The sequence below is a fragment of the Pezoporus occidentalis genome, unplaced genomic scaffold (genome assembly GCF_034315485.1).
Source record: "Pezoporus occidentalis ecotype Australia unplaced genomic scaffold, CSIRO_AGI_Poc_V1 ctg200, whole genome shotgun sequence".
Lineage (NCBI taxonomy): Eukaryota > Metazoa > Chordata > Aves > Psittaciformes > Psittacidae > Pezoporus > Pezoporus occidentalis.
In genome coordinates, this window is record NW_026913857.1 from 1537826 (window position 1) to 1608073 (window position 70248).

At 42.7% G+C, this 70248-nt stretch overlaps 4 protein-coding genes across 7 annotated transcripts; 2 read left to right on the forward strand and 2 right to left on the reverse strand.

Annotated features, from left to right (window-relative positions):
- Window positions 1-5842: 5842 nt before the first annotated feature.
- Window positions 5843-19450, reverse strand: CGRRF1 (cell growth regulator with ring finger domain 1). Of its 3 annotated transcripts, none has more exons than XM_062618455.1 (6): window positions 19413-19450; window positions 13083-13222; window positions 11636-11813; window positions 11297-11444; window positions 8060-8167; window positions 5843-6598 (listed from the first exon to the last, which is right to left on the reverse strand). In XM_062618455.1, the coding sequence occupies exons 2-6, from the start codon at window positions 13159-13161 to the stop codon at window positions 6290-6292; spliced, it is 822 nt and encodes a 273-aa protein (XP_062474439.1). In that variant the 5' UTR covers window positions 13162-13222; window positions 19413-19450; the 3' UTR covers window positions 5843-6289. The 3 variants fall into 3 exon arrangements, with proteins under 3 accessions (XP_062474439.1, XP_062474438.1, XP_062474437.1); XM_062618454.1 differs by lacking the exon at window positions 19413-19450 and adding an exon at window positions 18369-18527; XM_062618453.1 differs by lacking the exon at window positions 19413-19450 and adding an exon at window positions 18259-18381.
- A 524-nt stretch (window positions 19451-19974) lies between these two features.
- On the forward strand, window positions 19975-34157 carry GMFB (glia maturation factor beta). Its single transcript, XM_062618456.1, has 7 exons — window positions 19975-20083; window positions 22368-22464; window positions 22995-23044; window positions 24006-24055; window positions 25132-25214; window positions 28089-28162; window positions 30369-34157. The coding sequence occupies exons 1-7, from the start codon at window positions 20081-20083 to the stop codon at window positions 30438-30440; spliced, it is 429 nt and encodes a 142-aa protein (XP_062474440.1). The 5' UTR covers window positions 19975-20080; the 3' UTR covers window positions 30441-34157.
- Window positions 34158-42039: 7882 nt separating this feature from the next.
- Window positions 42040-50274, forward strand: CNIH1 (cornichon family AMPA receptor auxiliary protein 1). 2 transcript variants are annotated; one of them, XM_062618457.1, is made up of 6 exons: window positions 42040-42229; window positions 43916-43984; window positions 44248-44295; window positions 47582-47694; window positions 48651-48794; window positions 49553-50274. In XM_062618457.1, the coding sequence occupies exons 1-6, from the start codon at window positions 42149-42151 to the stop codon at window positions 49578-49580; spliced, it is 483 nt and encodes a 160-aa protein (XP_062474441.1). In that variant the 5' UTR covers window positions 42040-42148; the 3' UTR covers window positions 49581-50274. The 2 variants fall into 2 exon arrangements, with proteins under 2 accessions (XP_062474441.1, XP_062474443.1); XM_062618459.1 differs by lacking the exon at window positions 44248-44295 and having other exon boundaries at window positions 42044-42229.
- A 4991-nt stretch (window positions 50275-55265) lies between these two features.
- On the reverse strand, window positions 55266-61673 carry CDKN3 (cyclin dependent kinase inhibitor 3). The gene is made up of 8 exons (XM_062618460.1): window positions 61629-61673; window positions 61440-61525; window positions 60693-60748; window positions 59993-60037; window positions 58423-58645; window positions 57503-57534; window positions 56585-56688; window positions 55266-55356 (listed from the first exon to the last, which is right to left on the reverse strand). Exons 1-8 carry the CDS (start codon window positions 61638-61640, stop codon window positions 55270-55272), a joined length of 645 nt encoding a protein of 214 aa, XP_062474444.1. The 5' UTR covers window positions 61641-61673; the 3' UTR covers window positions 55266-55269.
- Window positions 61674-70248: the final 8575 nt, after the last annotated feature.

Below are 70248 nucleotides of genomic sequence, written 5' to 3' on the forward strand. Positions count from 1 at the left end.
CACCATTCTGTTGCCACTACCTCTTACAGCAGCATTCAGGCTACATGGGACAAGGGAAATATGGGCTGTGCTGGAGGACACTGATTTTATGGGAATCTTCGAAGAATGAACACTTAATATGCAGCAACCAGGAACATTTAAGTTCATTATTGAAAATGTGGCCTACTGGAGATCTACTTCTTCCAGTTAGCTACAGCAGATGTATCCAGAGGGGGGCTAGTGGGGCCCTGCATTGCAGAGATCTCACCTGGCTGCAGTCATTGGAAGCAGAAGCAGGATGAATTGCAGAGCAATCTGCACATTGCTAAGCTGCCTGTCACACCCAGCAAAATGAAGCCCAGCAAAGTAAAGCTGAGGGTATAGCTTGGCAAAGCCTACAAATTTCTGAGTTCATGTGGTTCTGTGAAGTAAGTGTCTAGTGGGTTGCTGCAAGCAGACCCAGCAGTTAGACTGAGAGAACATCAAGGCAGATGTTGCTAAAATGAAGGATATAAATGACCTCATCAAAACATGTCATAGGGCCAAGAGTCCTTTATATTATCAAATACCTTTTTTAGGACAGGAGAAAAGCAAATGGTTTCTTAATCCTAGAATGGTTTGGGACCATGGAATGGAAAGGACCTTAAAGCTCATCCAGTTCCAACCCCACTGTCATGGGCAGGGACACCTTCTACTAGACCAGGTTGCTCCAAGCCCCATCCAACCTGGCCTTGAACACTGCCAGGGATGGGGCGGCCACAGCTTCTCTGGGCAACCTGTGCCAGTGCCTCACCACTCTCACAGGGACGAACTTCTAATATCTAGTCTAGATTTCCCCTCCATCAGTTTAAAGCCATTCTCCCTTGTCCTACTACTACAAGCCCTTGTCAAAAGTCCCTCTTCAGCTTTCTTGTTGGCCCCTTTAGGTACTAGAAACTGCCCTAAGGTCTCCCCAAAGCCTTCTCTTCTCCAGGCTGAACAAACCCAGCTCTCTTGACCTGTCTCCATAGCAGAGATGCTCCAGCCCTCTGAGCATCTTCATGCCCTCCTCTGGACTCACTCCAACAGTTCCATGTACTTCTTATGCTGAGGGCCTCAGAGCTGGATGCAGTACTCCAGTATGAATGGTAGAGTGTTAAATGCTGTTGGACTCGATGGACACTTTTGTTAAGAAGTTGGCACTGAAAGGGAAAACTGGAGTTGGAAGACTTACTTACACATTTTTTTATGTCTCTGGGAAGATACTTAAAGATTGAAAGACTGGAAAAGCTATAGCCATTCTTAAATGTGAATCCACCACCTCCTGCAAACATCTTTCTTTTGGTGCTATAGCAAAACTTCTTGTGCTATTCAGGAGAAGAGTCCAGCCAGGGTCTGGTACTGACCACCTAGGAAGAAGCTGACTTTTAAAAGCAAGGCAACAGCTGGGCTGTCAATCTTGTCTCCCTGTATGGCAGCATCTGGTGAAAAGCATTGCTTTTCAACTGTCATATGCCATATATCCTGCCGTGTTCTCACTTCGATCAATGAAATGTGCCCCCATAGAAAGGGGTCTGCTAGCCTTGGCAAGCGGAGCAGCGCATGAGCAAACACGGTGCCTGACTCCCTCGGAGCTCCCCACTTCCTTTAATTATCCTCAGCCTTGTTGCCAGCAGTATCCCACCCCAGGCTTCCAGCAAGCCGGTGCATTTTGGGCTTGCAGTCTATTCCCTATAGGGAAATCCTTGAAATTAACGACCCTCAGGAACTGGAGACCAAATAGAATAGCTTCGAGCATGGTGTCTGTGTTGCATTTGACCAGTTAAGATGCAACAGAACTTCTGTATCTCACAATCAATTCTGGTGACAGAATATTGATGCATGGTGACCCCCGTAGATCTCTGGGGTCTCACTGCCTCCAAACTCAATAGAATCTGCAGAGTTAAAAGACAAAAAAGAAGAAAAGGAACAACTATCAAAGTAATTCACAAGTCAGCAATCCTCCCTCTAGCCTGTTTGTTAAAATATTGCTCACAAGGAGCTGATAGACACTGAAATAAATAGCACTATGAAGGAGATAAGTGATGCATTAGACTTCTCACCAGTCCCCTGACTACAGCTACTGTTTCAAAATCTGCCAAGTGTGAAGTGGCTATGCAATGGGGGAGTAAAAAATATTAGGAACTGCCAAAACCTCTCATCTGATGAAGACAAAAAGCTGGAGGAGGCATCTAAGACCTAGAAAAGCTTTCTAGGTACAAATCTGATGATATGAGGATGCCACAGGCTGAGGCTGTAAAACACAGGTAGCAACTAATTGTTCATATAATTGATTGATGGTTCTTGGGTTCACTCGACCCTCAGGAGCACCGGGCACAGCACAGGTAGTACAGAAGTTTTCTGAAGAATGGAAATGCAGTGATGCCTCCTGTCATGACTATGGCACCCATGACTATGGCAAACATCACAGCATCGCCCTTTGTATGGCTGAGGAGCACATGTGAAGGGAGGAGGATTAAAAGGAATATTTTGGGTTCCTCTGAACCCTGATGAAGGCTATTTATAAAGTCACTGCTTTTCAAAATAACAGAGAAACAGAGAGGCTGCTTACTTTTGACATCAGACTGAAGACTTCATCTAGTCTTATGACTAAGTTTACATATAGCATTTTTACCATTTTAAATCATTCCCATTATGAGTAGGCATAATGAAAGAAGGAACTCTCCCAGCTCAGAAGCAGCAGCATCCAGACAAAAGACCCTTTATGTAGGTGTTGCACATTCCTACAAATTTATGGAACCAAACCAGCAGAAGCCCCTTTTTAAAGTATAACCATTGCTGCACCACAAGCTCATGTGTCTCTATCCTGGACTGGAGCACCTCCCGTATGAAGACAGGCTGAGGAAGTTGGAGCTGTTCAGCCTGGAGAAGAGAAGGCTGTGTGGAGACCTCATAGCAGCCTTCCAGTACTGAAGGGGGCCTATAGGGATGCTGGAGAGGGACTCTTCATTAGAGACTGTAGTGACAGGACAAGGGGTAATGGGTTAAACAGGGGAAGTTTAGATTGGATATAAGGAGGAAATTCTTTCCTGTTAGGGTGGTGAGGCACTGGAATGGGTTTCCCAGGGAGGTTGTGAATGCTCCATCCCTGGCAGTGTTCAAGGCCAGGCTGGATGAGGCCTTGGGTGATAAGATTTAGTGTAAGGTGTCCCTGCCCACGGCAGGGGGTTGGAACTAGATGATCTTGAGGTCCTTTCCAACCCTAACGATTCTATGATTCTGTGATTCTATGATCCATATTGCTGACAGACACGAGGGAATAAAAGCAACACAGAAACAATGCACAGAGCTGCCTGAGCGACTGCACACTGCTCAGCAGAGACTTTCTGAGCCCCTCTCTGTGCTCACTGGCTGGGCAAACATCCATAAGGATCATGGTTAGCACTGCTTCAGAGAGCAGTTCGCAAGGCAGGGAGCAGGATCTGGCTGGTTCTGGGGGAACCTGCAAAGCATGGCACTCCCCAGTGCTTGGCTGTGGCCTGATAGCTGTGCTCAGGTGTATTACAAGATCACTGTATGCTATCAAAGCAACATTAAAATGGTAGTAATACTGAATTTATCCAGAAATATAACCCTAATCCTAATTTTCTCTTTGTCCTTCCTGCCCAGCGTACTCCAGCAAGACAATACCAAGTCTAATGCCTTAGTTTGGAGGAGCACTTTTGCTGTATCAGATAAAATTCAGCTACTGCTGGCATTAATTACATGAGCTATAAATATACAGGATGCCAGGGACAGCCTTTGCAGGGCCTGCACGTCCACTGCAGTGACAGAGGCCAGTGCTTGTTTATTCTGGAGATCAGGACAACTGAGTAAATGGCGACTTACTGCAGAGACTTCCCAGCTGCAGATGTCAGCCCCCAGCATCCTTCACCTGGCCCAGCTCACAGAGCTTCATCGGGGCATGGGGAGACTGAACAATGCACAAACTAGTAGGAGAAACTCACACCCCAATTCCTGGCTCCTTTCACCATACTTAAGGTTTAAAGTTTGATGTTAGCAAGTAAGTGAATTGTTTTAATCAGATTCACACAGAAGCTTGTCTTAAAGTTGAACACAACGTGAACATGGGCTCTCATCTGCTCAGACCCACCAAAATGTGAGATGCTGAACTCCCCCTTCCATTATTCCCTGATGAGGAATGGCATTGTACCAGGATGGCAGTGTTGGCTGCTGGTAGCTCAGCAGCCCACCTTGGCACTCTAATGGTCAGTGATCATCCTCAGTGGTGATGGTACCATTTCAGCCTATAAGGAATAAGGGGCAGGGTATTAGCTAGTTTTCTAAGCTCCTTATGGGAATTCAGAATCCCCTGTGGGAATGGAAAGACAATTTTAAAATGAATTGACCTGAATTGTCTCCCTCCTACCATTTGCCTTCTTCTAGGAGGAGGCAGGCAGGGATGAAGGAAGATCCTCACAGAGGAACTTTCTCTGCAAAAGGAAGATGTCCACACCATAGTTCACTGGCACTTGGAAAGGAACCTAATTTGGAAAGGAACACCTCTAGTATCACTTAGTTTGATCAACTCGTTTCAAAGCTACAGCTCTGATTACAGCTGATGAACCAAACCAGTAAGGTACCTCCCACCTCTCTCCTGCAGTAAAACTCATTACAAATTTGTAATGCTCCAATGCTGCCGAAAAGAAGCAAGTCTTGTTGCCTGCAGCTGCGTATGTTCCTTGATGTTACCAAATCCATAACCATCACCTATAATGAGTGGAAGAGTAATGTTATATTACCTCTATTACAACAGGGCGACAGAGCAGAACAGCCTCTGTCAATATACTGTGTTTTTGTGGGTCAGGGGAAGGTTTTATTTCTCTCTTAGAGCCTTGAATCCCTGTTTTAAAACAACCATTGGATACACAAGGCAGCTTTAGAGCCGGTCCTTTTACTTCTCCCTGACCTGTATTTTGAGATGGCTTCCTAGAAGAAGGGCTACCGTACCTTCTATAACTCTCTGTCAGGCCTTTGATTTGGGCCAGCAAAGAAACTTGTTAGATCTGATAAGGTAACTAAGCATCTCTGGAAAATGCTATTAAAAGAACATGAAACAAATGAAAAGCCAGGATACACTTAATGGTAAATACATGGCCTCGCAGGTCAGCAGAGCTACATCCTGTTTGCCATTGTTTTTATTTAATACTGGCATCGATTTGTTGAAGGATGAGACAGACCAGGCAACTCTCTGTAGGCTTTACTTGAATACCATTTCACTTTGAGATTAAACAAGCCCACAAGCTTGGATCACACCGTTTTGTTGGGAAATTTTAATGAATTGATTGAACGTTGGGCACTGCTGTGGTCAAGCAGTAAACACCACCTCTTTGATTATCTGTGTGGACAAACCCAGTCCCTGCTGACTAGAAAGCAGTGCCCAGCTCAAAGTTAGGACCAGCGCAGCATTAACCTGCTCCTCTGGAATAACAAGCTGTCCAGACACTATCCCACATGCTGGTAGCACAAGCCGTTCGTATGGAAACAGTTATTATCATGGCACAGGCTCTTTATATGCTTTATATTATTTTTCCTGAGAGCCCACAGAGGCGTGGAACGATTTACAGCTGCTCTCCATTCACAGCAGTGATACATGGCTATGAAGGGAAGTCTGAAGAGTAATTATTTCCACCATCATCATGTTAACTGCTCCCCTTTAATGGCAGAGCAAGGCTCATAACATGGGTAAGGAAGCTAAACTCAGCAACTACCTCCAGCAGGTAGGCTGCAACCAAGCCAACAAAACTTTATGCAAGACCACAGAGAAAGGGAAGGTGATGGTTTTTATAGCTGCCCCATCCCTGGAAGTGTTTAGAAACTACGTTTCTAAATTATACTCAGCTAAAATGATATATCAATCTAGTATTTTAAATACAATAAATATAGAATGAGCTGTGTGCAACTGCACTTGCAAGTTTTGTTCTTTTTTTAGTAGATGCACTAGATTTAGTAATCAAAACAGCCTCCAATACTGCTCCATGAAAAACTAGTAAGAAGTTATAACTGAAATCACATTCTTCAAAGATACCCCACACACTTCTCTCGTCCACACTGCATGGATAAGCACAGTGTTCCTGTGAGCATATGAAGAAAAGAAAAATAAGGACACTGAGAATTACCTAACAACAAAAAGCAAAACCATATGAGTTAATGCTACGTAACCTCCCATAAACAGTCTGTTTTCTACATTTAATCTTGGTGCATACAACCCAGTTCTATTTTTCTCCATATTAAAAAACTCTTCTAAGAGAACATCTTGCAAGCTATGGGTTCACTCATCTTCATCTTGCTCTGTTTCACTGCAAAGTGGAAAAGATTCTTGAACAAACTGCCTACACATTGGACACTGCTGAAAATACTTGATGCAGCCATCACATAAGCACGTGTGCCGGCAGGGTAGGAGTACCCAGTTCACTGTGCCATTCTGGCAAACAACACAGTCTTTACTGTTTTCTTCATGCAATTCTGGTTCATCTTCAGCCAGTCCAGCCCTTTCTAGTAAGCTTCTGTCAGTGCTTCTCTCACCGGGAGATGTGTCACTTGAAGATGCTGCAGTACTATTTGCAGACATGAAGAGTTGCTAAAATACACATATACACAAACATTTAGAAGGGTAATTATAATAATAAACTTTCCCCTGATAGCTGAAAATACACATACACATGATGCAAGCTCCACTGGGTCAGACTGACTGGTTTCCACTGGGTCAAGTAGTGCCAGACACTCTTCCCCCATGTCCTGACAGTTAAAGATAGTTCAGAAGCATAAGATTACATAAAACACTGGGAAAATATTAAGGATAAGTCATCAAATCTCAGCTAAACAAAATCAATGTACATGCATGAACTTTAACAGGACTGTCCAGGTTTTGAACCCCAGCTTGGGTTTCTGTTTCTGGTATACTGTTCTCTGTGCCTAGAGCAAGGCTTCTATCCATTCCTACCCAAAATATATCCACCTAGCTGTTAAACCTACTTCACTCAACCCATCCCACTCTTGCTCACATTACAATCCCCTACTCCTTTTTGTTGTATTTTACATGATGTGCAAATTCTTCTGGGTGTGATAACTTAATAAAGCCAGTAAATTACCATGCAGCCAAAGGTGCCTGTGGAGAACACACTACACAACTGCACAGTGTGCAGCTGCACAGTTATTTCCGTTCAGCTGAAGTGTGTTTTTACAATGGAAACCATACACTTTGGATATGTTTTATATGTACATATAAATATATTTATATAAATGAGTATATATAACTTTTATTTATAAATAAATGAGAAGGTTTAAGGGGATCAACAGGGAATTTTACCTGGATAATATGTCTGCAAAAAATGGCCAGGACAAACATGTCTTTGGACAAATCTATTTCTGAATGAATGCTAATCAACTCAATTGAATTAAGTTGGCCTAATTACTAGCTTATCAATACCATATATTATTTTTATTATGAGTGATAAAGTGGATTGCATAGAATCATATCATCAACTGCCTGACAGACACAGGAGAAAGATGATCCCACAGGAAGCATAGATAAGGGAAACTGGACTGGAATAACAAGACCATTGGTTTAATTTTTACCGATTTGTGCTAGGTCTAAGTTTTATTTGTGTTTTTTTGTGTTTGTCCTAAGTTTTGTGCATGTGTTGCAGTAAAAATACATTAAAAAAAACACCAAACAACAAAACAATCCAAAAAGAATTTCTTCTTCACCTTTCCCAACTGAAGGGCAGTACAGAAGAAATTCTGAGAGACAGAATGCATTCAACAGCTAGTTAATTTCTTCCTACTGTTTTAATAAGCAGACATGACCTAGGTTGCCTAGATTAGAATCAAGTAATTTCTCCAGGAAATCTTTAATATTGTCACATAAAATATTTCTGTTCAATAACTTTTGCTGAAATCACTTAACTGATCATTTTAGCTATTATCCAGTTCTTTGTTTGCCAATAAAACTCTTACACTAATTTAGACTTCTGAAAGCCTACATAAGCTAAACTTAACACTGCCACCCAAATGAAACAACACACAGCATGGGGCTTACCTTCAGCTCATGGTATTGACCTTGAGCTAGAAGCAGATACTGATACAGTATTCTGCAGGGAAGTCTGTAGCTCTCATCAGGAATGTGAATTACAGCTACCATTGAGATCTACAAAAAAAAAAAAAAAAAAGAAAAAGGTATGTTTAATAACTTTCCTTTTCCTTATAGGATTCACATAAAACAGTTGGTCTGAAGGACTGCATACTTTGTTACAACCCCTTGACCTGCTTATTTCCTTAGACAATGGGGACTTCAACAATGTTGACTTCAAACACAGCTTAAAAAAAAAAAATAAAAAACATACAGGACATGGCACAAGACAGCACTTTGTGGCACTTCAGTTTTCTGCCCTTGCTCTCCATGGAGCCTTATTATGGCCAGTTTACAGCAGAGACCACCTCTGACTGCTCTCACTTAACGCAATCACACCCCACACTGAAAATGCATCTAAGCACATGCACTCCTGAAGGTAAGTGCTCAGTCAGCTGAGGTAGGGCTGCTTACACCATCACAGATGTGCCGTGGAAGAAAAAATTATTTCAATCACAAGAAGCAGCTCCTACACTCCTCTTTCCACTCCACTAACTCATGATGAGCTCCTTCTACATGGGAGAGAAGTCGACAAACTGCAAGGAGTTTCCTACAGCAACAGAGCCCCAGGTGAGTGCAGGCATTTAGGTTCCGTACAACTTCTGCAGCCACATCCTGGGCTGTCTTCAAGACAAGAAATTACCCTGTCCACTGAGCTCCAAGTGCGTAATTAGAGGGGAACATGTAAAAGACAAAGTTTTCTCTACTCTCTCTCACTTTCCTCACAAACACAGACCAGGTTTTTTTACTCTATAAAAAGTGTTAAGAAGGGTCCCTGATCGGCTTCTAAACTGAGTAGGCAAAAAAAAAAAATTCACTGGAAAAGATTATGAAAGGATCCTGTGGACTGACTTTAGAGTCATTTTTCTGAAAGTAAAAGCACTCCAAGCTTGCATGCTGCGCCTAATACCCCTCACCCTGCCTAAATTACATAACAGCCTCTAAAAATAAGAGAAAAAGAAAGTGAAATTCAATATTATTGTAGTTCCCAGAAGCTGTCAAAAAAGAAATCAAATACAGAAAAAAGCTGTTTTGTTAAAAAAAAAAGAAAAAACAAGAAAATTAAAGGCAAATCAGACTTGCACTTCAAAATCCACATATGCCCAATTACATGCAGTTTCAATATATGTACCTACACATATGTATTTATACTAACTGAATTTACTATTCTTTGGCAATAAGGTCTTTTTTTCTAAATCACAATGTGTCAAAACCATTGCAAAACAAACAACCCCACACCACTACTAGCTTTGTTTTCAAACCTGAAAGCCATTAAATCTGCATTAAAACGACAGCTTTTGTCTTTTGATAGTAAGATCTCAAAAGTTAACAGTTTGCAGCGTATTTGTATTATGTCATTCCACCACAAATGCTTTCTCAATGACAACACGTGCTCAATTCTTAGTTTGTTCAGACACCTAGGAAACTGTTTAACTCTGAATGGGATCACTTCTGAATACAAGCATCTGAATCTTCACGTTATTGATTCCTCTGTTACCCTGTAGTACAGAAACATATACAGTGATACCATGATCTAGTAGAAATGCTATGCTGTTTGATTATAGAGCCCCTTCCTCTTACAGAGAGAGAAAATACCTGGTACTGAAGTATTTGTACACCATAATCAAGTTACTTCTCCATCTTCTGTTTTCTACCCAGGCCTGAGATCTAAGCTTTCCTCCACTTCACCCCTGCCAGCCTTCAGATAATTTCTGTAATTCTTACATATAGTCATGCTAATTTCTAGAGCTAGAGGAAAATTAAGGCACAAAATCAAATAGGTATGATCTAGCCACAAATATGGTTTGGATGAAAATCAGTCTCTCCAGAAAAGAGATACTGGAACACCATCCATAGTGATGGACACAGACGCACAAAATAAAGATGGTACTTGATGCACTGATGTGAGAATAATGCAGTAATACCATACTGGTCACAGCGGCAAAGATCCCTTTCCACACTGTATTTATATTTTAAAAGTTTGCTTTTACAACAAGAGATGCAATTCTGACATTTGTCTGGCACGGAATTCAGGCAGAGTTACTTCTTTGACCATATTAACAGATTCTAGTCATGTTCCTTTTCCCCAAAACCAGAGGAAAAATACCTTCCCCACTCTCATTTCATCCCTTTCTTCTATGTTAACAAACAAAAGAGGTGTTACAGATTCATGTCCATACTGATGTCAAACACATGGAAAATAGCTGGGGCATGTGGGAGTGCCTCAAGTGGGGACAGGAGGGAGGGAGGCAGTCCTAAGGTTAAGTGACAAGGAGCCAAGGACAGGCACCACTTGGAAAAGAACCAGATTTCTTAGGCACTGGTGTGATCACAATCAATTTCCAAATGAATGTATGCAAAAGTGTTTAGTGGATTTAGGCAAATTGCTTCCTAGTTCATTTGTATTATTGTTCAAGCACTTAGTGCTATTAGATTATCAAGCAAATGAAAAGATGGGAGAGAAAAGTGTGTCTCAAATCATTCTAAAAAGAATCAATTTAGTGTTTAGAAGGGATATTGAACTGCATGTGACAAAGCTGAAGCTGCTTTAACTAAGAGATTAGGAGACCTTTCCGGGGAGCAGAGTATCCCATATCAGTCCACTGCAAGACCTTCACACCTTCCTGTAAACACCCTGGAGCTGGCTACTGTGAAACACAATGTACTGTATTACAGAATTGGGCTGTGGCAGAAAGGTAACTTCTATGCTCCTAACAGCCAAGCCAGCAGTCAGCTCACATATCTGTGCCAGACACACACACAAAAAAATCCTCTCACTTTGCCAACAGCAATCCAAAAGACTCTATCAGTGCAAGAACTCCACCACAGGTTTATGCGATCAGAAAAATGGGAGTAATAGCTTACTAACCTACAACAACCCCAGTTCCTCTCACTACAGGGTTTACCACAGAGAATTTTGCTGAGATAAACTTTGTGAAAATCATAAGCATCTTTTGAATGGCACACACATTTTATATACAGCAATTATCTTTGCACTTCTGCCATGCTCCCATGGAGTCACGGGTGACAAGGCTAGGGACCAAATTCTAGGGGACAGAGAAAGGACATCGTTTTATTCAAGCCTATCTCCTGAAACATTCAGAACTTAAACACACTGACCCTAAAATATATTCTTATATTACTTACAATATCATATATTTCTCTGTCTTCTTCATCTGCTAACGTCAGCAATGCTACCAAGGGATAGCGAGATCTGGGCACTGGGCCAAAATCAACAACTTGAGCATCTTCTGGTAACTGACAATGTTTTTCTTCCTTGTCATTTTTTTTAATGCTTAGTAGGTGTCAAGGAAAACAATCAGTGTTATTGCAATTGTAGACAAATGTGACGTTTGCATAAAGAATATTTGTCATCATATTTGTTCATAAATATGTTGTGCCAAGAACTGCTGAATGTTCACGAGTCTTAACACTCCCTGTGCCAATGAAACAGCATTTTGTCAAAACAATTGCAAAAAAGGATACAAGTACTGTTGTCGATAGAGGTATTCGCTGTACAGAGCATCCTCTAATGCCTGAGGAGTCTTTATTCTGAAGCAGTAGACATGTTTCTGCAATGCTTTGTGGAGTTTTTGAACACTGCAGCCCCAGTAGCATGTAAGAATACAGTCTTCCAGACAGTCTGGTGTCAGTATTATACCCTCTTGTAGAAAGAAGATAAGGATTTCATTAACCCACCTATGTGCAGGAATTCTGGAATTGCTAAGTGTAGGTTCTTACAGGGCAGCAAGCAGAAAACAACTTCAGTGTCCCAGACTTTTATCATTATAATCTAATCTTCTCAGAATTCAGACCAGGTTTAGTGCTATGAAAGTCAATGGAGATGTGGAAGTGGGTGCAAGGAAATAAAATGGTTGATTAAGCTAACAAAAGTAGCACATGCATTTTGTGAAGGATAAATGTTAACTTCTGGTAACATTATACACACTCACTGGCAGACTCACAAGTACAACCCCTAGTCCAAAGTCCATTCCCTCCTTAGATAATGGTATTAATTGGATCACCAGCCTACAACACTCTGTGGTCTCAAATAATAAGGCCCTTTTGATCGTACAGAGGGAGGATAAACAGAGGATCTGTGTGCTTCATTTCTTTTATAAAAATCAAACACCCAACCCATTAACTTCTAATCACTTACTGCACAAACAGCAGCAGAGCTCTTGAAAAGTCCCACAAAATTCAAATGTCCAAACCTCTTGAAAAACCCAAGTTACCTGAAGACTACATTGCTGGATTTCTTGTTTGGGGTTTGTTGGGCTTTTTTAATGTAGACAGAGGGGTGAAACTGCTGCAGCCCTTTTCTCATTCATAGGAAGGCTCCACATCTGTGATGGCAGAAGATGCCAATGCAAGTCAGCCTTGTTTACTACTCCCCAGTGAGATGCAGAAGGGCATGAATTTCACTTCCTATGTGAGCCATTTCATGGATGTTAGGAACTATCTTGAACTGTGATCCAAACAGATATTTAAATTCAGTTTCCACTGAGACACAGATAGAAAGAGGAGATCTATTTTTAAAGTAAAGTAGTGCACTTCCACTGGAGACTGGGACTTAAACTTCAGTGGTTGGCATATATTCTGTAATAAAATCTATACAGTTCTTCACTTCTGTAAGGTTTACCAGTTACTGCAGGCGTTTTTGTAATCTACAAATGTTTTTGCTACTTAGAAATCTGTTACAGCAGGAAGTGTTTCATTAATAAGAATTAAACTCTGTTTAAATAGCCCAAAATTTTACTTTTAAAACCACCACATTTATAAATGGTGTAAAAATTATTTCTGTTGTAATGATGAACAGAAGCATGTTTCTGAGGAATTTTGATAAAGAAAAAGGCAGAGAGCAAAAAAACAGAAAGCACTAAGTTCAGGAACCCAAACTGACAAAAATCAAGCACATCAGAAATCCACTGACTTGTTACAGAAGCTGTAGCAGGATGAAGGATTTCTAACCCAAAAGGATTCTTCACTTGTCTCATCTGCTTTTTCAACATTCTTGCACTGGATTCTGTTTCTTCTGAGTTTCTCAGAATAACAGGAACACCCAAACCAGACCTATGAGACACAAAACAAGAACAAGTGGGTTAAGTATTAGGGTTGACACACTTGAATTTTTCTTCACTCTAAATAGCAAGCAGCACAACATCTGCCAGGATACAAACGTAACACAGGCTGCCAATCTGACTTCAGTTTTCCGTGGCAGAAGGTAGGAGTCTTCACAGTGATACAAAAGATCTCTAAAAGGGGAATACTTTACTCTTGCCTCTCCACAAAGGGAGTAAAATAAATGAGAATGGTCAATGCCCTCTAGTGGTAAACGGTTAGCCAGTACTTTCTCGCAGTTGACATTCTTGCACATCCTTTTACAGGATCCCCGCCAAAAAAAACACTGCTTGCAAAGATGGAACAACCTTAATCGATTGGGTGCTCAAACGGAAGAGTAAATCATTCAGCTCTAAGATATTTCTCTAGCTGTAGCTACAGCCAACAAGACGGAGATCCTGATTTCCCATGTAAACCTCAATTACAATATGCTGATACTGAATCAAAGGCCATAAAGCCTCTACTTTGAGCAAGAAACCAAGTGCAAAATAGCTAAATCAAAGCTGAGAATCTACAACCCCTTCAAAGCCAAACCTAGCACACTATCCCAAGTGGTATTCTTACCCTAAAAGGATAATGAAGAAAAGGTTTCAAAGTTTAAACACCCTTAGAATAAAAATAAATTAAAAAAAAAAAAAAAAATAAAAATCAAAGAAAGTGAGGAAGAATATTTTGGGACGATGATTTTTGACACAAATTAAAACCCCCAAGATTTTTGTATTACCTGGGGCTTCTAAAAGAACCATTATATAAGGTCAGGATCTAGAAAACAAGCTCTACAACAGACTTCTTTTTACATGTGACTAAATATAATTCTTAGAAATAACTTTCAATAACCAAAAGTTGATTAGAGAAACTGTCCCAGATATGCTATAAAAAGATTACTAAAGAGATTCCTTAATTGCATTAATCCAGTCCTGTCTCATTAGTAAGGTAACAGGGAGAGGCTGTGGGAGGCTTTTGTCAATGCATTTCAGAAAAGTTATTAATTAGCTCAGGCTGTACTTCCCTGAATTTGTGCTTTTTTTGCTGCCACATGTACTATTCACATGACAGCCTGTTGAATGGCTCTGAATTTTGGTTTAGGCAGCCATCAGAATATTGGGTGCTGGAAAACACCAAATGGCACAAAGCACCAGTTCTTCTCCGCATCAACTGTTGCCATTCAGTATACTGAAATAGCAGCTATTACAGTAAGATGGGTCTTATATCAATAACTCAAGCTGAAAAGGGCACTACCAACTTGAATTTAATCAGTTTGAAACTGCTAAAGTAATTTTGTGTACAATACAGCTCTGAGCCAAACAGACAATTCTGTGCTTAACTACTACTTTTCCCTGGTTTTAAAATCTTTTCCAACTCCTGTGCATCAAAAGCAGACGAAAAGCAGAGCTTTTACTGACACTGGGCTCTTTTCTATTGATTCATGTCAGAGAGGTGCCTTTGTAAGACTAACTGGGAAAAACATCAGTCAAAAGTGATTTTCAAGTTGAGGAAAATACTTCAGGGAAAAAAATTTTCAAATCCATTCTCAATAGCAAGAACCTGGTCCTGGCAGTCTAACAAATATTTGCCTTTACCATTTAACATCTTGTGTGCCAGAGTGTCACAGATACAACACAGAGAAAAGAGACTGGGCTGGCAGAAAATGCTCTATACTGATTACTCCATCTTTGAGAAATGCCTTTGTTTTGCTAGACTATGATAGCAACATTTGCATTTCTCCAATGATATAATATGGGGCACTCAGCCATACTCGGTTTGGGCACACGGAGGGTCAAATCTCTCTGATGCAAGTAAAACCAGCCACGCTGACTTCCCTGGGGCTGTAATGAAAAACACCAGTTAAACATCTTACAAAGAAACCAGGTGCAGCAGCTGTTTCACTTATTCAATATCCAAAACTCAGTGGAGCTAATCTCTCCTACTGCACATAAAGATGCCTCCTGTTTTATACCATCTGGCTGATTCTGAAGTAAAACCCCTGTTCTTTGGAAACTTTCTTCGCTGGTCAAAAGCAACAGGATAATCACCATGAAAAGCAGCCATAGAAAAGAGCCTCTAGTACAGTTTTAGCAGCAGCTGAAGGCAGAAAGGCCTCTCTGTTCAACAATAAGGTACAGTGTTGCTGTAAAATTTTTAAGGTAGTATTCAGCATATGAAGGATGAATATAGTTTTCATTTTATGATCCTGGTCTCTCAGCCAGGATCGTTAGCTGGTATAGAGGAAAATTCATTTCTTCAGAACAATGTTAGTTTATAAAAGGCAGGAGCCTCCAACAGTTTTGTTCATGGGTTAATTTCCCCAAAGACCAGTCTGGACTTCAAACAAGTGCTGAGCCTCCAGTTCCTCCTTATAATTCATCTACAGCTAAAAGATGACGCACAGGACTGTACTCAGCTAATTTAAATTCCGTATCATTCCTATATACCCAGAGGATCTATTGGACTGGTTCTAGGTTACTGCTGTAGGTAGGTTACCTGTGCAGTAACCTACTCAGACTCTGAGCAAAGCCACAGGTATCCAGACCTGGCCATAAAAACAGCCGCTCATCAAATCAGTGCAGAATTTTGCAAACAAAACCATCAACATTCCTAAGCAGCTGGTGGTTTTCAGGCTGACTGACACCACCACAAACGTATCTGTAAAACAAACTGACAATTGATGCTGAAATGATGGGGGAAAAAATGTCATTGCAACAATATACTATGTATTATATCACACCATATGCATTTATAGTACTCTCTGTAGCAAATAAAGAATCAAGTTGTTTTCACAAGTAAGTTCCAGAGCACTTAAAAAATGACTGCAACTACACACACACTGAAGTTGCTTCGAGGCTATTGGTCATATGGCTGTGGTAAGGTAGAGTTCAAAGGCAGCAGCAATCACCTCTGAGCAACTGGCTACATATTCACAGGTAAGTATGTGCTGAGCTCCTGACTGCTAGTTCTATTCGACTAACAGTTCCTTAACAAACTAGTTTGTAGACAGTTTGTATATATTTACATAAATTGCAGTAATACCTAGTGTAGATACACCTAGAATCTCTGATCTGGAAATAAAAATGCCTCTGGACAGTCCTCTGCACACCCTCTGGCCCAAAATGCATCAATGGACACATGTAAGGATCAGATGTAAGGACCTTCCAACATTTTACAGTAGAGAATTGCAAAGCAGGCCTGCAGTGATAAGGTTTAGTGGTGGTCGTGGCAGTCCTAGGGTAATAGTTGGACTTAATGATCTTAAAGGTCTTTTCCAACTTAGTTGATTCTGTGTTTGAAGCAGGTTCTCAGCCATCACATTTAATTCCACACACTGTTTTCCTTCATATAGAGAAATAGAGTGCTGGCAGCTTCTTTCTTAAACAGGGGTAGGAATATTCCCAACAGCCTCATCTGCACCAGAAAACAGAGGAGACCAGATACAGCTTATCATGAATGGCACTGTCCACTCAAAGTCCACTGCAATGGATTTGGCAGTGCTGGGTTAATGGCTGGACTCAACGATCTTAAAGGTCTTTTCCAACCAAAATGATTCTGTGTTTCTATTAAAAAAATATTAAATTGATAAACGGATCATTGGTTTGGGGTATATATGCAGGAGGCTTATTTAAATCATGATTCAGTATGATTTTTTGGTAAAGATAATATTTTTGAAGAACTGATGAAGCAAAAAAGTGAAGTAAATTGCAATGTAATACCATGAGTGTGCAGTAGGACACAGAGAGAGCATTATGAAATGCTTTAACTTTTTCTCCAAATAAATAATGGGGTGGAATTTCGTCCAGCAAAAAAAATAACAAAAGACCAGTTGCCTTCACTACCACCTGCTGACCACTAGGGGAGGCAATGCAAAAGAGGAACAAAAACTTCCCACCAAACGTATCTGAAAGATCAAAAGATACACTTTATTCCCACTGAAAGCAATGTTTGAGCCAATGGCAGCTAAAAAAGTGATGTAAAAAAGGGAAAGGCTTTACACTGAAGGAAAAGTCAAGCAGAGTATTTGTAAGCTGCCAAAAGAACAAATAGCTACAGCTAAAACATCTGTAATTCAAAGAGAGACAATGGATGGAAAACACTGAAACACAGCACTACAAATATTAATGTTGAGCTAATGGGAGGAAATGAAATAACTCAATTTTATTCTCTCCAGAAGCCCCACAAGTGTAGCATATCCACAGTTCCTACACAAAATATTTTGATTGCTAATCAATGCCCTGCACTGGCAAGTATCAGTATTTACATCCACAGATGCTCCCGAGTTGGCAGGAAAACAGACAGAACAGTGCTATCTATGACAGACATGCAGGGACCTGCTTCTGAAAAAGGCAGCAGTGACATCTTTGCTGAATCCTCGCAAACACAAGTAGAAGGTCTTCCACTCCTGTCCCCTTTATATACTTTAGCAGATCAGTTATTTAAGGCTCCTCCTCATCTCAATCCCAGCACCCTGTTACGTTCACCTTAAACACCCCCTTCTCCAAGTTCCAGCAGCAGAACAGGCTGGTGCCCCATCAGCAGTCCTGGGTACTCTCATACCTCAGTACCAACCCTGCCTTAAAGCCTGTCAGATTTAGCTGCTACTCGGCCTGACACTAGTCATCTTACTCAATATCAAAATTTTATTTACCATCAAGATTTGATATGGTTATCTCCAACACTGCCAAACTTTTCCCCTGAAGGAACTCTCCCTGACCCCACCCCCACGCTCAGGGTCAGGCCCTCTCCTGGCCACCGTGTTTCCTGACAGCTCTCATTCTCTTCTTCTGCCCGAGCAGCCCCTCTTCTTCCCCTATGGTCAGTACTAGCCCTCCTTATCATCCCTCCTTCAACACAGCCCCACTCCCCGACCTCTGCTAAGCCCCACACACCCAACCCCACTGCTAGACCCGACGCTGTGGCACCCCACAGACACCCCACATCCTGGAGCTCATTCCCCAAGGGGTACCAGCTCCTATTACCCGCCTCCTACGCCTTGCCACCTCAATACGCGGACAGACCTCCGCAGCCAAAGCCCATCGCCCCAGACCGGTATCCACAGGCAGGACCGGCCCCATAGGGACCGCCACTGCCGGCCGCCCCGCCGACTCACCATGCCAGCACCAGGCCGCTGGTGACCAGGAAGCAGACGAACACCACGGTGATGTAAAAGAGCGGCGAGTACTCGTAGAGGGTGACAAGAAACACAGCGGCCATGGGGACAGACCGGGCCGACGCGCCCACCTCACAACAGCCCTCTCCGTCTCGGGAGTCAGGCGCATGCGCAGCGGCGGAGGGAAGCCGTTGCTCTCATCTTGCCCGGAGATGGGCGGTGCTGCAGGCCCCTGCCGGCGTTCCCTGCCTGCGGTGGCGCAAAGCGCTAAAAGAGCAAGAAAACGCCTATGCGCCGTCCGGTACCACCACCTTAATCGCCTCAGGCCTTAACGCGGCAAGCCCGGGCTTGCAAACTGATCTGCGTGAGGATGGGGTAGTGCTAAATGCTGAAACACTCGCTGAAAATGTGCAATTGTATCTTGTAGAGCTAGCGTTTAAGTCGTTAATTATCAAGAGGTTGTGTTGGACATGTGAAGTATTGAATACATTTTCATTCTCTTTGAATGAGCCAAGCAACCATACTCTCAATTCTCACTGATACAGGATTGCCACTAATACAGAATGGTTTGGTTTAGAGGGACCTTAAAGCTCATACAGTTTCAAGTGCTGCCATGGGCAGGGACACCTTCCACTAGACCAGGTTGTTCCAAGCCTGGTCCAACCTGGCCTTGAATGTTGACAGGGACGGGGCAGCCACAGCTTCTCTGGGCAACCTGTGCCAGGGCCTCACCACCCTCAGGTGGAAGAACTACTTTAATCTAAATCTTGCCTCTGTCAGTTTAAAGCCATTCTCCCTTGTCCTATCCCTACATGCCCTAGTCAAAAGTCCCTCTTCAGATTTCTGTTACAGTAGCTGAAATTCCCAGCAGCACGAAAAAGGCCAGACATTTACCCCAGCACCACAACAGCCCTCCACCAACAGCCTATTAGGGAAGTGTCTGCCTCGTGCTCAACTCTCGTATTTGTGATTCATGAGCTCCAAACCCTGGTTTACTACACTCCACTTGTACAAACAAGAAGCACCACAAGCAGCAGAACTTACTGATTTCTGCCTTGTGCTTGAATTTTCTGGTATTTAATGAGACAGACATTCTAGCTGAGGCTTTTTAGTAGGCGTTTTTGTGTGTGCGTTCTCTGGTGTTTTAGTAAAGTATGCAAAGTTACTGTTACTTAACAGCCTAGTTGAAGTGTGGTCATCCTCCCCGGGCCTGGTGCTGACCCTGCCGGCAGGCTGATACCCCAGCCCGGCCTCAGCACAAGGGGGATCCTCAGCGGATCAGGACTTAAACAGCCACCCCTTGTCCCCCTTAAGGGCCGTCAACCGCTGACAAACAACCGTCCCCACCCCAACCCCGCTCCCCCTGAGCTCAGACCGGACCGTACCACCCCAGAAGAAACGGCCGCGCACCGCCCCGCCCCACTGCCATGACTCCTCGGAGGGCAGAGCCTAGCCGTCACGGGCAGCAGGGTGCGAGGCCGAGGGCGTCACGTGGCGCCGCGGCACGTGAGCCTTCCCGCTACCCGTAGGCGGGTGACCCCGCCCGCCCAGCCGGGATAGCGATGCTGATTGGCTAGCTGTGGAGAAGGGGTGGGGGAGAGACGGGGTCTGCGCCGCGCAGGCTCAGTGGGGGTGCGCAGCCTCAGCGAGGGGGCGGCGGGCGGCGGCTTCCGTTGTTGGCGCGCGAGCGGCGGCGGTTGGGCGCGTGCAAGATGGTGAGAGGACCCCGCGGCGCCTGAGGGGGGACCCGGCGCGGGCTGGGGCTGGGTAGGGTAGGGCAGGGCGAGCCCAGCCCAGCCCAGCCCAGCCGATCCCGGCCGCCTCTGCGGGCTTGGGGGTGCTCCGCTGAGGCGGGAGGGGCAGCGTGCAGCCGGGGTTCCCGCGCGGTGGGCTGGGGTGGAAGCGCTGAGGGGGAACAGGTGCCTGTGGAGTAACGGGGACCGGGGTTTCCTTAGGGCGAGCCCTTCGATCTTGGGGTGCTGCCAGGGAAGGTGCTGCCGTGAGAAGCTTCCCCGGCCCTGGCCAAGCCCCGGATCGTGCCGTGTTCACCTGCTGCGGACCTCCCCAGTTGTTTTTCTGCGGACGTTGCCAGCCTGCAGGGGGAGAGTGAAGAAACAGCTGTTTAAAAAGGAAGTTGTGATCTGCCTTGCCGGCAGCCAGCTAAATCGGTTTCTGATAGTCTCGTAGTATGGTGGCTGAGGTTAACCAACAGCAAGACGCCCCCTCCCCTGCGCTGGGTGGCACGTTTGCCTGCTGTCTGCAGCCCTTCTGTCTCTTGAGTTTCTTCAGGTTTTACTAAAGCAAGCACCGATGAGCCAGCTTAGCCCCAACAGATGATCCAAATCAGATGTCACCATGTGTCTTGCAGGCACAAACTTCATCTTCTATTAGGGATTTATGTTTGTGTGGCTGCACAGGTATGAACAAGGGTGTGTAGTGATAGGACAAGGGGGAATGGCTTTAAACTGTCAGAGGGTAGATTTAGATTAGGTATTAGGAAGAAGCTCTTCCCTATGAGCATGGTGAGGCCCTGGCCCAGAGAAGCTGTGGCTGCCCCATCCCTGGCCCCATCAAGGCCAGGTTGGATGGGGCTTGGAGCAACCTGGTCTAGTGGAAGGTGTCTCTGCCCATGGCAGGGGAGTTGGAACTGGATGAGCTTTAAGGTGCCTTCCAAACCATTCTGTGATTCCGTAACAGCACTGCTTACCCTGCAGTGTCTGCTGGAATTCATTAGGAAACTGCTGGCTTGGAGAACTGGGAGAAATGCCTCCTTCAGGAAAGAGCATTTGCCTTACTTGTTGTTCCAGCTCCAGCCGGTAAAACGAAGCAGAGGCACAAGACTTTGTGCCACAATTTGGTCAAGGTGGATTTTTTTTCTAGGAGTAACAAAAAATATAGGATATTTACAAGGTGGTTTTGGAAGTGGGGAATGGGAGATGCTTCTCTGCTTCTTGAGGAAAATCTCACAAACAAGCCTGTGTTGAGTACGAGGAGACAGAGCTCAGAGTTTAAATAGTAACTTCTGATTTATAAGCAGTGATTTGTCTCAATGAAACAGCTCTTTAGAGTGTTAGGCAGAGCTTGTGATAGGTAATTTTGCAACTATTTATTATTTGAACAATTTTTTTAAAAGAAGTCCTGAAATACTGTTGGTTTTGGCACAAAAGCTTTGATGCCTTAGGACTTTATGAATACAGTAGTTTGAATAAGCTGGATATGTTAACTTTTCTTTGTCTAGCTGGCATGCCTGCCATAACTGGCAATAGAGGTTGTGTGTATAAAATGTTATTCAGGAAATGGCAGTGGTTGGCTTGGTACATTTTGAAAATTGCATGTGTAATGGAAGATAACCTGCATAGTTGCTTGTGAAATAATAATTTCCTTCCCCATCTGCAGTGTGATGACTAATATGTTATCTGGACCTCTTCTGAAAATTTGGAGTTAATCAAAAAGCATGTGTACTTTTACTAAAATGTCTAAAATGTTTTCTGCGTGCATAAATCTTAAAAGTTCAGTTAATATTTTTGTAGGTAAAAATAAGCCTTCACCCTTAACTACTGTCTGTGTTCTTCTGAAATACTAACAGTAGCTTCTGCTCTTTGTTGAAATTAATTTAGTGCCACTCTGAGGGGCTTCCTTATTTCAGGGCTTATTTTAGCAAATGAACTGCAAAATTTGTTTACCTCTAAGAGCTCTGAGGATAATCCCACTCTGGGAATAGCTAATAAACTATTTCTAGTTAACTGTGTGGCTTTGAGGAGGGATAGTAAAACAGATAGGTTTTACTACCAGGTTCTGTTACTGTGTTTTTTAAACTGCATTCATCTGTGGTTTTTCTGGTTTATGTGTATGTTTTCAAACTTTGGACAGGGTGCATGCAATTCCACTTCAGTAGAGTTTATGTGCACCTATACGTGACATGGGGATTTTTTTCTGCTTTTCTAGAAAGATTTATCTTGCCCCCCCCCCCCCCCCCCCCCCCCCCTTTCTGTTTTATAGAGTGAATCTCTGGTGGTTTGTGATGTTGATGAAGACCTGGTAGAGAAACTGAGAAAATTCCGGTTTCGTAAAGAAACTAACAATGCTGCCATTATAAGTAAGTTAAAAACATGTCTGACAAAAATTGCAAGGTCTTGCAGAAAATTCTGTCTCTTCCTTCCCATGTAATGTCACTGCTGTAACAGGTAGAGGTGAGCCAAAAGGCTGTTTTTTGTATGAACTTAAGTTCTTCCAAGTCTGCCTGTAGTTTTGACAGTAAAGCAATGCTTTTTATGACACAAGACTGCATTTGCTCATAGTATTTTTACTTAATTCTGGCTCAGAGTCTACCACTCTTTGTAAAATGATAATAAAAAAATATCTAGGTACAGTCATTTTGAGTTTGTAAGTTTTGTAGCTTTTAAGTAGGGGGGGGTTGATGTTTCTGTCTTTGCAATTTGAGGATAGCATATTGCAGTGAACCCCACTCAGACTGGGCACTTCTGACCTCAGTGATTTTGTGAAGTCATGGGATGAAGCAGCACAACGGAAGCACAAGGAATATACTTGTGGAGGAATGTTAAAATGCATCATGTATATGTTGTATAAATTGATTGAAAGAACGATCTCTTTTATTTTGATTTATAGTGAAAATCGACAAGGATAAGCAGTTGGTGGTACTGGATGAGGAGCATGAGGTTTGTTAAATGAATTGTAAATAAGAGTATCTTCAGCCTGCAATGTATTGTTGTCTCTAAGGTACTGCCTTAGTTTCAAATTGTTATCAAACTCTTAATCTAATTTGGGTCATGAGCTTATTTAAATGCATGGTCACTCTGCATGTAAAGCACAGCACTATTTATAGTGGAACTATGCAGAAGCAATTTAATTGATTAATTAATTGCAAAAAAGAAAAAGTTGTTTTAAAGTTGTTAGGACACAGCTATGTAAAAGGTATCTTTTACACCTGCTGGCTGGCTGAAGAGGTTTCTGCTGTTTCCACGTAAAGCTGCATATTTGCCTCTGAGCTGGTCTGCCATCAATTAGAAGCTAGGATTGCTAATCCTCTGCAGGCTCTAAATTTGTGGGGTGGCATAATAAGGTCAGCCCAGCATGCAGCGTTTCTTAATGGTACATAGGGAAAAATTAAATCTTTTCCAGGGATTTGAGCATTAACCATAGCTCTTATTCCCTAGAATGTAGGAGTTAATGTAACGTTTAAATAGAATGGGGACTCTTTTTGCTTGCTCAAGGAGGAAGGATTGATTTTTTTTGTTGTTTTTTTTTTTCCAAAAGAACCGCTTATGTCGTTGATTTTAGCAGATAGTTTTTTCTGTGCTTGCTTACTTCAGCACTAGAGTTAGAAAAGCATGATAGCTGCCAGCACATACAATCAGAACTATTTTTTAAACTCATTATGCCTAAAATAGGGGTGATTACTCATGCTAACATTAATCCTGTGTTGGGTCATAGGAATCTCTTAGCACATGAGTTTTCCTAAACTGCTCTAGTAATTTTAGAGGAGGTTACCAGTTAAGCTGTAGATGTACACCTGACTTACATCTGTTTCACTGTTCCATTATTCTGCTTTAGCCTTCATACTTTACCTTGAAGTGCAAGATCATGTGCTCAGATATTGCTTGTGTTTAATGTTACCAGGGTATTTCTCCTGATGAACTAAAAGATGAGTTGCCTGAGAGACAACCTCGATATCCTTTTTATGCTGCAGGCGTTTACTCCTGGAAGCTGTTCGAAACATTGAAAGTTGGACTTCACCTTCTTGGGCCCATACGTGCCTGTAGTTTGACTTTACCTGTACTTCCTTTGTGAGATAACCTAGGGATCAGTTCTCATGATGTGCTGAGAAGTTCTCCCACTTGCTGAAACAAGATTTTATTTCTCTTTAGACTATATAATGTTTGGGAAAGTAAAGCGAAGCCGCACTACTGTTAATGTAAAGAAGTGAGTAAAATGTACCACTTTTATATGTGGCTACTTCTAAACACAGAAAACTGCCTGTGTAACTTGGAATCTGTTTTGGTACTTTCTCAGTGTGTGACCCTTGCTATTTTGCTGCAGTTACTGGTTCTGGGAGTGCTGTAGGCATGTGATCTAGGGAAGAATCCCTGTATTTAAAAATAAAAAGAGAGGGACAAGTAAATTATTCTTTAAATAGATGAAATAAAAGGAGTACTCAAGTTATAAGTGAAGAAAATATCAGCCTCAAAAGTTGGCTGGCACTATTCCATGTGCTGTTCTGAATCTTTCTTTTCATCACTGTAGTTCAGTAGGAGGGTATAAAGCAGGAATCCTAGCTAAAACTTGAGTTATATTCAGCAAAACACCTGAAACAATGAAGTGCTTAGTCTACAAAAGAAAGAATTTTCCTTTCGTTAAAAGCAAAGAAGTTTAATTTCATAAAAAGAATTTGCCTTTCACTAGCCAGAAACATGTTGGTGGGTGTGGGAAATCCTTTTACACAGCTGGGAGCATTTGTGATGAAACAGTGATATTTAGCTCTGATGTGAAACAGCAGTATGGTTTAGTGTGAGGTGTCCCTGCCCATGGCAGGGGGGTTGGAACTTGATGATCTTAAGGTCCGTTCCAACCCTAACTATTCTATGAGTCTATGAATATAGAGACAGCCCTTGCACCCAGCTGGGGTAGAGGTTGGTAAAGATGGGCAGGGTCAGTTCTGAAAGTCGGGTATGGAAGCTCTGATAACCAAGTATTATATGCGAATAAAATCATTGATTTCTTAGTTTCTTTAACCTCAGAAAAAAACATTTATTGTGTATAGTTACAAGTATCAGCATGAAGATGGAAGAGTTTCTTATCCACTGTGCTTTATCTTCTCCAGTCCAGTTGGTGAGTGAACATTGTGAATAGTAGCTAGTATGTGCTGTAAAAACGAGAATATTCTTTACTGTGGAAGAGAAGCTGAGTTATTAATGCTAGCATACTGGTCAGGTGCTTAAGGCTACATGTGCTTATGCCGCTGCTGGAAGCAAGGCACTGTAAAGCTGTGGCTTTACTGGAGACCTTCTTTGGCAGAGAGGAATCTCTGTTCACACCATCAGCTCATGACAGGTGCTTCTATCTGTCCAGTTGCACTGTCTTTAGGGGTTGACATTTAGGATAGATGATAGAACAGATTCTCTTTTCCATTTTTAAAAGTTAAATGGAAGTGTTAGTTTCCTGTGTAGCTGGCCAAAAGATTAGTCTTCCTAAATGTGCCTGCCCTCTGTGTTCTTGGTGGTGTGCTCAGCAGCACCCTCCTGTAAAGGAAGGGGGCCTGGAACACTCTGCATGTAGTCATACAGGTTTAACCTAATGGCTTTCCTGTCACCCTCTTTTCAAATCTTGGTGAATCGTCAAGATATGACCAGAAAAGGCTCAGGGGATAAGTGAGGAGAGAGCTGGAAGATGCCACCACCGTTCCTGAGGGTTTCTGTTCACCCCTGTCCATCTTGCTATTCCAGTGTTAATGACAGAGGATGCCTCCAAACACTGCAGTGATCTGGAGGTCTAAAGGACTGCCACAGCTATGGGTGAAGGAGGTAAAGAGGGCTCCATAACCCAGATCTGGGGAGGTGGAAGTCCTGGGTGAACAGACTATGTTCAAAGAGAAAGAAACTAATCTTGGATCATTCCAGGTTTATATAGAGCAGTAGCTTCCTCTGTTTGTGCTACATCAACCTCCAATATAAATATACCTGTGCAGGGAACTGTGTGATTTTAATAGAAGCCAAAGTACCTGTGTGTGCTTGATGTGGACTTACAGAGCTGAATTGCTCCTGTGGCTTCCATCTGTGTTCTGAGTTGTAATAGGATAGCTTGCTAGCATTACTGGATTATCCTTCTTATCCTATAGAAGAAGATAAAGTGATTGAATTGTTTTACCCTTCGTTACTCAGAACTAGAATAAGTAGGTAAAAGTTTAGCAACCTGTTTGCATATGCGTCTTTAGTTACGTGAGAATGTTTGCAAGGATGTTATGGGTGTTACTTCTCTTCTGAAGGAGAGATACTAAGTGAGTTAGAAAAGCAGTAAGAAACTTCCTGGGAGACCTTGAAATAGCAAAGCGGGCAGAGTTGCAGTTAGTGGTTAGGCTGTAACTGTAGTCACAAAAAAAAACATTAGTTGGGACTCTGAACATCAGTTAACTTCAACTGTGACTGAAGTTGCTCTGTGTTTGGTGCAGGAGGAGGGGAAGGGGAGTGTGTGTCACTTTGACCTATCAATACAATCGGAGTATTTGGGGAGAGATTAGATTAGGAAAAAGAATAACAAATTCAAACCAACTTAGCTTGTTCTCAGTTTGACTCCAGCTCAAGGCATGGAGACCAGTAACAAGTGGTGTCCCTCAGGGATCAATGTTGGGATTGGTCTTGTTAAACATCTTCGTCACTGACATGGACAGTGGGATTGAGTGCGCCCTCAGCAAGTTTGCCGATGACACCAAGCTGTGTGGTTCGGTTGATACGCTGGAGGGAAGGAATGCCATCCAGAGGGACCTTGACATGCTTGTGAGGTGGGCTGATGCCAACCTCATGAAGTTTAACCATGACAAGTGCAAGGTCCTACACCTGGGTGAGAGCAATCCCAGGCACAGCTACAGGTTGGGCAGAGAAGAGATTCAGAGCAGCCCTGTGGAGAAGGACTTGGGGGTGTTGGTTGATGGGAAAATGAGCATGAGCCGGCTTCAGTGTGCGCTTGCAGCCCAGAACGCCAACTGTATCCTGGGCCGCATCAAAAGGAGCGTGACCAGCAGGTCAAAGGAGGTGATCCTGCCCCTCTACTCTGCTCTTGTGAGACCTCACCTGGAGTATTGTGTGCAGTTCTGGTGTCCTCAACATAAAAAGGACATGGAACTGTTGGAACAAGTCCAGAGAAGGGCCACGAGGATGATCAGGGGACTGGAGCACCTCCTGTATGAAGAGAGGCTGAGGAAGTTGGAGCTGTTCAGCCTGGAGAAGAGAAGGCTGTGTGGAGAACTCCTAGCAGCCTTCTAGTATCTGGAGGGGGCCTATAGGGATTCTGGGGAGGGACTCTTCATTAGGGACTGTAGTGACAGGACAAGGGGTAACGGGTTAAAACTTAAACAGGCGAAGTTTAGATTGGATATAAGGAGGAAGTTCTTTCCTGTTAGGGTGGTGAGGCACTGGAATGGGTTTCCCAGGGAGGTTGTGAATGCTCCATCCCTGGCAGTGTTCAAGGCCAGGTTGGACGAGGCCTTGTGTGATATGGTTTAGCATGAGGTGTCCCTGCCCATGGCAGGGGGGGTGGAACTAGATGATGTTAAGGTCTTTTCCAACCCTAATTATTCTATGATTCTATATAAAGATCTGTGTAACTGTAACTAGAAAAAACATGGGAATCTTCCAGAAATAGCAAGAGGGCAAAAGATTGAACATAGTGTAATCAGTACATTACTGTAGTGGTGGGAGATAACTACTTTGCTGGCTCTTGTGATTCGAGTTTGACTGCTGCCGCATTTGATGCTGGCTCAGAAAGGTTGGCATGTTGAGACCATCAATTCAACCTGCACAACTGTTACTTCTTGAAATGCCTTTCAGGTACTGGATGTGAAAGTAAAAGCAAGGATGAGATTGTGCATGAAGAAATAGGTCACTTAATGGAGATCTCAGCTTTCAGTTTGGATTCTTCAAATACTCCTTTTTTTTTTCTGTTACAGTCAAAGTAACTAAACAAAACCTCTGTTTTTCCACACAACTACAGGATGTAAGCCTGAACAGCAGATGATGTATGCTGGAAGCAAGAATAAACTTGTACAGACAGCTGAACTCACTAAGGTATAACTGACTAGTTGAAATAATTGTCTCCTCCTTAAACACAGGTTGTGAAAGCTGTTTTGTGTCTTGCTTGAACCTATCACAGGAAAGATGTTACAAGACTTTGCAATTCCACTGAACAGATAGTTTTAGGAACACTGAAGAGAGGAGTGGGGATTTCTGGCAGTTGAGGGTACAGGAACAACAGTGGTCTCTAAAACTAACATATCCATTGGTAGGATGGATGTCTTTTTTTGGGGAATGAATTTACTGATGGGAGGAATAGACTGAAGTCTTAGTTTGGTGTGGTGCAGACTAGTTTTGCGGCATGATTTATGGAGCTGTATGCTTGCAGAACATAGCCTCCAGAATACGTTAGTGTGTGCCAAGTGCTGAACAATTCTAAATCTTCCTGTGTTTGCTTCTTTCAGTACTGAAATCAAAAGAGATCACTGCATTTACTAGGGATAGAGGTGTGTGTGTATATATGTATTTAAAAGTTTAAAAAGCTACCTAATTGTCATTTCAGAAATCTTTGAAATGTCTGCTTAGTTGGGACCTAGACTTCAAGTTCTAGTTCCAACCAGTAAAGCTAAATAGTCAGTGGTCACTTCAGCTTTTTCATATGTGAAATGACTTAACCATTCCCCAATGGCACTGTTCCCTTTTGTTTTTTTTTCTTATCCTGACTGATTACTTTAACATCGCAGTAAAAATGTTTATTGGGCCAGTAAGAGAACTGTGAACTTTTACCTCTTCCAGCTGTACCATGTAAGAAAGGACCTTTTTGTTTTAAATTAGATGTCAAGTTGGCAGGATTAAATAGTAGTGAAGCTTAAGAGAAGATGGTGGAAGCAGTCATTTACAGCCCCAAGAAATCTCTGTTTAGGTCTGTTGAAACTGCATCTTAGAGGCCTGACAACTTTAGCATTTTTGATAGCAAGGAAGAATTGCTTGAGGAGGAAGGCAGTTTTCAGCAATAGGGAAGGAAAGAGTTGATGAGAAGAAAGTGAAAGCCTGGGGACTAGCTCTGTGGGACTTACTAGCACCTGTCAAGTAGGAGAAATTCACTCTGAAAGGGTTTTGAATGAAAGCCTAGGAGTGGATATAGAGGTCTATGATCACCTTCCTTCTGAAGCTGGAGAAGATAGCCTGTCTTCACTTTGGGTTGCTTACTTGCACTTCAGATGTGCTTTATTCTTGCCAATCGCTGAGCTATGTTTCAATTCAGCTCATGCTGTGACTTCTTCCTGGTGTGATTTCAGCATGTGACTCAACTGAGCCCTTTTATTTTTTCCAATGGCTTGCATATTAGCTTGGCTTTTGTTAAACTGTTCTGTCCTTATAACCCTGGATTTTGGGGGTTCCCCTTATATTTTACTTAAAAAATCAGTATTAGTTTGATAGTAGTGGATTACTGTCTGAATACAGGAAGGAGTGTCCAGCGCCCACTCCAGCAGAGATGGAAAATGAGGAAGAAAAGGTACAAAACTTGAATTCTTTCCTGAAAGAGATTAAAATGGTGAAATGGCTGAGGACAGGACTAAGTAGGAAGTTCACTCCAAATGGCAGGTTCACAGAGAAGCTTGTTTTGTGAGTCTCTCAAAATCCCATCCATTCTATTGGACTGAGCATGCTTTTTGCAGCTGGGTGCTCCATACCATTAGAAGGGCAGATAATGGATTTAGTGCTAACGTGGTTTTATTTTCAGTATTGTCAGTATTTCAAATATTAAAATATTTTTTTTTTCATTGCCTAGAAGAATGCTTTTGAAGACTGGTGGATTTTTAAGGTCCCTTCTAACCCAAACCATTCTATGATTTGTAAAATTTACTTGGCTTTACCAGATGTTAAAGTCATTTGTATTCTTCAAATAGACAGTCTTCTTGCTGAGATAACAATTACGAGATGGTACCATTTCAGAGTAACTTTAAAATGTAGTACATGTGCTGTTGTCACATATTCTTAAAGAAGAGGGAAACCTAGAAATAGGAATTACAGGATTCTTATTCAAGTGAGAAATATTCCTTGCCGCTTAGTCTTATGCATTTTCCACTGATGTTACTTTAGAATACTAACCGATCCTTTCAAGAAAGCATATGAAAACTCTAGTTTGGTTACTCGTTTATTAGAGCTGAAGTTCTGTGGAAAGGTACTGTCTGCATTGTATACTTATCCCTTTCAAGTACCATCATCTCAAGAATTTCTGCAATGCAATTTTGTTTAGGTATTTGAAATAAGAAACACAGAAGACCTAACTGAAGAATGGCTGCGTGAGAAACTGGGCTTCTTCCATTAAGAAAACCTCTGTGATAAGTATTTATGTACCATCCTGATAATACTGGAACCATACATGAATACTTACATCTAAAGAATGCACTGTATTTACATCTGTCTCCTGCAAGTATCTCTCTTGTGCGAAGTTTGTGCAAAGAATAGCAGGTCTGTCTCATTGAAGTAACAAATCTTTGCAGGTGTTTCCTTGTTTGTACCTGTAAAAAGGGAATACTCCTCTGCAGGGACTCCTTTTGCACTCTTGTAACTAATATTTCTATAACTAAAACAGTTCAGTTCTGGATTTATAACTATCTCCAAACATCATTTGGAAGCTGGCGCTAACTTTTTGTGAGCTACAAATGCATCCTTAAGACATACTAGCCATTTATATGCAAAAATTGTCTACTGTCAACTACTCTTCAGATTTTGTGACTTAATGTCTTCTTAATTATGAAAACTATTTCCTGGAAACATTTAGTATTAAAAAGACAAAATCATTGTACATCAAATCTTTCCTTCGAGTCTATGTGAACTTTCTCAAATTCCTGGAACAAATTTTTGTTATTCCAGTAATTCCTCAGTTGAGTCAGTCTTAATAAACTTCAGGGCAAAGCTTTGACTGTCCAGCTCTCATGCTAACACAGTCTTACAGGAACTAGATGATAACTAAGGGCTGAATTATGACTCTGGTTACTCTTGTACCAGATGTCTTGCATATATAACTTATTACACTGTTAGGAAGTTTACCTCTGCTCATCTCCTGTTATATGAACACATGTTAATACTGTGTGCCTTTAATTTGTTAGCTTTAAAATGACTTGAGAATTTTACACTGCCACTTACTATAAATTTGGTAAAAACTTTGTTAAAGAATCCAAGTAACATTTTTTTCCTAGTGCCTATTGTTGCAGTTGACATCTGTTTAAATAAAAAGAAGCCAACCTCATTTTCTTTGAAATTCCACTTATCTACTCCATTTGTAGGAGTCAGGAGGTTAAAGCTTTTCATTGTAATGAATGATTTATATCTCTTTTGTTATAAAAGTTGGCCACATATAGCTTTTGAGTACTTAAATTATACAGTCTCTTAACTTTCTTAACTGCTTGTTGGTCAAAATTACATTCCAGATAAAGCTTTTGCATAAGTGATAATTTGATTTTTCATTTATTTACGGTTCATCTCTTTGAAACAGCAAATATTCTAATGTGAAATTAGTATTTAACTTTTATAAATGACCAGTCTTTTTACAGGTCTGTTTTATATTGAATAGAGTAGTTGTCTGATATGGGACATGTTCAGCTCATGCAGTGGCACAAGGAGTACTCATGTGACAGTATCTCACTATCTTGTGTTTGTTGTGCTGCTCAATAAGTATCTGCATAAGAGCAGCTTCCTGTTGATAGCGTACGTTAAAATACAGCTGCCCTAACAAATCTGTTTGGTGGGAAGGAATGCAGTGTTAAATTTGGAGGCCAGTATTTCATGCTGTGAAACCTTTGCTGAAAGGAGGTTTATTTTCCTTTTTAAACATATGTTGTGTTAGTGTTAAAACACTAATTCCCCTGAGATCACAAGGAATTAATTTGCAAAGGTCCTCAGTGTTGGTAAACCTCTTCTTAGTTTGATGTTACTGCTCATTTATTTGGAGTCAAACCTGACTTGAGAGGAGCTTTTCAAAATACATGTTAGAATGATGCAATTAAATTGATCTTTCAGTATGGAAAAGAAATGCTTGCAATTAAATTTCTGTGTTAATGTAGTGAACTGGAAAAACAATTTCATTTCCCTGGAAAAAAAAAAATTTGATTATGAAACTGTTGCTTGATCATGATGTACTACAGATCAATAAAAGCCATGTGTTTTGTGACAAACATTGTATAAATAAGACTTTGGCTTAAAGAATAGTGTCATTTTAAGCATCACTTTTGAAACAGGAAGAATTGATCTCATTTTGTGGTGTTGTGCTAAGGATAAGGCATGTCAAAGTGCAGCGTGGGTGAGAGGGAAGATGCCACTTGCAATGTTCAGCTTGATTTGCAGTGGAGAAAACTGGATTAATCATCTTTCTTATTGTACTTTGTACACTGGTGGGCTGCCAGCATCCAACTGCTGCTTGCACAGGTCTTGACAAAAATAACAGTGAAAGGGCCTGTGTCTCAGGAGGGGAGGAGCTGCTGCAGCCAAGTGATTGAATTTGGCTCTTCATCTCTGCATCACTCCACCTTCTGCCAAGAAAATATTTCTACTTTTGGCTATATCAGAAAGAAGTTCTTATTGCCTCCACTTAAGGACTTTGTGCCTTGAGTGCTTCCCCTCAAGTGTTGCAGAAAGCAAACAAATCCTGATGAGGCTGTTAAAGCCCACTTTCTTGTGAATGGTGATTCTATGATGCTGCTCAGCCCACCAGTATTACTCATCAAACAGCCCTGGTAGCTGTACCTCCTTCTCCTCTCTGAGCTATGGAATTGAGGAAGCAGCTGCAGGTACTTGGAGAATGAGTGTGCAGAGGATGTTTGCTGTTCTAGGCTTGTTTGTGATTTCCTTGTTTTTAATGCAGTGTTTTGACACAACTGTATGATGTTTACTTCCCTGGGCTTTCAAGATACAGGTAGTGTTAATACTTGATTAAACAAAGATGTTAATCATGTCAGAATCTTTCCTGCACAAATAATACTTGCTTTCATAACATTTTTCCCCACCTTATTTTCTGTACTGTTGCCCCCTTAAGATCAGCGGGTGGCAGATGTGTCCATGTTCAGAAGGCCAGTATGTTCTGACTGTGCTTTATTAGCGAGTTGCCCATCTGTAATCATACATTTTTGTCTTGAATTTTGAGATGTTTAAAGAGGGTTTAGACAAAAGGACAGCCTAAATTAACTAAAGGCACCTGTGGGAGCCTTTGTAGCTAAAGGTCTGAGAGTCAGCATTTTCCATTGTGAGCTCCTATTTTTCAGGAGCTAGTAATTTGTCCATAAAATCTTTGGCCTGGAGTTAGAGTTGAAGGTCCCTCAAAGGGAGAATTCTGCCACAATTAATCTGGTTTGCTTTAAATATTGACTGTATGACTGGGATGCAGCTGTTGTAATCTTATTAATTGATGGTAGACTGAATTAAAGCATGAGTTTGCATGTCAGCTTGTAAAATGGACTTGTATTGTTTGAGTATTTTTAACAAGAAAAAAAATTACATGCTGGTATTTGATGGTTTAAGTTTCTAGTATCATGAATGCTGTTTTGATCTGTCAAAGGAGGCAATAATGTGGGTGTTGACACCTTTTCCGTTCTCCAAAGGAGCATCTTAGGTGTTTGTACTAGCATTCCATTTTTGTTTTTTTTTAACTGTCAAATAACTAGTTGAGAAATTATGTTAAGCTGGTAACAAGGGTCTGAATCAAACATGCAAAATGAGGGAGTTCAGTTCCCCGCTTCGGTGTGCTCAAAAAAGAAATATCCAACATACTTTTTTTGGATACATCTAGAGAAGTGGAGGTGTGGTGTGATCCAGGCTCAGTGTGACCTGCGTGCTGTGAGATGCCAGGATTGGCACCACTGCTGCAGGTAGTAAAAGGTGCAAGAGGTTCATGGCCAGTTTTGTGCATTTGGTAATTCCATGAAAAAAACAGTACAACTTCCATATGCTGTTTAGTCTCTGCTAGTTCACATTGCATGTTTACTTTAAACCAAATCTTTTTTGCTAAGCGTGGTGCTTGTATTGGTTTAAATAAAATGTTTAATTAAGAGGTTCTGGTGCCCTGTTTTAATTGCAAAGTACCACATCTCGCATGGGTGTCTGACAGGGAAAATCTATTAATACTAGTCATGACTTTCTTCCTCTTGTCAGCTTCCTGGAGTTTACTTTGTACTTGTAGTGGGATCTTCAGTCCTGAATGTGCTCCCTCACTTGCTCTTCTACCCAAAATAATTCCTCTTTCCATCTGTTGTGAAGGGTGGCAGCGAGGGAGAGGAAAAGACAGCAGTTGATGGGGTACTGCGGTATAACTGCCATCATCCTCTGCTGCTTTGCACCTCCGTGTCACAAAACTCAGTGTACGTTTGTGACTTGAAGGCAGCATGAGAGCTGGATTTCATTCTGAAATGCCACATAGACTTCCATGTTGCACTTCCACAAGGCCAAGGCTCCTGGCGTGACCTGGAGCAGTGAAATACAGTATTTGAGTGAAATACAGTGAAATAGTATAGGGTGCAGGTGCCAACTGTGCGATGTTAAGAGTAGTTGTCAAGGAGACCTCAAAGCTTGAAGGAGTCAAAGGAATTTAGTTGTACCTTCTCATAGTTGTTGCCTCATCTCTTTCCTGGCCAAATAGACCATTAGATTAATTTGATTGAAACAGTCGTTTTCCTCATTCTTGCTGACTTTCTGCCTTTCCTGATCTTTGGAGGGTTGTGGGATTTTTATATTGTAGAAAAAATTTACTAATGACCTAAGGAATTCATACTATGACATACATTGTTTCTGCCAATGCTGAAGAATAGCAATTTTCTTCTACGTGTATATCTAGTTTGGTAACAGTTATTATCTGTAAGGTCTTAGGGCAGGCAACTGCTTCTCTCTAACAGCAGAGGAAGAGTTGTGGAGATGGTACCAAGTTGGCAGAAGGGGAGCTGCTTCCCCATCTCCTCCAGTAGGATACTGAGCACGGGGAGTCAGTCCTGTGCACTAAGCTGGCCTCGGGGCTGGCCTGGGTACACAGCTTAAATTGTAACTGCTGGGGATGAGAGAATTCTGCAATCTGTGAGGAAGCCCTCGTGTTCCTAAAGAGCAGTCCAGAGCTCTGGATATGCAAGTGTAAAGGTCCTTGCAGCTTAGTGAGTGAAAGGAGTCATAGTTCTCAGAATACCTTTGTGGTCAAACGTTGATCTTTGAGAACTGGCAACATCTCTCTGGGCTGCTGCATAAGGTAGTGGACTGGCTTGATTTGTGCTGTATTCAAGGCGCTGGGAGCTTTGCTTTCAGCCATGTTTCAATAAACTCAATTCTGAAGTGTAGGAAGCCCTGGCATTAGCTTTTATTTGCTTCAGTTAATCACATTTGTATCTTCCAGGTGTCTATACTGAAAGGTTGAGCATGAGGCTGAGCAATTGCATACATACATTACTGATGCTCCATTTTCATTTTGTGGAAGACGGTGAAGGTAAATGGTGGAATACTAAACTGAATATGCTGTGGTAATGGTTTGGACACTACTTCAAATTGTATTTGCATTAGTGTAAACTTGGCCACTGTTCCCCTCCCAGTTCTTGTAGGCTTTCTTCAGTATCTGCTATTCCTTTTGGTGCTACTAAGATTATGTGATCCTGTGTGGATGACAGACTATCTGCTGCAGCGTGTACTTGTACAGCTTGCCTTGATCTGACTAGCCTCTAGGTCTTTAAAGTGAAAGAGATCATTTTTAGTACACTTGCATAGAAGTAGTTAATCAGAATGGGCCATTTTGTCACACCACAGGGGAATTGTCTCCTCTGGACTGTTCTGTCATGTTCCATTCTTTTAGGGACTGCAAACACACTCCTGGTTAACCTTGTTCACCTTTGGTGATAAGTGAGACATCTTGTACAGAACGTGACTGAGCTCAGCTGAAACTCTCCCCACAGCTCTATCAGTTCCTCTGCAAGAGACAGACAGAAGAGAGCAATTATCAGCCAGAAAGACTCAATGCGGAACAGATGTGAACACTGGGAGAACAGCATGACTGTCTTTCATGGCAAATTGAGTACTGTGATGGGGAAGTCCCAGCAAGCCTTTTTGAAAGGTGTGCTCTTAACTGTCCCCACTGTTATGTGCTGCGGCAGGCAGCTAGTAGCATGAATGCAGCTTCTCCTCCCCTTTCTGCAGTGCTCAGCTCATCAATTAATATAGCGCATCCCTTGAAAACCTCATGCCAAACAGCATCTGTTGCTGTCACCTCTGCTCTTCAGAAAGTGGGAAGACAGCAGAAGAAAATGGGGCAGAAATATTCAATTGAAAGGGAAAGGGGCACCAGCCATTCTATACTTTTACTGAAGCCTCGGAGGACAGATGTAGAGCAGAAAGTTAGGGGTCAGTGCCCTTGTTAAGCTGAATAAGGAACAAGAGAGATTTAGCCTTTCTTCAAAATAAGGTCTAATTTTAAATATCTGCCATTAGAAACTGCTGCTGGATAATGGAAGGAGAATCTGCCTGCCTTGCTCACAACTGCAGCCTGCCTGGCCATCTGCTCTGACAGCACCAAATCCTGGATTGATTTGCGAATGTGATTAATTCAGCTAGGGCGACTGGATCAAGGGATCAGCTAGAGACAATATTTGTACCTGACCTCCAACTGTTAATGTGCAATTGTTTGGTTCAGAAGTACAAAACAAATGGTATAGCTGTATTACTGGAAGAATAGAAAAATAGATGCATCCACTCAACAGCCCTTTTCTCCTTAAATGGCCCACATCCAAGGTCTGTACAGCCTGACATAAGCCTGCTTTCTGTGAGGTGAAGGAAGAGCTGTTCTCATTTCACAGAGCTTCTGCATCTTTGTTCCTTACACTGGCACTGCTGTTGCTCTTCTTGCTGTAGTTTAGTCCAAAGATCTTGGAGCTGCTGGCTCTGCAACCTTGTCCACATGGCCTGGAGGGGCAGGTGTGATGGGTGAGCCTGCCATCCATGCTGGTCCCTCTGCATGTGGTTACTGATGAGAGAACTCATGCAGACATAGAGCCCCAATATGTGGCAGGATTCTTAAGATTTAAACCTTAAGAACAACCAAGGAGGTGGATTTCTAGCACTGACAGAGCTGTGAGATGATTTGATAATACAGATATAGCTGGAGAGATGAAAAGCAAGATTTGTAAGGGAATTTAGATGTAGATGAAGCCTTTTGAAATACTATTTACTGTGATTTAAGTGTGTAAATATACATTGGGCCTGAAGATGCCAAACTCAAAGCCACATGGGTTGTCTATGGCAGAACAAGGAGACCAAAGCCAACTGCATCCCGTGTTGACTCTTTATTCTCCCTCACAAATCTTCAAGCATGCTGCAGACCTGCTGGGACCAAAAGAGCAGCTTGGGGAAGCATGAGGTTGTGGTGTCATGGTTTAAGCCCAGCTGGTAACTCTGAACTATGCAGCCACTTGCTCCCTCCCCCTTTTCTTCCCCCCCCCACTCCTGGAAGGATGGGGAGGAGAATTGAACCCCACGGGTTGAGATAAGAACAGTCCAGTAACTAAGGTATAATGCAAAACCACCACCACTACTACTACCACCAATAATAATAATGATGAAGGGGAGAGAATACAAAACTAAAAAGGGAAAAGGAAAATAAAACAATAGTGATGCACAATACAACTGCTCACCACCCACTGACTGATACCCAGCCTGACCTCAGCAATGATCTGTCCCTTCCAGGTAGCTCCCCCCAGTTTCTATACTGGGCATGATGTGCTGTGATGTGGAACACCCCTTTGGCTAGTTTGGGTCAGGTGTCCTGTCTCTGCTCCCTCCTGGCTTCTTGTGCCCCTCTTCACTGGCAGAGCATGAGAGACTGGAAAGTCCTTGATAGGGGTAAGCATTACTTAGCAACAACTAAAACACTGGTGTGTTATCAGCACTATTCAGAGGCTAAAATCAAAACCACAGCATTGCACCAACTATGAGGAAGAAGAAAAATAACTGCTACAGCTGAAGCCAGGACATGTGGTAACTGGGCTGTGTCTTCTGGCTGTTGACAAGACACCAACCCCTGAACAGCTCATGGGTTTTACGATACAAAGCAGAAGTTGCATGTATCGTCCCTCCTTTTGGGCAGAAGCAATAATGAAGTTATGTCTGGCAGAGGACTGAATGCCTCATTTGTCCCCGTGAGTACCTTGTTGCAATATTCCCGCCATATCCAGCAGTGATGGGGTTTCTGCTGCAACAATTGAGATAATTAATGAGGGAGACCTTTTTAGGTGTCATCACTCAGTACCAAACATGATGCCATCTTAAAACACCACTACTATGGCTTCCTCTTCTGTTTATTCAGGCTGACACTGCTGCACTGGTTTATATTTGGATGGGAATTTAAAGTTGTTCTTTGAAGAGTTAGACACTAAGGGTGGTATTTTCAGAGTCATCACTGCTACAGGCGAACACAGAATGTCTTGGAAAATCCCCCTCTTACTTTGTTAATGAGCAGCCACCTCCTGAAACGCATTCTAAAATAGTTCTTGAAAAAACAGTTATTGGTCCCTTTGCCTGATCACAGGCTGGTATTATGCTGTGGGCTCAGAATTGTACAGATAGGTATCAACAACACAGAAAGAGAAAAACAAAGCCTGTTATTATTAAAACAACAGGTTGAGTATTCAGTATTAAAAGAAAACTGTTGCCATGTGGCAGTAAATGTCAGGGGGATTGAGGCCACAAGTGGATTCCATAATGAGATGTGGTGAGATGCCTGGCAGTGTCTGTGTTCTGAAATTGAATTTTAAATGTGATTCTGGTTTCCCTTGAGACTTACTTTCACCTGGAAATGAATTTATAACATCAGTTTGTTTACGTGGTCGTATACATAATGGTAGAGTCGAACCAGGGATTCTAAAGATGAGTTATTGAGTGCAACAGGGAAGGATACTTGCTGGTTTGGGAAGGAAGCTTGCAAGTCCAGGGATCTTTTCACTCTGCTAAGGACTGATCAGTGAACCACCATCCTCCCCCCTGCTGTCTGTTGGCGCAGATGTGAGGTAAGCGGGTGCGGAGATGGCATTGCTCCTTCTGATGTGTATCAAAAAGGTGTGCAGAAAGGTGACCTCTGTCACACTATGTCACAGGTACTTGGAGTCTCTACTGGATTGCAGGTAAACACTCAGATTTTCCTCTCTTGAACACCCAGGAAGTGAAATCCTTATTGAAATCAGCAGGATTTTTATTACTGAGTTCAACAGTATTAGATTCTTCCCCGATACTTGTAACTGAAATGACTGTTTTCCAGGGATATTATTTTTAATGTCAACAGATGTCATTAACCCAGGCATTTCTACCATGATAATTCAGAGATATTGCTCTGTAACCTTTTCTCACACCTCTCTGCCAGAGCACTGCTGTCATGACCTGCCGGAGTCTTCTTTCTTCACCTAAATCTTCCCTATGAACTGACTGTAACGTGCTGAATTATGACTGATGATATGACTGTTTTCTGACAAGGAAAAATACTTGAGAAGGATTTAAGATGAAGTGAACAGACACTGACATTTTCCCTTGGGATTCCAATCAGGATTAAACTCAATGAATCCAGGATAAAAGGACAGTGCATTAAAGGCTGTAGGCCATCGCCAGATCTCCACTGTGTCTTCCTTACATTGTTTACAAAGTTTAATCCAAGTACTCAGTTTATTGATTTGATTTTATTTGATTGTATTTGAGAAACATTGTTTAAGATCCCAAATAAATGAACGAGAATTGATTAGACCCTTTTCTATAGAATTTACTTTTAATTTCCTTCGTGTTATCTTAAAAAGACAATCTATAACACAAGAAATCCTTCAGTGAACAGATCTGTGTTGCACGAGATTACAGCTGCCTTCCATTTCTCCTGACAAGATAATTGCAGTTGAATGGCATGCAAGCATCAGAGCCAATAAAATGTCACATTCCTTGAGGCAGAGCCAATATTGCAAATGCAAGTACATGGCTGACACACCTTTTTATTTCTGATACTACACATCCCTGTTGCACAATGTTCTGTTGTAAAAGAATGCTGAATGAAACCCCATTGCTTATTCAGGTACAGAACAGATTGTTTCCCTTTTTTTTCCCCTGTTTCAGCTAATTCAGATCATAACATCCCAGTCCAAACCAACCAGCTGGAGTGCTGGGAAGGAAATCTTACTGCTGCAATGACTTGTGTGTTCGAACAGCCACTGACAGTGTGGTGCTGGCCTGCCCAGGTGCTACATGAACATTGGCTTGGCCTAATCCTGTGTAGAGTCCTTACTGCACATTTATGTGTCTTGAAGGACAAACTTCTGTGTTACATGTGAACCTGGTGGCTTCTTATGGGTCTTGTGGGGAGCCAGGTCTCTTTCTTGAGAAGTATTAAAAGGCTTAGTGCCAAAACACCTCTAATTCTGCAGGGCTTTGGCTTGTCAGCAAGGCTCTAGGTGTAACAGTTCAGGCAGCTATGGTCACTACATCTGGGTGTCTTTGTAACTGAGTATCTACCTCAAATGGATCAAATGGCTGGTTTCCATATTGCGATTGAAAAGCAGCACTACCCAATTCCAAGTTATAGCAGGATGTTTACACACATCTTCATCTTCTGTTGCTCTTCTGATGCAAATGACCCTCCTTGGACTGCTTAGGAACAGCCTGAAACCAGGAGTTTGGCCACAGAACATCAGGTCTTCCAGCAGAGTCCTGTCAGATGGGCTTGGGAATAAGTGGTCTATGCAGCTGGAGTCTTCTCGAGGTAGTAAATGAACTATGCTAATAAGTACATCCTAATGAAGCATTTGGTTAAGTTGTCTGTACAAAAATAGCTTATTGCAGAGGAAGGCTTTGGTCTCCTGTGTTTTCTAACTCATTCCTCAGGAGCAAGGGATAAGGAGTGTTGGAGGGTGGCTGTGATGCACTGCCAGAGCCACATCTCCTTTATTTTCTTACCTTTTAATTAATATTCACTAAGGTTAATTTTCAGGTCTCTTTTCTAGGTTTCAGTTGAAGTTCATAATAACACCATGGAGGTTTTATGGGAGTATTTTGTGGGTAAGTGATTTTATACTGAAAGATCAATTTTATGTTCGCAACAACTGATTTCCCAAAGACAACTCGTTTGCTACACTTTTCCCTCTTATTTTGGTGAAGGACATAAAGCTTCTGCTCATCTCTCCTTGTGACACTCAATTACTGTGTGTAAAGCTTTCTGGCAGATGTCACTGGAAAATACTATTTGGCAGCTATTAGTTTTATGGAAATCATAGAATAGTTTGGGTTGGAAAGGACCTTCAAAGGTCATGTAGGCCAACCCCCATTACTAGTGCTGTTTGTCTGGAGGAAATGGCTGCAGCAATTACCCAGATTGTCCATTACCATGAGATATCCCTACTTAAAGCTGAAATTTCTTTTATCTGGCCCTGCAGAAGGAAAATCGCAGAGTCACAGGGTGGTTTGGGTTGGAAGGGACCTAAAGCTCATCCAGTTCCACACCCCTGCCATGGGCACGGACACCTTCCACTAGACCAGATTGCTCCAAGCCCTGTCCAACCTGGCCTTGAACACTGCTGGGGATGGGGCAGCGACAGCTTCTCTGGGCAACCTGTGCCAGCGCCTCAGCACCCTCACAGGGAAGAGCTTCTGCCTTGTATCGAGTCTAAACCTACGCAGAAATCGATGTGCAGTCTACCTTAATCTCTATCCATTTCCTGCCGGCAGGCTCCAGGTGGTACCGATGCGGGGCTCTATGCCCCAGGGGCACGCACTTCCCTCCTCCCCTCACAGGCGCCAGGCAACGCCCTCGGTCACCGCCACCGCCACCGCCACCGCCGCCTCCCGCTCTTTACCCGCCGCCACGTCCAGCCCGGCCGCTGGGCGGGTCCGCGCTCACACGGGCCCCGCGGCTACGGCGGCGGTGCCGGCGGTCCCCGACAGAGGGCGCCGCCGCGGGGCGTGGCGTGGCGGGCGGCCCCTGCCGGCGGTGGATGCCCGCTCCCGGCTCTCCCCGCGCTGCGCCCAGCCCGCCGCGGTTCGCCCGGCCCTGCCGCCATGGCCTTCACGTTCGCCGCCTTCTGCTACATGCTGGCGCTGCTGCTCACCGCCGCGCTCATCTTCTTCGCCATCTGGCATGTGAGTGCGGGGCGGGTGGCTCGCTCTTCCCGCCGGCCTTTCCCCGCGGCCTGAGGCGCGGCTCTCCCGCTCCCTTCCCGCCGCCCCGGCTGTGGGGACGGCCGCCGGGCCGACAGCGGGTCCTGCGGGTGCGGAGTGCGGCCCTTCCGGGTGGGGTCCCTGGGCGCTCGGCGGGCCGCTCTCTCGGGGGGGCCGGCGCAGGCCAGGATAGTGCCCGTCAGTCCGCCTGAAAGAGCGGCCCGCGCTTGTGGCGGGACGTGCTTTACCTCTCTGTGTGCTGGGCCGTCGGCAGATAAGGACCGAAGACAGCACGGAGAAGGGTGGGAGGGGGACACAGTCGAGGCCGCCTTCGGAGCACCAAGGCCGGCTGGAGCTGAATGTGAAGGCGCGGCCGGCAGGGCCGAGGTGTGTCACGCAGGGCTCTCCGGTGAGACCCCCCCCGTGAGCCGCAGCGTGTGGGCTGTAGGCTTCCGGGGGTCAGCCGGGGATCTCCTCCCTGCCCGGGGGAAGGGACCCAGTGGAAGCTCGAGGCCGGCAGGTGCAGCGCTGGGCCGGTTCCCGAGACACAGCCCTATCAAGAGCTGGGGCTGAGGCAGCGGCGTCATACTTGGCCTGAAGAGGGAGAAACCTGGCAGTGCTCGTCTGCGAATAACGTGGATTTTGAAACGCTCATAGACGATACAACCGTTTAACTGAGCCGTGTTTTTAATGCAAGCAGCCTTTTTAAAATAGTGTATTTAGATTCCCTGTGAGGGTGCCGAGGCCCTGGCACAGGGTGCCCAGAGAAACTGTGGCTGCCCCATCCTTGGCAATATTCAGGGCCAGGTTGAATAGGGCTTGGAGCAACCTGGTCTAGTGGAAGGTGTCCTTGCCCGTGGCAGGGGGTTGGAACTGGATGAGCTTTAAGGTCCCTTCCAACCCAAACCATTCCGTGATTCTTATGAAGATGTCAGTCTGAAGTCAGTCTGGCTGCTTATTTAACAAAAATAATGAATTCTGTGTTGTGTGATGTATTTTTTCTGTGCTTTATACTGAGACTTAATTTTTGAGAGCTGAGCGAATAGGAACCTACCTAGGGTCAGCGGTGAGATATTTCTCTAGAAGAGGTCATAATGCCTGGCAAGACATGTGTTCTATAGAGTGGCTCTTGCTGTGTTTCATGCCGCACCTTTGTCTCATTTTTATGACATGAAAAGCTTGAGTCTGTGTGATTTCTTTATGGATGCACCTTTTGGACATATATGTGGAGTCAGCGTTTACTTTGACAGTAAGACAAACCGTCTGCTGTTAAGATTGCTGCTGACTTTTCTTGGTTCAGGACCCCCGTGCCAGGTCACCAGGAGAGTCACTGGTGATGTTTGGGGTGAGCACATGGAGTGGGTCTGTGCGCGGGGAGTGGGGTTAGGAACTGCTGGGAGGGATGTTGGGAATTCCTTGCTGGTGGGAGGCAGGAAAGTGGGGTGTGGGCAGAGGTCTTTGAACGCCTGAAGTGTCTTCTGCTTTCTCATTTGTATAACCAGTTTTAAACGTGTCTGACCTGCACATTTACAAAGTTAGAACTTGGCAGAAGCAGTGTTCTGGGTGGATGTTACCGCTCTGTGCCAAAACATTACTTTTTCATGGTTAAAACTCATTGTTGCTCCTGGACTGAAGAATCACAACTGTTTCATTGTTACTTTTTTCTAGATTATAGCATTTGATGAACTGAAGACTGATTACAAGAATCCAATAGACCAATGTAATACACTCAATCCTGTGAGTAGCATGCTATAAATTTGGGGTTTTCGTTAATAAATATATGCAAGTGTTGGTTTTGGTGTTTGATGTAATCAAACTAGGCAATAGAATTGCACCTGGGTTGACAAAACCTGGCTGTTTGATAGAAGTTCTATGGAAACTTCTTTGTCTGATTCTTTACTTTCAAGTTGAATATTCTGACTGTTGTTAATCTGCTGGCGATCTTGTCAGCTGTCGTACTAACATTCTTTCAATCTGCTTTCTACGTTTTCGGCACAAAGACAGTTGAAAAGGTCAAAAAGATTAAAAGAGTCAAAATTGCATTAAAGGTGTGTACTGCTTTTCAGTTTAATGTTCTTAATGCCACTTCCCTTTCATTTTGTTAGGAACGTTTGTAATACTATTAAGCTGTTTTGTTTAGTGTGCCTGTTCATCTGCTCACTCTTTGTTTGTTGGGGTTTATAACAACTCCATGGATTTCCATATTTTGTGCAAAATGATTTGCTTGCTTACCCAGTGAAGTGGGGAAAACTGTTACATGCCTGTTAGATATCCTCTTGGTCAGTTGAAGTAACTTCAGATAGACATAACTAGTGTTTTCCAAGACTACTGATCTCTGAGATTATAGGAGACTATTTGGTTTTTTAAGCATTGCCCAAATATATTCTGATCTCAGAGGATTTAGGGGATGCAGCCTGGTAGGTGTTATCTTCACTTCTTTGTTTTCCATTCCAGGATCAGGGGTGTATCTTGGTGTTGTCCTCTCTTGGATGCAACTCCTGACACTCCTTGGTTTATGAAAAGAATTTGAGGCAAACTGCCTGCTTACGTCTGTAACAGGCTGATAATAAGAGGGATGCTTGTTAAAGAGCATATTGTTTGATACAGCTGGGTTTTTGTACATTCCTCATGGGTTTTACTTCAGCTTGGTGTGCCCGGGCTGAGGTAGAATATAGGGACAGCACAGCAGTGTGGCCTGGGTTGTGTTCTGAAGAGTTGAAGTAAATTATGCAAATGAAAAATGAATTTGCAGTAATTGGGGGCAGAAAACCCAAGTGTTAAACGTATAGCACATCAATTGCCAGTGAGTATTGCAGCATGAGAATGGGTGGGGAGGAGAAGAGGTGGCAGGCAGAGGATTGCATCTAGGAGAGTGAGGTTTGCCGCTCGATGGCTGTGCATCTAACAGTTTCCCTTGCTTGGTCTGTTCTACGGTCATCCCTGCTACAGTATGGGGAAAGGCAAATTCTCATTACATTTATGCATTATGATCTTATCGCTACCTCTGAAGTATTATAATTGCATGTTTAAAGCAAATATTAACCTTCTGTTAACCCACGTGCATGTAGTGTTTATTTATCTGATAGCTTTGTGAACTGAAAATACTAAATAACTTCATATTTGCTGTTCTTGTGAAAGTAGAGTAGCCACTAAAAGTGAAGTTAAGTTTCAGACTCTCGGGATCCAGTAAATGGTGCTGGACAAACACACTGAAGTGTTGTTTGCCTCTGCAAAGAATCAAAAATCCTGGTAGGAATGGAGGCGCCTCGGCGGAAAGATTAGCTCAAAATAGTAACTGCTCAGTACGGTGCTGATGCCGTCTCTTCCCTGCTCTGGTTGTAGTCGTGTCGCTTCTCAGAAAGGAGATTTCTTCCTCCCTCGCTTCTGAAATAAATATCATGGTGGAATTTCGCGTAGTTAACTAGCCAGGGAGGATCAGGTGCAGTGGGTTTGAGAGACAGGTATTGTGGTGTGGGAGTAGGCTCTAATAAACAAGAGAAAGAAAAAACCTGTTTTGAGATGTGTAGTTAAAATAAACTACAGATTTTCCGACCTGGTAAATCTGCCTCAGCAGGCTGCCAAGTGCATTGTGTTTTGGATATGTAAATGCCAAGTTGTAAATGGTGAGTATACAAAGAAGGATCTGGGTGAAAATATTTACTTGAAACGTTTCCTGTGTGACAGCTTCTTTCTGTTGATGTTGATTCAAGTTTGCTCTATGTGGTATTCTTCATTTAGAGAAGCAGAATGTTGTAGCAGCAACGCGAGAATATCTGATGGTAGGTTTTAGATGTCTATGAAGATATTTTGGGGGGTTTAAAGCAGACTGAGAGAATGAGCAAACTGTTAAACCACTGAAACTTCAGTGCAGCTATCCTGTGTGTTGTGGGTCATATCACACACAAAGGGGCAGAATGTTTGTGTGTGTGTGCACACATGTAGACAATTAAAGTCTTTGGGTAGAAGTGGAGTTCTGGTGTCCTCAACATGAAAAGGACATGGAGCTGTTGGAACAAGTCCAGAGGAGGGCCACGAGGATGACCAGGGGACTGGAGCACCTCCCGTATGAAGACAGGCTGAGAAAGTTGGGGCTTTTCAGCCTGGAGAAGAGAAGGCTGCGTGGAGACCTCATAGCAGCCTTCCAGTACCTTAAGGATGCTGGGGAGGGACTCTTCTTTAGGGACTGTAGTGATAGGACAAGGGGTAATGCGTTAAAACTTAAACAGGGGAAGTTTAGATTGGATATAAGGAAGAAGTTCTTTACTGTAAGGGTGGTGAGGCACTGGAATGGGTTGCCAAAAGAAGTGGTGAATGCTTCATCCCTGGCAGTGTTCAAGGCCAGGTTGAACAGAGCCTTGGGAGACACGGTTTAGTGTGAGGTGTCCCTGCCTGTGGCAGGGGATTGGAACTTGATGATCTTAAGGTCCTTTCCAACCATAACTATTCTGATTCTATTTTTCATGAGGAGATGTTTTAGTGTCCTGAGTTGAGAAGTCAGAAGTGTACAGATTTCCTCCTTTCTGAGCTACATGGTAAAGGAGTAACCCGTGTCACTCTGGGGTGACTTGTTTTAGAAGAGCTTACTCTTGTGGTGGGTGTGGGCTTCTGCTGGCTATGTGCATGCGTTTAATCTTTGTATCTCTCCATATGATTCCTATTAATAGCACTAATACTACTCAGCATTTCACGCTTCCCGTGATTTCATAGTAAACTGACAGTTAGCTCTGTGGGCTTCTGCTGGGAAGCATGATGCTGGAGAGCATGCACACTGGGGAAGGAAAACGAAACTGGTCAACAAACCATGTGTGTGGCTGCTGTCGCGCCCTCCTTGTGCGCCGTAGGCACTGTTACCACTGCTCTGGTGTGTGAAGCTCTGCCTGGGGGGCTACATCCCGGCAGTAGTTTGATTTTGGAAAGTGATGTTTGAGTGAGTACCAAAGCAAAGCTGCAAAACAGGGAAAAACAAAACATCTTTTTGCCTATGAACTGTTCTACGGAGCATGTTTCCTACTGATATCTCACTGTTGCATGAGCAGAAATATCTCTATGATCTCTTCTGTTGCGAAGGTCACGTACAAAGCACAGAACCTGTTAGTGGTGCACCTAAATTAATAGAAGGAATCAAAACAATTGGTCTGAGCGTTTAGTTTTGTAAATTTTTCTTCATGGTTCATGAATTACCACGTGAAAACAGCAGGGCACACACTGCTGGTTGTTGTTTTCACTTTCTGCAATCTTGTTAGCATTGTTTTTGAGTAATATTTTAATAGATTAAGCCCCATGCTTTTTGCTTTGAGTAATTGAGACTTCCTAACTCATATTTTTCTTTTCCAGCTTGTACTTCCAGAGTACCTCATCCATGCATTCTTCTGTGTTATGTTTCTCTGTGCAGCAGAGTGGCTTACGCTGGGTCTCAATATGCCTTTGCTGGCTTATCATATTTGGAGGTAATATTGACGAGTCTGGCATCTGTACTCACGTTCATTATTATTCATTCTCCTGTTGCAGTGTTTCCTCTTCAGTGTTCTGTGTCTTTGGCAAATAAAGATGCTTTCTGATAGGGCACTGAGGAAGTTTAGGCCGTGGCTATAAGAACCATCACTTTGCTTTCTCTGTTGTCACTTTTGGGTTTTACTCTCTCATGCTATGCAAGAATGGAGTTGTGTTGCGGGTGCTTGGAGGTAGCTGCCGTGTCAGAGGGATACACTGCTGCAGGTTCACACTGTGGCTTGCCGGCAGCAGCAGCAATCCCGCTGTCCTCCTGCCACTGAGACGTGGGCTCCGCCTTCCCCTGTATTAGGTATAATGTCCCTGTATTAGCTGGTATTAGGCCTGTGCAGGGAGCTGGTCTGGGTGACTTGTAACCCAGCCAAACAGCTTCCACTGTGCAGCTCTATCTGTGCCAGTCCTGGTGAGAAGAGGGGTTGGAGAGGTGGAGGTAGGACTGTTCCTTTCACTAGTAGCCTATGTTAAACTACATTTTCAGTCTCATCTTGTACTGGTCCATGTGAGTATTCCTTCAGCATGGCAGCCAGCATGTGTTCTTTAATGAGGACAGGCTGTTGGTTACACAGGGTTGTATGTTGGTCTCTTCTGCAGCTTCTCCAATGCTTTTATAAGGAATCCCGTTTTTCATTTGTTTCTAAATTTGTCCTACTTCCTTTTGGTGTACCAGAGCTCAGCATGGTTTAAGGCTGAGGTGAGCTGTCATAGTGAGGTGAGCCTGTGAAAGCTCTTCCATAGGCAGGTTCAGTTGGGAGCTGTGTATCGCTCTTGCAGTTACATGGAGCTGATGGGCTTTTCTGGGGGGTGTGATTCCTTGTCCTGATTCTGCTATTACTTGGGGAGTGGGCTGGAACCAATGTTTCCCATCACCACAAAATTAACTGTGCTTCGCTTTCAGATACATGAGTAGACCTGTGATGAGTGGCCCTGGTCTGTATGATCCTACAACCATCATGAATGCAGATATATTAGCCTATTGCCAGAAAGAAGGATGGTGCAAATTAGCATTCTACCTTCTATCATTTTTTTACTACCTATATGGGTAAGTTTTGTTTTTCCTCTGTCTCCCATCTGATTTTCAATCTGACATTTTGTCTTATTGCACAAGAAAGATTTTGTATATAGGAACATATGTAGTGCCAACTTCCCTGAAAAAGAATCCACAATCACCATTTATTATGCTTTAAAATGTAAGTCTTAACTTGGCCAGAATTACTGTTTTGAATATGTATACCATGACTGGAGGCTGGAAAGCTCCAAGCTTTTCTTCTTCTTTTAGCACAATATAATCCCCCCTTTTTTCATTAAGAATATTTATAGAATAAGTAGTTATATTGATGTAAATATGATCTTTGTTGAAGTCAAAGGCAGAAGAGTCATTCTGAGAGTTAACAGGGGTGGGAGGCACAAAAGCCAGTGCTGCTGCCTGGTTCTTCCTCCCAGTTCTTCCTCTGAGCCAAAGCTTGTCCCTAGGGTGGTGTGACACAGAACGAGTGTGCAGCCCTTCCTCTGGGCACACTGGGCTTCCTGCAACATGGCTGCAACAGTTGAGGCTTTTGGCACAACAGCATTGTGATTATACAGGCTCCCTGTTAGCGTGTCACTTGCTCTAGTTACAATTGGCTGTTGCATTGGCTTGTGTTGTACTTCATAATGCCCCTCTGATGTGTTCTGTGTAAAGCCTCCAGTCGCAATCCCTGTACCTCTCACAGGTCTGTGCCTTAGAATGTAGGATACATATGTAGAATTAAATGTATAACACTAATGAAAATGATGCATTGTAATATTTTTCTTTTCCAGCATGATTTATGTTCTGGTGAGCTCTTAAGAAGGCATTCAGCAAGCTTCCTTCCAGTTAAGTGCATGCAAAAGCCACAAAACATGGATTCTTTACAACGAGAACCTCTTACCAAGATTAAATATGGAATCTGACGATCGCATTTGCTTTAGAAAACAATGACCCCTCTTTTTAAAACATTTCCACATTTTATACTTGTGGAAAGACTGTTTTCTTATTTTACTGGGACACTGAAATGAATGAATTGTATGTAAATTAATACGAAGGTTACTGGGTTTGAAAAGTTTTGACTTTGCACTCCACAAGGAACAGCCCTAATCTCCACATAGGTATCGGTTACTGACTAGCCTTAGCCCACTAGGGGTCTCCTTTAGGCTGGGCTTTGTAGTGGCTCATCTGGACTTGCGTATCCCACTCTAACTGTAAATCAACTGTAGGTGCTGAGGGCTTGGGGAGGACTGGAAGTGCTGTCTGTGCTTTACCTGTAGGCAACGTCAGTCTTAGGAGATGAATTCATGGATACAATTGCAAAAGTAAGAGTTCTATTTTGGTTTATTTTGGGTTTTGTTTTCTATCTGGTTAATTTTCCCTGTATATGCATGGTTCAGAGAGTTCTGTATTTTCTCCAAATGTTAAGCTTGCTTTAATCTCGAGTATCTGTCATTGTGATAGAAGTTGAATTGTCCACAAAGGAATGAATTTAAATGACGGTTGTTTTTGTTAATGTGTGTGCTGTCTTATTAACAGATGGACAAATCTGCAACATTTATTGAGTCTAATGATGAAAATACTCTTGAGTTACTCTGAGTAACTTTTCATTGTGGTTTTAACCCAGCCAGTAACTCAGCACCAGGCAGCTGCTCGCTCACTCCACCTTTCCCCCTCCTCTGAGCAGGATGGGGAGGAGAATCAAAAGAGTTGTAACCCCCACAGGTTGAGATAAGAACAATCCAATAACTAAAATAAAAAATAGTGATAATAGAAAGAACACCAACAATAATAACAATAAGGTCAGAAAACACAAGTGATGCACAATGTAATTGCTCAGCCTGACCAGAGTAGTGATTGATCCCTTCCGGGTGACTCCCCCAGTTTCTATACTGGGCATGACGTGCTATAGTATGGAACACCCCTTTGGCTAGTTTGGGTCAGGTGTCCTGTCTCTGCTTCCTCCTGGCTTCTTGTGCCCCTCCTCGGTGTCAGAGCATGAGACTGAAAAGTCCTTGATTGGGGTAAATGCTAAGGAATAATTGAAACATCGGTGTGTTGTCAGCATTGTTCTCGGACTAAAGCCCAAACACAGCACTGCACCAGCTACTAGGAAGAAAATTAACTATCCCAGCTGAAACCAGGACACTTGTGAAATTTCTCTTGAATAATGCTACAGACCTTTTCAAAGCAGAAAGTGGGATTGTGAAGCTGCCCTGCTGTTCCTTAGTGCAATAAATAATGATAATTACAAAATGATTCTCAAATGCAAAAACACTTATTTTTACCTGGTGCCTTGGTTTGGTTTTGAGCAGAACAGCTACTTGCAGTGTTCACCTCTTAGTTTTATGATGGATAATTACATACCTTTTAAAAACAGAACACTGAATCAAGTTATGCCTGGAAAAGGGAAGCTCTGCTTTCCTGATTTTTTTTTTTTTTTTTTTTTTTTTTTTTTCTGGGTCTGCAGAAAAAAAAATGGGTAGATGGGGTGGGGGTAAAGATGTTTCGGATAAACTGATAATACTGCATTGTAAATTGTGACTGCGAACAGCCGAATTTAGGAGTAATAATTAGGAATCTGTTTTGTTTACCTGTGCTGGAGAATAATGAATAGGTGCCCAGTTTTAGTAAAACTTTTTTTGTATAAACTGTGTATTTGTTCACTTTGGGTGTCTTGGGTGTTGGATGCAGTAAGAGCTGGACAACGGCTGCACTGGCTTCAGCTAGAAATTTGGATACTCCAGTGCCGGTGTGTTGGACGGCAGCAATGACAGAGGGAAAAGAATATGAAACAGGGCAGGTACTGAGTATCTCTGCCTGAGTAGTGAATGTATTTGGATATGTTACAGATGTCCTGAGCTACAGGTTGAGCATCTTCAACAGCCCTTGAACAGCTTTTCTTCCGTTAATTCAGTTGCTTTTTGAGCACTTTCATAACCCACTATGGAAAGATCCCTGACAGGCAGTGAGTTCTGCAGTGGAATTACTCTGTATGTAAAAAGTACCTGCTTAAAAGTTCTGCTGCACTTTGTCTGGTGCCACATAGCTATTATTTTTTTAAAACATACTGAAAATTTCCCTCTTGCCACCTTATTTATGCTGGGCATGATTGAATACACCTTCATTACATCATCTGTCCAAGCAGAGAAGCCCGTTTAATCTCTCCTCTATTGGAAGTCCTTCAGCTTTGTTAACTCCTTTTTTTTGCAGATTTTCCATTTCTAAGCTGTTGTCATCACACAAAGTGTGGCTGCCCAGGGAATTGCAATGCAACTTCCTGCTTGCTGCTTCTGAATTCCTCTCCTCTTACTATAATGTACTGGGGGTATGAGAATTGAAGCTGTGATAACTGCAAATTCTCAAGTAATAATAGACACCTGGCACCTTATTACAACATATATAAAATTGTTTTTCTCACATGTGTTTCCTGGTTGCACTTATTGACACTTCACTTCCCACACCATCCCTGCTCAAGCATTCAGTGTGACAATGTGTAGTTTTATTGTCATGATTGTCCCAAAACGTTTGTGCCAGTCACAGGCGTTAATGCCAGGGCTGGTGTTTTCTGTGGCTCCTCAACTCCCATTCCCAAATACTCTTCTATCAGTTGTTAGTTGACGAGGGTTTTATTCCTTATGAATCATAATTTTGAGCTTTCAGCAGAAGATTTTTTGAAAGGCTTTTTAGAAACCTGGGAGTATTGTTCCTGCTGGATCACTTTTATTCTGTTGCTTTAGCTCCTTCAGACTGCTCTAAGGCAGCAGTAAAGCTCATTAATCCCTTCTTATGTTCAGATCTTTATTAATCTGTTATAGAAATGAGACTGATTGGCTCACAAACCTTCAGCTGCCTCTCATTCCCTTCGTACTGGGCTGATGTAAGGCAAGTTACCCTCCAGAGTAAGAGATGTAGGATGTACTGCATCCAGCTCATAGCTTCTTCTGAACCCCCACTCCAGCTGTGGAGGCTTTGCCCAGGAATATTTAACCAAGTACTTGCCACACTTGCTCTGTTTCAGCACGACTGGCTTCCCACATCTAATGTAAAAGCACCTCTGAGTATTCCTGAACAAGGGAATTCAAGAGGTGGGAATGGCACAGTGGTTTGGTGGCACAGTTGTGCTGGTGAACCTGAAATCACCATTAACCCCAGGAGCAAAATGCTCATTTGGTTCAACACAGAACTGAGGAATTTAATCTCAGTTCAAAGGTCTTTAAAGTGTCAAAACATCACAGGGAAAGGTCAGAAATATGAGTTAAAAAGTGCTATGAGAACACAGCATGATGGTGGGGTCCTTAGAAAACAGTCTTGAAACTGGTTTCTGTACACTTTAAAAATGGTGTCTACCAGCATCCCCCAGCTGCTGGGTGGTATGAACATGGTCATCTCTAGCTGGTGCCTCACTTGTCAAAGCCACTGGTACCTGTGGATACCCACACGTGCTGTGCAGCTGGAGTACCAGCTGTTTTGTGTCCAAACTGCAGACCTGATGATAATTGATCTTTGGAGCTCCAGGAGGTGAAAGATATGAAGAAAATAAAGAACATTTCTCTCCCTTTCAGTAAGTTTCCTGCTGAGCTGTCTTAAAATGCCATCTGGTACCTACTGTCTGAAAACCATCAGTTGCAAGGATCAGTCACTGAGGAAGGAACACAGACACTTTTTCCATGTTGCCGTTTGTGTGCTGCGAGCAATGTTGGGGAAGGAACAATGCACGTTTACAGCAAAGTATTTTCTGTAAGTGATTCCATGCTGTGAAAACTGTACAAGTTCCTGTTGTCTGCTTTAGGGGTGGAGAAGGGAATGGTAGTAAAAGCTAATTAAATACTATCTGTAGAAATCGCCTTTAAGTGTGTGTTCAAGTGTCTGGGTTCAAACAATGTGTTAATGGAGAGCAGTGAATTTTAAAACTCACAAAGCTGCAAGACCTACTTCAACTCACAGCCACCACTGATGTGTCAGAGTCTCATGGCACAACTTCTGACTTGGAGTTACCAAAACTTCATCAAAATGACTTGTGAATGCTTGAGTTGCTGTGGCTATAGGGAAGTGCTGGCTGCAGGTTTGGGGAGCACAGGAAGGTGCTGGTGTGGGGCAGGTAACCAGCTGTTTCCTGAAGCACTCAGCAAGGAAAAAGGCACTTAAAATTAACTGCAGGGAAACAGGAGATAGGAGGACAGTCGGGATGCTGACACATGACTGACAGCAGCCACAAAGTGACCAGCCAATGGGCAACAGTTCCTTGACATCGCTTGTTTGTCTAATAACGGAAGACAGTGTGTTTCCTGGAGCCAAAACTTACCTCATAGGGCGTCACAGGATACCCAGATGCTTGTTGCTTCCTCAGGATGGAACACAACTAATTTAAATGCTTTGTTCAGGAGCCTGTTCATCTTCCCTGATCTTTACAAGTGGAGATAGTTAAAGAGAAGGGATGTGGACCATTACAGGAATCTTGCTGTGAAGCTCTCTTCAGCCTACAGCTGTTTATTTACTTTCTCTAGCATTAGTATGCAGAAATGCTGTACCAGAAACTCACTCACACAGCTACAGGGCAGCAGCTCTTCCTACCACATTCATGTAAAACCCCACCTGCTTGGTTTGTCACAGCTCTTCAGTACAAAACCTCCTTTGGGAATGAGGGGTCTCATTCCTAAGTCGCACTGAACACACCAAGAGCAGAACTGTAATGTTTCAGAATGAGCTCTTACTAGTTGAGAGGAGCAAGCACTCCAGCAGGAAGCTTCTCATACTTGACTCTCATTCAGTTTAAAGCTACAGCCAAGGGATTTTATTTTTTTTTTAAACAGTCCCAGTGTAATGTTTATCTAGCTATATTACCCCAGCATGACACACTTACAAAGGCAGCTGAGGAGTAACCCTTCACTTCCTCTCCTTTTCCCTCCCTGACACACTGCAGTAAAAGCCAGCCTATCGGCACCAGAAGTCTGCATATAGCTGTGAGGAGTTACAGGCTATTCTGTTTTCTCACAGATCCTACCTTCACATCCAATAGCTTCTCCCAATTCTCACAGTATATGAAGTGGAGATGTAAATCAAACTGAAATGTAGTTGCTACTTTGCCAGCCTACCCTCTCTTCTGCTTAGAAAGTACACCCTTTGGAAGCACCCCTTTGGACCTCAATATGAAAATATCAGTGTACCGGTTCAATGGCAGCAGATGTGTGTGGCTGGTACCAAGTGATGGTAAAAGTGAAGACATTGTGCAAAAGTCATTATAATATTCCAAAGAAGTGCATGAGATGAAGCATGTAGGCCACCCTCAGAACAGCAATGAACACAAGTACACAAGTACACTCCCATGTGTTTTTAAGGCCATGCATATTAAAAGCTACCAAATAGAGAAAGATGCTGATTTGGAAGCAAGCAGCTGTGTCATACATGCAGTACCAATGAGGAAACTGTAAAGGTCAGGAGCGAGGTGTCTTGCCCAAGTGTCTCCCTGCTGCAGCCATGTAGACACAAAGACATACCGTGTTGGTATTAGTTATCGCGACACCGATCTCGGTGTTGTATTCTTTGTCACCAGGTGTGCAGCCAGGTTCTCTCGGAAGTCATGGAGGTAATTGTATTGCTGAAAAAGCACAACCAGATTTGCAGTTGAGTGCTCAGAAGAGGCAGTACCCATCTTAAAAAGCTTTTTGATATCCCAGGATGAAAACTGCACCCTCTAGTCCATTTATTTTTTCTTCTTGTGCTGACTCCAAATACTCTGTGATTTTTCACCATCAGACAGAAGTTACATGGATCTTGGCTTGGATCCTGTGGTTCCTCATAAAGGCTACACATGAGCTCAAGGTGACACAAACCATGGCCTCATAGGTGGGAGTTTTATGTCAGAATTCAAAGCTCCTTTAATTGGGTCACCAAGAATATTAGTCTTTCCATAACGAGTCCTTGATGTGGAACACAGCTAAGTATCACGTACAACAGTTTGTAGTAAGAGTTCTTAGGTCAACTCATACATCATATGCTCAAAAAAGTTACGAGTTCAAAGTGAAATAAAACCACTGCTTAGCAGAAGCTGAAGGACAGATCATCTGACCCAAGTGTCTGTGAGGGTTTCTCTTCAGTCAAGGACACAAGCTGCTCCCCACCTGCCTCTTGGGTTGTGGAAAAATGGTTTTCAATGAGTAGTTTAAACAAGACCTGCCTTCCAGAAAGGCTTAGAGCTAACAGAGACAGTCTTTAGGCAAGTCTTTCTCTTCAGAAACTACTATCTTGTAAACTCCTAAAACGTCAGATCCTCTTTCCTGCACACAGAACTATGTTAAGAGCATTACCTCTAGGACTCCTATCGACAGAAAATATATAAAGTAGTAAAACCCATTATGCTCAGTAACTTAGGCCTCTGTCCATGTAGGTTTCACCACTAATGCTAGGGATACTTCTTTAAAAAACCTGCCAGTAGGTTGATGTGATAGCTACAAGAGATGAACATGGCTGGGTTAGGAGAATGGAACAAAACCAAGGCAGAAAAATCAAGCAGGTGTCCAAGTTGTGAGTAGAATGTGAGCAACAGAGAAAGAGAGAATAGTTGAGTTATGAGCAGGGGTAAGAAGAAAGCAGAAACTTACTAATGATGAAGAGCAGACAGGCAGAACAGCTGGTGAATTCAGCAGGGCCAGACCAAAACAGAATCAGCATGGAAGTAGAAAGCTAGAAGTAGCTGAACCCTGGGCAGCAGCAGGGGCATCAGCTGTGGAGTCTCTCAAACAGAGGGATCCCTTTGTGAAGGAAAGGACTGTGCAAGTTCTCCACTCTCATTTCAGCACATGCATTGCCTGCTCTAGCTTCATTACCTTGATGGTCTGTATCGCCCCAGATCCTCTCAGGTTTCTGAGGCTGTCAATCACTTGCTGAGGTGCCAGAGCATCCGAAAGCTGAAGCAGGAGACATGCAGCTACTGTAAGAGAAAGGTACAGACACACACATGCTGCTGAGCACCTCCCACTGTGCACTGCATCACTTCTGCATGGCTTGTTTCATGAAAACCACTCCAGAAAAACTCAACTTTGTCACAACAGGGTCACAGATCTGTTGGATCTTTTGCTGAATGCTGTTTCTTGACACTGGCCTTGTTCACTTGCTGCTCCTGCCTAAGCCTACAGGAAATTGGTGAAAACCCTTCCACTGTTTCCCCCCTGCAGCATTTGGGATGCAAATCCTAAGCCCTTCAACAATCACAGTATACACAGTTAATTCCCCTTTGTGTCTTCTGATCACATTTGCTGAACTGATGACCCTGAAAACTTTAGGGGAAACATTGCACTGAGGAAAGATGCAGAGGAATAGGGTCACCTCCTTTTCTTGAAGAAAAGTTCAGGGAAAAGTGCAATCCCATCAGTCAGAGAACAGTAAAATTTGCAGAAAAAATGGAGAGTCAGAAAATATGAGAGAACTTCCCATCAGCCTCACTGAAAGACTGACCCTGCCTGACCCTCCTCAGCTACAAACTCAGGTCTATAGCATGAAATACTTATGTCACTCATCCCCAAGGGTTTCTATACAGGCAGCTAATGTTACTACCATTTGATAGTACCTTTCACAAAAAATGAGCCCAAATATATTAACTAGCTCGCTACCTGTAGCCACAGTTTTCAATGTAACCACAGGAAAGCTTCAAGCAGAATTTGGCTACTTTAGACAGAGCTGTCTCACAAGAATGAGTTTGTAAGATGGGTTAGTCAGGCACTGAGAAGGGGAAAACAACTGCTTACTGAGACATGAGCGTCCAAGGCCACCATAACAGCTGAAAGAGAAGAAGACATTTGGTTGTAACAAGTAGTACACTGCAACACACAGAGCCCCCATAATTCATAGATAATTCTTGTCTCAATATAATCAAGAGGAGCAGTGGTGCAACAAAGTCAGAATAGGAATGTCTACAGAAATACCTACAAGCCTATCTCCATTTATTCTTCAGACCTTCCTTAAGTAGCATTTTTCTAGAGAAACCATGGTTTTAACATTCCCCTTCGTTGATGGGGATAGTCTCAGTGGCACAGGAAGCCACAAAACAGCATGAAGATGGACACCCTCAATTTTCTTTCTTTCCTGCTCCACTTTAAAGCTTGGATGATAGCTGTGAGCAGGGTTCTGCATCAGCAGGGAGCCCAAGGACTCCATTGATATATGTGTGAGAGCTGTCAGCAGAGTCATGCACAGAACTTGGAAAGCTCTTCCCCTCTACTTCAGCTACAGGTGTCCAAAGAAATAACTTTACATGAGTGTCATGCAATTTAAGAGTGAATTTTGCACTGCTGGAACCCTTAAGAGTCCCTGTTAAATAGCTCAGGGGTGTGGTATCCTCTGAAACAGCTGCTTTAGTTTACAACTCATATTGTATCCAACTCGCATCCAGCTAGGCTAGCAGCAATGAGAAACATGGTGCCATCCAACACACACGTTGAAGGGCTTGCTGGACAGAGTTAAGGGGAAAGGAGAGATTCAAATCTTTCAAATGACAAAATAGCTCAAAAAGGTGCACAAGAAGAAACAAGCGGTTTTTCCACAGCTTGAACTAACCCTAAAGAATACAACTGTTTGAGAGGATTCTGTTTCAGCTGGTCACACATCTACAGAGAAGCTGGTTATCTTTTACAGAACATGGTGTGAAAGAGAGGCAACCAGAACCTACTGTATGATTGTTTTCCTGTTACTTTCCAGGCAGCTTCTGAGCTCTTCCAGGATTTTGCAGCACTTTGCAATGTCAGGAGCATCCCCATCAGGAATAGGATAGTGGTGCACACAGATCCCATGCTGTTGGTAGGCATCTATTAGGTTTGGTACTCGATATTTTAAGAGCTCTCCTCTGGTACAGAGCACAAATATATCCTGGGTACCACAGCTCTTTAGTTCTTCTGCAAACAGATTAAGATACTTGCAAATAAACCAATGCTTGTCAAGTTCAAGGATAAACAGATAAGCTACTTGGTACTGATTCTCTTGCTTAATCTTTGAGGTTAAGCCAACAGAAGTCAGCAACTTTGCTTTGAGCAGCATTTACTTCTACTGAGTCTCTCCCACATTTGCTTTCAGGTAAGCCATGAGAGGCATTTTCTCAGTTCAGAGTGAGTCTTGAGACAAGCCTAACTAGAAGGCATGTTGCCATTTGGAACAGTCTGTTACTGCTGCTAGCTTAAGCATTATTCTGTCTTGTCTCCAGCTGTGGCTGTGTCCAAACACTATGGTGGTTTTGAATCTTAGAATCACAGAATGGTTTGGGTTGGAAGGGACTTTAAAATCACCCAGCTCCAACCCTCTGCTGCAGGCAGGGATGCCTTCCATTAGACCAGGTTGCTCCAAGGCCCATCCAACCTGGCCTTGAACACTGCCAGGGATGGGCAGCCACAGTTTCTCTGGGCAACCTGTGCAGCACCTCATCACCCTCATAGTGAAGAACTTCCTAATATCTAATCTAAATCTCCCCTCTGTCAGGTTAAAGCAATTCCCCCTTGTCCTATCACTACATGCCTTTGTCAAAAGTCCCTCTTCAGCTTTCTTATAAGCCCTTTTTAGGTATTAGAGGGCTGCTATTTTTGTTTTGTTATTACTTTCTGCTCTTCTAGTGTCTATAGATGAATATCCAGCACAAATCTTTGCATAATTCCATCTTTTCAGTCCCAATCTCACTTTTCTCTGGGAAGAAGAGATTACAAGTTTGTAATTCATCTTGACCCTATATGCTTTGAAAATGCTGTCTCCTGCACATGACTTAGCAGACCTCATGGTTACTGTGAAAGATACAGAGATGTCTTTCAGCTCCAGCCTGGAAACACCCTGACTATTCAATATTTGGTAGAGAAGCCACAGAAAAAGTGGCACTGCACACTTTAAAATTATGTCTAGTACTCATAAGTGACTGTGCTAACATATTTGCTGTATCTTCAAGCAGTGTTACTAAAACTCAGACAGACATTGCTGTTGGACATACCCCCAGCAAGACTTTGTAAATAACTACCTTGCATTCATGCAATATCGTGGCATGTACGTAGACAACTATAGCAACCACTGTAAAAGCATCAGGAAAACACCACTGGTTTAGATACCAGGTGTCTGGATCCTTATGCCCAGATTAGATGAACAGCAACTCCAGCAGTCTCCAGACAAAGTAAGCCTCTAGTAACTTATGCTTTCAGTTTACCTGTACATCTTTCTTGCTGTTACATGGAAATGAGAGGTACTTACACACTGTCCAGAAGACTCACCTATATCTTTCTGAAGATTTCTTCTAATATCTTTAAACCTGCAACCTAAAACAAATGATGAGTGACAATTACCACTGCGGCTAAGTGACATTTATGGAATGGCCACAACAGATGAAGAATAGAGCACACATAACCTCCCCCCCAAACGAAAGAACAAAGCCACACTCCAAGTAAAACACAGTTCTTGTTTTTGCAAATAGATCACTAGTGCAGAAGTCAGTTTAAGCACCATTATCTGCTTAATACTGTAATGTGATAAGATTGAAAACATCTGTCCAAGGTTTTAAGCTGCTATGCATTTTCCAGATAAAAAGTTTAGAATGTTATAAATCTAGGTACAATTATGAAAATAAAATAAAATACAAAAGCCTCACAAAACACAAACAAAAAAAAAAAAAGAAAAATGGCTGGATAGAGATCACTTAAGATTGTCTAGTTGACTGATAGGAAAGTAAGTTTCCTGTTCTGTAATACTCAGCACAAATCACATTAAAAATTCTCCCTCTTCACTATTCTCTTACCACTCTGCCGTATGATCTTTCATCTAAATTAGCTTTAGTATTTCTGAAACAATTATTCCAGTGGTAGATTACAAAGCAAGTCACCGCATCCAGTAAATGCAACACAGAACTGTGGGGTACAAGTTATTGCCTCTCTTCAGCTTCATATAGGCCTGCAAATTTTAGTGAATGCTTCTTACCTGGAAGGGAACATAATCCCAGGAACTCAGAAGAGCAGACAGGAGGCAAAGACAACCTGTCAGGAAATAAGATAAAAATTAGAAGAGATCGTTTTATTATTTGAATAGAAATACCTGCCTATATAGGCAGGTACATAGACTGACAGTGACTAGCAAACACTTCCAAAAGTGGAGCTGGCCCCACATCATAGAATCACAGAATGGTCTGGGTTGGAAGGGACGTTCAAGCTCACCCAGTTCCAGCCCCCCTGCCTGTGACAGGGGGGCCTTCCACCAGACCAGGTTGCTCCAAGCCCCGTCCAACCTGGCCTTGAACACTGCCAGGGATGGGGCAGCCACAGCTTCTCTGGGCAACCTGTGCCAGCGCCTCAGCACCCTCACAGGGAAGAACTTCTTCCTAATATTTAATCTAAATCTGCCCTCTGTCAGTTTAAAGCCATTCTCCCTTGTCCTATCACCAAATGCCCCTGGCAAAAGCCTCTCTCGAGCTTTCTGGCAGGCACCCTTTAGGTACTGAAAGGCTGCTATTTCTGTTTGTTTCTCTGCAGCAGCACCAACTTAATCCCTTGTCAGGGGCACTATCCTGGCAACTAAGACCTCCGTCCTTGCTCTGACAGGGCACCAGAGCCGAGCAGCGGTTTCCTTCAGGTAAAAGTCTTTCCGTTTTGCAAGACAGGGATTTAACGCTAACTCCTGTGGAGCTTCTGAGGGAAAAGACACCGGCCCCCGCCTCAGGGTACGTCTCACCAGGAAATAAGGAACGGCTTCGTGTCCTCAGCATCGTCTTCATCAGAGGAATCAAAGTCACCCACCAACATTGCGCAGGCCTGTGGCTGGAGGAGAGGGAGGAGTTCACCTGAGGGCCGAGGCTCTCCCCTCGGCTGAGGCAGCGCTGGGGGATCCCGGCCCGGCCATAGCCATGGCCGCAGCCCTCACCTGCTTCACCATGGCGTCGCTCCTGGGCAGCTACCGGTTTGAATTGTCCCCGCCCTCTGGCTTCGCTGTCTCATTGGCTGAGCCCTTGCCCGCCTTTCTCCAATGGAAAACTGTTGCGCACCGGATGCATGGAAAGCCCTCCCAACGGCTTCACGATGGTGCATTCTGATTGGCGAGCAGCGAGGCAGAGGCGGGCTTAAAGGAAAACAAACCGAAGCCTGTGGCTGTCATCTTTGCGCTGATTGGCTGAGGCCGTGCAGTGGGAAGGGGCGGTGTCTCGAGCCCGAGGGCTCTGTGAGGGCCGGGTAGCCGAGGTGCCGCCTTCGTCCTCACTGAATTCATTCGTTAAAGCCAGCCGTGCCTTTCTGACTCAAAAAGGGCGGGAAATAGCCTTTGCAATGTGGTTTGCTTTCACATTGTCCTTGGTCCTTTTCACCTGGGACGCTATTCCTGAGGTAAATGTGCTGGAAAGCACGCAGCAGACATGCGCTCCTTGGCTCCCCGTGCTTTTGCAGCTTTATCATTTTATTTCCATTTCCCTCTACTGGGTTTTTATCAGCTGTGGGGTGCTTAGTGCAGGTGGGGTGTGTCGTGGCTTAAGCCCAGCTGGTAACCCAGATCCACTCAGCCGCTCGCTCACTCTCCCCCTTCCTCCCCTGGCTCCCAGAGGAATGAGGAGGAGAATCGAAAGAATGGAACTCCCATGGGTTGAGATAAGAACAGTGCAGTAAGTAAGGTGTAACACAAACCACTGCTGCTGCCACCAATAATAATAATGATAAGGGAAATAACAAAAGAATACAAGTGCTCAGCACCTGCCGACTGGTACCCAGCCCCACCCAAGCAGTGATCTAGCCTGTCCCGGTAACTGCCTCCAGTTTATACAGTGGGCATGACGTGCTGTGGTATGGAATACCTCTTTGGTCAGTTTGGGTCAGGTGTCCTGTCTCTGCTTCCTCCTGGCTTCCCCTCCTCCCTGGCAGAGCATGAGGCTCACAAAGTCCTTGGTCAGCCTAAACATTACTGAGCAGCAGCTAAAAACATCGGTGTTTTCAGTGCTGTTCCCAGGTTGAAAGTCAAAAACACAGCACTGCACCAGTTACTAAGAAGGAGAAAAATGACTGCTACTGCTGAACCCAGGAGAGGGTGAGAGGAAAAAGCTAAAGCAATGGGCCCTTCCTCAACTGTGGAGCTGTGGAATAAAGAATATACATTCACACAGGCTGTGAGTAAGCAATGGAGGCAGATGGGAATGTTCACTCACAGCACATGTGAGAGCAGGGGTGTGCTTGACTTTATCAGGCTGCAGTGACGTGTGGTGGCCAATTTTTTTGCATTTGCATAGTCTTTGTGTGTGGCTGTGGCCTTTGTGGGTGCAGGGGAGATTTCATGTGGCTCTTAGGTGCCCTGCAGAGGTTTTCGTGTTCAATTCTGGGTGCAGAGAAAATAGGGCTTTCTAAAAGCAGAAAATGTGGAATGTTCGCTCTTTTAAACCATGGAGTTAATGTCAGATATTCTGGCAGCAGTAAGACATCTAGCTTTTGGGACTGTCCAGGCCTCACAGATGTTCTTTCAATGTTGCTGCTTAGATAGCCAAGTCATAACTCTATGCAGAAGGAAAGCTAAAGGTGGCTGTGGTGTATGCCCTTGTGACATTCTGTGGAAAATTCAGGCTTTAGATGTGTTCACCCCGCTCTTGACATGGTCCTCTTCTCAAATGTTATGTGCAAATAGATTTTGGGATATTGTATGGAGGTTTTCATCTAATCCTGAAAGATGGCTTTGGGGAGGGGGAAAAAAGATTCTGGCTTCCTCATTTTTAAGAGCTAGGTTGTTGCCCATGCTTAGAACATTTTAGTAGACCTCTTTTTTTGCATCATTTCTGGTTTATGGTGCCAGTAATTCTGTCCATTTATTAACAGGAAGAAATGCATAAATTGATAGTGTGGAATCGTGCTGTTAAAAACTTTATTAAGGCATTTCTACAGCCTGTGTTCAGACCTGTATAGAACTGTGTTGTGAAGGAACCAGGCACAAACAGTGATTTTTGGCATTGACCTAGAGGATGACATCAAAGACTTTGATAGATCTTGTTTGAAATCAAAAGAATGGCTGTGTACAAATTCCTGACGTGGTTTGGATTTAGTGGGATTCTCAGTAGGATCAGTGCAAGGATCTCCATGTGTGAAGATTTTAGTTTAACACTGGTAATGTTAGTTCCACAGATTGAGGTTTTAATGAAGCTGCTTGAGGAGGATTGTAGAAGCAAATTGCTTGGCATTGCAGGATTTATGGTAGGTTCAGGGAATAAAGAAACATGATGAGAGGCTTGAGAAGACCAGTTTATTAAAACCCAGAATATGATAGCAAATGTACAAAAATTACATTAGTGAGTGTAATAGAGGATTAAAATTATGCAGATGAGCAATGGGAATAAATACTGTTTAAGAATTGAGGCAACAGGAGACAGCCAGCTACTGCAGCTGCAAGCATCATTTTATTAACTTCTAGAGCCACTGTGTGAAAGAACAGGTATGTTAGTGTCTAATTAGCTTGGGTCTCCTTAGAATTTATGTGTAACACTTATACCATTTGATGTAGGTGTGAAATTTGCTGTTTTTTTTTTTTTTCCTCTGTGATTGATTTTGCCTACTTCTGTAAAAGGTATTTCAGACTAACTGTGAGGGTTATATCTTTATGGACCCTCTCCAGCCTGTCCACATATTTTTTTGTACATTGGGGACCAAAACTGAACGCAATCTTCCAAGTGTGGCCTGATAAGCACTGACTAGATGGGACAATAACATCTATATCTCTGCTGGTGATGCTCTTGTTGAGGTAACCGAGCATCCTGTTGGCTTTCTTTGCTGCAGCTGCACACTGTTCACTCATATTGAGTTTGTATTGCAATGATACTAAGTGGCAACAGTGATAACACTTTTAGTTGTTTGAAAAGATCAAAAGAATTCTCTGGACTTCGGGTGCCTTCATGTTTTAGAAATCAGTGCAGCGTTGCATGGAATCTAAAACGGTAATAACAGCAGGTGACGCCAAGGAGCCTGCAAAATGTGTGGCTGGAACTTAGGGTCTGCTGTGGCAGAGATGAATAGGTACAGTATGTAAATATGAAATCTGAACTTAATATAGGGAAATGGTGGGGAAAAAAAACCCAAAACCAAACCTGAGGAGATCCTGTGAGTTTCCTTATTACCTTGGGCATCTTGCAGCATTAAATGACAAATATTATGTTTATTATGACAAATATTATCTGACTGCCTTAGGGTTCTCTGTTTAATTCTTAACTTGAGCTGTTGCCCAGCACCTAAAATTGTAATGTGCTAAACTGTCTAGATCAGCTTGTTTATGGTGTATTTTATAGGAAAGACTAACAGCAGCTGGTCTACAAGAAAGTGCCCTTTTGGCATATAAAAAGGAATGTATCAACATCAAAGCTTTACCTTCTGGAAATTTTTGTCAGTTTTGGAGGCCTGTGCAAAGTGAAGAAAAATAGTCACAGGGATGGGCTGAAATACATAGTTTGGAAGATTTATTTCATTGGTGAGAGAGGGTGATGAAGAAGGTTTGACTTAACCAGAATTTTAATTGGCCTTTTAGATAAACGGTTGGGCTAGGAACTGCTGCCTACAAGTACCAAATGTGAGGGTCGAAAAAAGATCCAAACTGGTCTTAGAGGTGTGTAGCAGAAAGAGAAGAGGCAATGAACAACAGTTAGAATATGGGAAGTCTCTACTTCATGTAAGAAAATAATTGCTTATTGTGGGTGTTGACAACAGTGATTAACGAGTGGTTAGTTTGTATTTACATGGTAGCTGCTTAGGATTATGTTTTTTTGGTTGCTTTTTATTTTGAGAGAGATAATAACACTTAAGTTACACGACATAAGACACTTATGCCTCTAATGCAATGATAAATACACCCCCCCCCCCCCCCAACACCCCCCAGAGGTATTAAAAATAGTTTACAGTGAGGGAGGTTGAACAGCAAGGTTTTCCAAGGAGCACAATCTTCCAGGCTTTAAATACATATATGTAGAATGGGTTTGTGGTCTGACACATACAAAATCTGTAATGTAACAAATTTTGTAATGTAAGAGATTTTTGAAAATCCAGACAGGCCTGATGGTTACCTGAGAGTTTTCTCATTGAGCCAACTCTGACTCCTATGAAAGCAATCCTATTTGGGAGCAATCTTATTTGGGACAAACCTATTTTGTATAAACCTATTTGGGTTTTGGGGTAATTTTTATTTCTTGTTTCTGAGCAAACAGTCAAGCTCCTGAGAGCCAGGTGGCTTTCAGATGTCACCCTGGTTACACCTGGTTCTCATGTCTGTGTGGAAAGACAAGGTGAAGATCTTTATACCCTGAGTTTACGGGTTGTCATATCAGTAGCATGTTAAAATTCTAACTGCTAGACAAATGCAGTTAAGCCTAACCTGGTTTTACTGTCCTTGGGTCAGGGAAAGAGCCCTCATCCCTGAAGACAGTGGAGTGGCTCATATATGTGGTATCTGCTATCTGCTATTCTGCTCTCAGGTTTCTCAGACAAAATAAATAATTGATTTATCTCATGTAAAAGCCTGGGAATAAACTAGTGTGTATACAGAGACAGGCACAGTCTCTCCTTAGTGTGAAAGGAGGACCAAAAGAGCTTGATGGTATATAGTCTTAGTGCATATCTTGTTCAAAGATAAATACCATGCCAAGAAAACACCTACACAAATATTTGTGAATGGTGATTGTCTGCTCCAAGCCAATGTGTTGCTGAAGCCAGGTTCTTTGCAAGGTTTGTTATTTCAGAACATCTACCTTCCTATTCCAAATTTTCTGAGAGAACTTCTTTTCTTCACATCCATGTGGGTTTTCATTGCTTTCCATCACAACCCAAATGCATTTGTGGCTGACGGCTGGAAACAGAAGATTCATGGATTGGCTGTCTTTTCTGTCAATAAAGCTTCAAAACTGTCATTTCTCTGCAGCTTTGAACTGAACCACCCTGCCTACTGAGAATAGCTCTTGGCTTGTAGAGTGACTTACTTGTGAATATAGTGTTATATGCTGTTGCTGCTGCCATAAAACTGGATTTATGGATTGTTTTGTCAGGATAGTACTATGGGATTATGAATTGAAAGAAACACAAAAGGGCTTAAATTCTGTCTAGCTCTGTAAATCCTACTTGTCTATTGAACTGAGGTTTGGCCCTAAAGCTGGTTGATGAAAAACAGTGTTGTAGGTAAATGAAATAGCATTCCATGCAGTTTTATAATGGTTACTGGTAATTGTTAGTGCAGATGATCTTCTACACTTCTAAGCAGGGTGCAGCCTTGCTTTATTGAGACTAATGACGTATCAGGATATTTTGACTTGCAGTCGTCAACAAATCTCTGTTTATTCTGAGTTCAACTGTGAAGCCTTTTGTAGGGACAAAGAAGGTCTAGTGCTATCAGGAGTCGAGAATAGTGTGCAGCTGATGTGAGATGGTGCATGTTTCTTGTCTGCCCTTCTTTTATCACTATTCTGTCATTTATATTTATTTATATGTTTTTTCCTGTTTGTGTTAAATACACAAAAGTTATACCTAATGTGGTAAAGAAAATCTCTGTCATTTTTATTTTGTTTTCATGACTTGTTCTTTCTACAGTGGTCTGTTCATGCCCTCGAAGAGCCTATTTTAGCAGAAATGATTATTTAAAAGCAAGGTTTTTTTTTTCCCCTTTTGTAGGGAATTGCAGACTGAAATTCTGTTGAGTGGAGTAAAAAGTAAAAATACTTTTAACTCAGTTTTTAGCACAGTTTGTTTACAACTTGACTATGAGTCTTACCATAATACAAATCATAGAATCATGCAATGACTTGGGTTGAAAGAGGCCTTAAATATCATCTAGTTCCAATCCCTCTGCCACGGACAGGGGCACCTTCCACTAGAGCAGGTTGCTCCAAGCCCCATCCAACCTGGCCTTGAATGCTGCCAGGGATGGGCAGCCACAGCTTTTCTGGGAAACCTGTTTCAGTGTCTCACCACCCTCACAGTGAAGAACTTATATCTAATCTAAATCTCCCTTCTTTGAGTTTTAAATCATTCTCCCTTTTCCCATCCCTTCATGCCTGTCAAAAGTCCCACTCCAGATTTCTTGTCTTCCCTTTAGTTACTGAAAGGCTGCTCTAATAACCCCAATTCTCTCAGCCTGTCTTCAGGCTGAGAAATAATAATCACAGTTAATGGCAACAGCATGGTAGGTGAGACTGCAACAGTTGTGCCTTCTGCTCCAAAGCAGGTCAGTTGGGAAACCTGTAGGGTTAACAACTTATCTTGTTCAATCTCCTGTAGAACATAAGCAAATGAATTTCACTAAGCCATCTCCATAGGTATTGTTGAAGACTGTAAATAGACAGAAGTATAGCAGTGATGATGAGCTGAAGTTGGGGGTAAATGCAGAGAGAAGGGAGTGACGAACATATGAGAACCCATCCTTGGCAGCATCTTGCTGTGGAGTTATTATTCTGCAGCCATTGAGCTCACTCAGCAGTATGTTTGTGACAGAAGGAACAACTTCCAGGCTGTGACACCACTGAGTTTGCAATTGGTTCTTTAGCTTCTTATCTCGGTTATGTAAAAACTTCCTACAGGTAAGGATGAAAGCAACCTTCTAGTGCCTAAAGGAGAAGACAAGAAAGCTGGAGAGGGGCTTTTGACAGGTGTCTGTAGGGGTAAGACAAGGGGAAATGGCTTTAAACTCAAAGAAGGGAGATTTAGAGTAGATAGTAGGAAGAAGGTCTTCATTGTGAGGGTGATGAGGCACTGGAACAGGTTGTCCAGAGAAGCTGTGGCTGCCCCATCCCTGGCAGCATTCAAGGCCAGGTTAGACGGGGCTTTGAGTAACCTGCTTTAGTGGAAGGTATCCTTGCCTGTGGCAGGGGGGCTGGAACTAGATGGTCTTTAAGGTCTCTTCCACCCCAATTCTGTAATTATCATTCTCCCTAGTTTTACACTCTCCTAAGCAGTAGAGGGCGATCTTGTCTTAAAAATTTAGTCTTTACACTATCAATGCCTCTCTTTACAAATTGTTGCCGAAAGAATGAAGGTTTTTATCTCTAGAAACATATAGGATCAGATGTCTGTATTATTCTCTGTAAAAGTTATCTCTGTTACAGATACCTGCACTAACTATCAGGTTTTACACCACACAGCTATGCTTCTCTATATTAAGTGAGAATTACTGAAGTAAAACCACTGTAGTACTAATGGAGCAAATAATAGAACCCACTGTGCAAGAACACTGTAAGTGTGCTGTATTTGATTAACACCCAAGAAGGATTCTGAAATTAACTTTTTTTTTTTTTTTACTTAGAATAAAAAATATTGAAATAGTTTGATTTGTGAGATGTAGATTAAACTGATATTTTTTACTTTATTTAGTATGTTACATGAATATTGGGTAAACAACATCCTAAATGTGTTTTATCAATGCTTCTGTATGGAAAGCATCTGCCCGTTATCTGTTTACATGGAGATGGCAAATTGAGGCACTAAGTCAGCCTCTAGTATTCAGGTGAGTAATTCTATTGACATGGACAGTTCTTGTGAGTATGGATAGTCTGTATGAGTAAAAGCTAAAAGATTAACTCTCAAGTTACCTAGGAAAAAAAATATGAAGTACATGACTGGGTAGAGAGTTACCCTTCCTAATGTTGGGGGGTTTTGGTGGTAGAGTTTTTAAACTCTTTTCTTAACATATTTTTGTTTTCTATAATAGTTTGTATTCCTGAAATCTCACCTTGAGACTTGTGTGCTAAAGCATTTGGCTGCTATGAAGGAGAATGATTGAACTATTACCGATGGCCTGCCTTGATAAACTTCTTTGTCAATTAATCTGTTGCAAATGCCCTTAGTCTTGACACAGGGTTTTCCTCTCACAGCCCTGTGATAGTTCCCTATGGCTCCAGGATGGAACAATCCTGGGCAGTAAAGAGATTGAGATAATGACAGTCAATGGTGACAGCAGGGCTGGCAAAGCCAGCCTGGGGGAAGAAAGACACATACTTGCCAATAGAAATACCTCCATCCTTTGGGAATTGTAGCTTGGGAATCAAAGCTGACCTCATAGACAAGAATGATGGAGAACAAGCTTTTGATTTATGACTAGATGAAGCTCAAAGTCTGCCCTTCTGATCCTTCTTTACAACACACCTTTTGTATTTTATATGAGCTCTTTCACTTTATTCTCAGAATGTTATCTCTTGGGGTATCGTTTTTAAGTCTTTCAGTGTTGTAATAATTCACTCATCTCCTTCACAGCAGTTTGTGTTTTTTTTTTGTTGTTGTTTTTGTTGGCTATTTCTTAATGAAGCTAAATTCCCTTTTTAGTGTCACAAATAAACTGTCATTTATATTTAACATGACTGATCAGCTGCTTTACTTTTTGATTTTTTTTTCCTGGGTTCTCCTGAAAGCTAAAACAATATTTTCTTTCTAGACTGCATACTTAATTCCACTTATTGCTACTGATGCTTTTGTTGCCTCAAGTGCATATTTGCACTTGACTATGAAAAAAATCATGGTTTTAGTACTGATATTTATGTGTCAGATCCTTAGTAAGATGT

Coding starts and splice junctions, on each gene's coding strand:
- CGRRF1 (XM_062618453.1), bottom strand. CDS start 18,371: ATGGTGAGTCGGCGGGGCGGCCGGCAGTGGCGGTCCCTATGGGGCCGG. Junction 11,814..13,082: donor TGCTACAGCTTCTGTAACAA/GTCAGTGGATTT, acceptor TCTTTCTACAAG/AGGGTATAATACTGACACCA. Junction 11,445..11,635: donor CTCTATCGACAACAGTACTT/GTATCCTTTTTT, acceptor ACACCTACTAAG/CATTAAAAAAAATGACAAGG.
- GMFB (XM_062618456.1), top strand. Junction 22,465..22,994: donor TAACAATGCTGCCATTATAA/GTAAGTTAAAAA, acceptor TTTGATTTATAG/TGAAAATCGACAAGGATAAG. Junction 23,045..24,005: donor TACTGGATGAGGAGCATGAG/GTTTGTTAAATG, acceptor TAATGTTACCAG/GGTATTTCTCCTGATGAACT.
- CNIH1 (XM_062618457.1), top strand. CDS start 42,149: ATGGCCTTCACGTTCGCCGCCTTCTGCTACATGCTGGCGCTGCTGCTC. Junction 43,985..44,247: donor AATGTAATACACTCAATCCT/GTGAGTAGCATG, acceptor TTCGGCACAAAG/ACAGTTGAAAAGGTCAAAAA. Junction 44,296..47,581: donor GAGTCAAAATTGCATTAAAG/GTGTGTACTGCT, acceptor TTTCTTTTCCAG/CTTGTACTTCCAGAGTACCT.
- CDKN3 (XM_062618460.1), bottom strand. Junction 60,749..61,439: donor AAGCCGTTCCTTATTTCCTG/GTGAGACGTACC, acceptor ATTTCCTGACAG/GTTGTCTTTGCCTCCTGTCT. Junction 55,357..56,584: donor GGGCGATACAGACCATCAAG/GTAATGAAGCTA, acceptor GTGCTTTTTCAG/CAATACAATTACCTCCATGA.